At 45.3% G+C, this 57,083-nt stretch overlaps 1 protein-coding gene and 1 long non-coding RNA gene across 9 annotated transcripts; one reads left to right on the top strand and one right to left on the bottom strand.

Moving 5' to 3' along the window:
* The first annotated feature begins 4,165 nt into the window (after nt 1-4,165).
* On the top strand, nt 4,166-32,499 carry SPOCD1 (SPOC domain containing 1). Of its 8 annotated transcripts, none has more exons than XM_082232774.1 (16): nt 4,166-4,279; nt 5,168-6,686; nt 7,724-7,777; nt 10,869-10,973; nt 11,653-11,805; nt 13,820-13,922; nt 16,768-16,903; nt 17,984-18,143; nt 18,533-18,649; nt 19,080-19,205; nt 19,858-19,975; nt 20,268-20,409; nt 21,923-22,076; nt 25,866-25,955; nt 28,508-28,694; nt 30,468-32,499. In XM_082232774.1, exons 2-16 carry the CDS (start codon nt 5,385-5,387, stop codon nt 31,262-31,264), a joined length of 3,744 nt encoding a protein of 1,247 aa, XP_082088900.1. In that variant the 5' UTR covers nt 4,166-4,279; nt 5,168-5,384; the 3' UTR covers nt 31,265-32,499. The 8 variants fall into 8 exon arrangements, with proteins under 8 accessions (XP_082088900.1, XP_082088899.1, XP_082088902.1 ...); XM_082232773.1 differs by having other exon boundaries at nt 4,181-4,294; XM_082232776.1 differs by having other exon boundaries at nt 4,263-4,283.
* Nucleotides 32,500-42,389: 9,890 nt separating this feature from the next.
* On the bottom strand, nt 42,390-44,148 carry LOC309536674. The gene is made up of 2 exons (XR_014221691.1): nt 44,067-44,148; nt 42,390-42,636 (listed from the first exon to the last, which is right to left on the bottom strand). It is a non-coding gene; the product is annotated as an uncharacterized lncRNA (long non-coding RNA).
* Nucleotides 44,149-57,083: the final 12,935 nt, after the last annotated feature.

Raw genomic sequence — 57,083 nt, 5'->3', positions numbered from 1 at the left:
AGAGCAGTGTGCAAATGAGATATTGGGCTGTGGAAGCATCTTTTTCCTGGATGTGGTAAGCTGTGGCCATCACATGCATCGACATCCACAAGACAATCACTGTGCTAAAAATACGGCTGTTACCAGCTAGTAAGATAGTGCTCAGTAGAACACAGTTGTCTAAAGCAGTGTTTCCCAACCTTTTTTGGGCAAAGGCACACTTGTTTCATGAAAAAAATCTCGAGGCACACCACCATTACAGCCCCGTGACGTCAGCGCGCAGCGTCACGCCGGGAGGGACATGAATTGCTAGCAAATGACATAATCACCTCCTTGAGGGCTGGCTCATCTTCTCCGAAGGCAGAACCCCATTAATTAACAGCACAGACTCACACCATAGCCAAGACGAGGGGGGAAAACCACAGTCATGCACATGTGGGGGCTAAATGAGGACGAAGACCGGGCAGAGAGCAGGGTTCAAATCACCCCACCTGGCCAGGACAATCCCTGGGTGCTCCCTTGGGCCACTCGCCTGACCCACCTCGCAGGGCTGTTGTTGCGAGGATAACACGGGGAGAACCACGCGCGCCCCCGGGAGCTCCTTGGAGGAGAAAGCGGGCGATGAATGCAATGCATGAAATATATGAGAGGCGACCAGGTTTTGCAGGTGAGGGGCCCCCGCCAGCCTCCGCTTCCAACACCCCGCGCAACGACGCCGAAGTTTCCCCCCGGGCTCGGCTCGGGGAGCAGCGCTGCTCCCCCCCGGCTCCCCTTCGCCCTCCCGGCTCTCTCTGCCGCCCACTGGGGACCCCCCTCACCTGCCAAGTCTGGAGCGCCGGTGGAAGTTGCATGCATGCATGCAGGGCGCCGCGTTGCCATTGCATTGCACTGCACTCCATGCAACGCCTGCACGCATGCATTGCCTTGCACCCCCGACGCAGCCCTACCTGGGGGGCAGCCTCCGCCGCTCCGCCTCCGTGGGGATCCCCGGGCTCCATCCTGCCGCCCGATCTCCGCGGGGGCGCAGGCAGGCTGCGCGGGGGCTGCGCGGAAGAGCCCCTGCCCGCCCGGCCGCCGCCGCCGCACTCATTCCATGGCCGGGAGAAGAGCGCTTCAAACAAAACGCCCGGCCCGCCAGGCCACGCTGGGAAACGTAGTTCGCGCACCCCGTGCGGGCGCGGAGCCCAAGGGCGAGGGGACTACGGATCCCGGCAGGGGGAGAGGCCGGGTGCAGGGATGGAGGGACGGGTGGGCGAGTGAGTGAGTAAGTGGCAGCTGCCAAGCCTTGGCCGATAGCCAGGAAGGGCCTCCCCGGAGGAGGAGGAGGAGGGAGGCGCAGAGCGGGAGGGAGGGAGGGAACCCCAGGGGCCATCTAGTGACGGCGCCCCAATCGAAAATTTGACTTTTTTTTAAAAAAAAATCTTTCGAATTTTTTAATTTTTCCCGCGGCACACCAGGCAACATCTCGCGGCACACTAGTGTGCCGCGGAACAGTGGTTGGGAAACACTGGTCTAAAGTCCTTGGCTGGATCTCACTGCATATGCGATATAAAACCTGGCAATTCACTAATTACACTTGGGCCCAGCTCTGTTATTATGGGAAACCATGATTTCCTGCAATGTGAATGAGTTACGATGAATTTTCTACACTCCAAAACTGTTTTGTGCACCAAAGGAGGAAATCTGAAGCATATGCTTTAAAAAAGAAAATGGGATTTGAAGTCACCATAGCTCAGTCCGTAGAGCATGAGACTGTTAATCTCAGGGTTGTGCACCACACTGGGTGTAAGATTCCTGCATTGCAAGGGGTTGGACTAGATGACCCTCGTGGTCCCTTTCAACTGTGATTCTGTGATTTGATCCTGGCTTGTTCTCACTGATTTGAGTTTAAGCCTGCTGCAATTTTGCAGTATGACTGTCATGTGGAACTATAGCTTGTTTAAAAATGTAAGCAAATGCTTCTAAACCCATCACATACAAATCATGAAGGGAATACACAGCCCCAAGTCTCTGCAACCTGTCCAGGAAACCATGGTTTTACACTAGGTGAACATTAACTGTGATGTTACAGAGCATTACCTCAATATCTGCTGCTTTCAGAAAACAACTGAGTTTTGAGAAGGTGGCATCTTCCATATTCCGACTCTGTAAAGGCTGATTCATAGAAACTTATTTTTAGGTAAATGAAACTCTGAAGTTGTTCTTTATCTTTGCTTAGAATACAATCAATAAGCAGGAAGTACTGAAGTAGTTTGAGATCGGATCTCCTGCAGGGATTGGGAGGGAGGTATTTGCAAGCTTATTCAGTGCTAGAGTTTGCATGTGTGTATTCCTCATTAGCTTACAAGACTAGTAGTGTTCATCTAAATAGAAAAACCTTAAAGGGAGATGTGGAAGTTCCTTTTCCAAAGTATCAGCAAGCTATTGTTTCCAATCATACCCCCAGTCTACCAGATAATCATTTTTTTAAATTCATACATTTATGAGGGTATAGTGACACATGTCAATAACCCAACTTTCATAAGAAAGTCATAGTGTAGCTTTATTCCACCATTTCTTTCCGTCTCTCCTCTGATAAACATGATACCCTATTGCTTACCAATATAATTGTGGATTAACTCTGGAAAGAGACTGAGATTGCAGATCATAATGAACTGGGTTTAAATACATTTGTAAAATACATGAAAAGAAGCAGATTATCCCCCGAACAGGTTCCAGCTGGATAGCAGCAGTTCACCTTCCTCAGGTGTGGCCTGCAAGAAAACTTCTGACCATGGTCTATCAGGGTTTATAGTGGTACTTAACTGCCTTCTCCACCCAGCAGTTTAAATTGTTTGATTTTTTTTTTAAGGTGGGTCATTGCTTCAGCACTGGCTTATAGTACCTGGCATGCAAGTTTTCATTGAAAGGAATGGCTTCAATTGTCTATGCTTGGATAACTTACAGGTTAGGCTATTGCAATGTGCTGGATGATGGGACTGTCTTTAAAGATGGTTTGGAAACAACAGCTAGTGCAGAATATGGCTAGAACAAGAAGAAATGAACATAAAACTGGTTCTGGTCTAGCTGCTAATTTGTTTTAGAGCAATTTTGCTTCAGAGCCCTACACAGCTTAGGACCCCTATACTGAAGAGAACTGCATTTCCCCTATATGAACCTTGGACTCTTGGGATCAGCATCTGAAGGAAGGTGACAAGGAAAGTTTATTCCCCAGAGCCAATTTGTCTTCGTATTATTATTATTAATACTGTTCTCTTTCTCTTTACATGTTGGTTCTTGTGGGATGGAGGCATTCTGCACATACCTTTTAACTGCACTTTCTAGTAGTTCTTCTAGGGGTTGTTTTTTTTAAATGAAAAGTAACTTAAAGCAACTTACAAAATAAAAACAACATACATTAACACCAAGTGAAAACTAAAACAGAGTCAAAGCTAAAAACATGTTCATATCTATAAAGACAGACTAAGCACTTACAAAATAAAAACAACATACATTAACACCAAGTGAAAACTAAAACAGAGTCAAAGCTAAAAACATGTTCATATCTATAAAGACAGACCTAGAAAGGATGCTGCAGATAATTAAAGGCCAATGGCTTGGTGGACGAGGAACATTTTTGCTTGGGGCCAAAAAGACAGAAATGGTGCCAGGTGTGTCTCCCAGGGGAGAATGTTGCATAGGTTGAAAGCCACCCCCAAGAAAGCCCATTGTGTCAACACCCTCTGCAGCCCCCTTGTTAGGGAAAGTGGTAAATGAAAAAGTTCTCGTGTCAGGTGAATTTCACCCCTTCTCTGATGTGACCTGTGAAAATGCAGCATTTAAGCGTTGATTTTTTAAAATGCTGAATTCTTTATTAAAAGTTTTAAACTGTTTTTATTGATAATTTGCGCTTATGTCCCGGAGAAAGGCGGATGCCAACACGCACGTTGATAATTTTGTGTTACCGTACTCTTTTTTTGTAAAGGACTTTCGGAGGCAGGGAGGAATCCGCTCCGAAGGAGGGGGAAAAACCATTTTTAAACGCTCCTGCTGCTTTTCTGTCAAGTTTGCCCAGGGCAGGCCCCGCCCACACAACTCTTAACAGCCGGCCAACGGCCTTTCCTTTTCAAACCCCAAGCCTCGCCTCCTCCTCTTTGTGACGTGCGTCTAGGCAAAGAATCTGCAAGTTTCCCGCTTGATCCAAGGTCACGTGGCGCAGATTCCTATTCATCCCCGCCCCGTCTTCGTGTCGCGCTGGCGTGGGCGGCGCTGCCGGTGGAGCGTGAGGAGGCGTAGGAGGGAGCCAGCGCCCGGGAAAGAGGCTCGTGTGGCAATCGTTAAGGGAGAAGCGCGTGCTTGTTGACTCTGCATTTTCCCTCCCCCTCCCCGCAATTGTTCTTCCCCATCCTGCGCCTGTTTGGCACACCCGTCTCGTTTTTTTGAATCGTTTGTGAGGAAGGGAGAGGGGTGTTCTAGAATCGGTAGGAGAGACGGGGGTTTGCTCTGGAGGGAAATAGGAGTTAGGAAGAGCTCTTTAGGTTCCAAGCCAGCCTATCCTCTTCCCAGAACAATATATATTGTTTTACTGACGGTGGAAATCTGGGCAGCTTTTAAAAGCAAAAGTAGTTTAAACCTGCCTTTATGGGCATGCTTACAAGACACTTAAACACATGGAAATTATTTAAATAGGGAAAAATGTAGGTATGTGTGTGTATTTTGTATACACACACACAGTGTGTGTGTGTGTGTGTGTATATATATATATATATATATATAACAGAATTCTGCCAAACAGGCTTGAGTAAGCATGCTTTCATTGGTGTGCTTTTTTTAAAGTGATGAGGCTGTACCTATATTCCTGTGGAGGGAGTTTCAAAGAGTGTACGATGGTAATATTAGTTGTTAGGCTGATATGAACATGTATTCTATGTGGATAGTAGCATCACAACATCTGGCAAGAAGGAACACCTCTAGATATGCTGAGCTTATCCGTTAATGTGAACATGTACATTCTGCACATATGTGGCCTCTGCAGAGTGTGTGCAAAGCTGATTTTTTAAAATGTTAATTTTGGTTCAGCCTATATATTTTGACCGTGCATAGGGTACATTAGTCTTTAGAGACATTGGGGGGGATTAGGAGGCAGAGCTGATGCTGTGGCTTACACCACACCACTACCATAATTAAAACCTTTTCTTTCCTACCACAGTTTGCAGCATTCCCCGGAATAGGCAGGTTGCAGTCAAGGTGGAGAAAACAACATGGGTCAATGAGCACCTTGCAGGGAAAGAACAGTACAAGCAACAGTTAGCTCTTACTCTGAAAGACATTGCAGATAAGGTCTCAGAAAGGAATCCGTACCATCTGAAAAAATCTTACACAGTCTGTTGGCCTCTGAAACTTTGTCAGAACCTTGGCCAGGCAGAATGAAAGGTATAGCAACAAAATTAACAAAGCCTTGCTATGTGCTTTTGAAAGATACCAACCAGCAAAGAAAACAAAAACATTGTTTAATGCATCCAAATCCAAAGAAATTGCCACAGAAAATGCAAAACAAAAGGAAGGACGGTATTTATGAAAAACTAAGGGTTGCCCTGTTTGACTTGTTGGATAAAAATTGTACTAAAAAGCCAAAGACATCCCCCAAGATTAAGAATGCTGGGGGACAAGTGGAATATGAAAAAGTGAACAAGGTGGAAAGCGGCTTGGAACTCGACACTTCTGTTCAAGTGCCAAGTTCTGGAGAATCAGACCCTGGGGAAACAAATAATGATTTTAACATTAAAGCTGAAAGAGCAAAATCTACAGATATATCTGCCCTATGTGATGAAGGTATTTTTGCAAGATTTTCTTCTAAGGAATCATGCCATGATAATTCCATTATCCATCTTTGTGATGAAGAAGAAATTGAAAAAGAGAAAGAGTGTTTAGATACTTCTCCAATTCATGAGACGCAGTATCAAGAGCATCAAGATCTGGACACATCACCTAGCTTTTTAGGAGAAACATCAGTCAGTGATACTAGTCAAAATCTGATAGCTACTTTTCATACAGAAGCTTTACAGACTCACAAAATTTATTCCTCTTTTTCATCTGAAAATTCATTTAGTGAAACCAAGGTCTCCAAAATATCCAGAAGAATGGGTGCTTCTTCTCTGTTGCCTGATACAACTGTTCAGAAAGGAGACATATGTCAGGCAAACTCTGAATTTGAACCTAACTTTGTTTCAGGGGCCAATCTTAAATTAGACTTGAAGGACACAGTTTCTGACATAATGAAAAGTGAGTTGTCCATAGGAGAAAGAATTGTTTCAGATTCTATGGATGCATCGGCTGAAGAATTTCTCGGAGAACAAGTGGGTATGGAAGAACATGAGACTCTAAACCCAAACAATACCTTGTCTGGGAACAAGGATATGGATAGTTGCTGGTTTCTTCTGAAAATTGATGAAGTTATAGATCAGGAAGATTCTGATGAAGAAAACACAGATGAAGAAAACAAATTCAGAGACCTGGAGTGTGGAGATGTTATTTTAGATCATGGTCTTGACTTTCCACAGTTGGAGAGCAAGTCAGGGTATCAGTCATTCACAGATGGCACTGCAGTTACCGAGCTCATTGAGAAAAGAAGAATGTCAAGTGATCACCAAGAGGACTTGGATGGCGAGATCAACAATGTAGAAGAAAGTGTGAATACTCAACCATCCGAAGAAAACAGTCCTGTGCAGGTGTGGTTGTAGTAGCATGTTCACTGTAGCCTGGTGCAAACACTACTGTAGTTAAGGGACCAAGAGTAAGCCAATTAGGATAGCATATTCCCCCCTCCTATTCCACATGCTTTTTATTGTAAATTCTTCCTACCTGGCCTTAGCAGCCGTTAAGTAATACCCATGTTTGTCATATGCATCTTACCTTTACATCCCAGACAGGAAGCTCAAAGAGGCTGGCGGTCTTGGTAAAATGTATCAATTAAAATAGTCTAAAAATGTAAGTCCCAAATAACCTGCCTTCCCACTTGACCAGTGATTTCTAATTAGCTTCAAACCTAATATAGAATAGGGAAAATCTGTGGACTGTTTTAAAAATTATTGCAAAAAAACTTAAGTCATTAGCAGGATTGACATAAAAACGTGCAGTTACAATTTAAAGGGGATACAAAAGGAAAATTTAGTAAACAGGTTTGAATCGGATATGCAGGGGTAAAAGATACACCATAAGTAACAGCAGAAAGCGGGGAGGGGGGTCATTAAGATTTGGCACATTGACTGTAAACTTAGTCAAAATATTTGTAAAATGGAAAAATAAAAAATAATTTAAAAAATTCTAATTAGTTTCAACCTGGGTTAAGAATCCTGGTGAAGTAGAAAACCTGAATATTTGTATTTTTTAAAAAATGGGATTTGTTATTTTATCCTGTCAAAGTTTCAGGACTATTTATAACATAAAAATATCATCTACGAAAACTGGCCCTAAAATGAGACCTCTACAGAATTCCATGATAAAAGCCCCAGCCAATCCCACCAGAGTAAGAAATGTAATTCCTCCTGCCATACTTGGCAAGCTTCAGAGAACACTTCTACACTCTTTAAAAATTACCTGGATTTTGAACACTGATGGTTGGAAAGGTGTTCTTCGCTGATCTTGATGGGAAACAGTGAGTGTGGGGGACGGGTGATCTGTTAGATATTTCTCTTAATCAGCCAACTAAAAAACAGATTGCTTTTAAAAGTTGGTTTATAATTGGTGTGTTCTCTTTCTGTCCAAGGAGGAAGAAAGCCTGCGACCACATCAATCTCACGGTGTAAAAATGGTCTTTTACGTATGTCATCTTCTTACTGTCCTCATTGCTTTATTGTTATGGTTTGGTGAGGATTAAGTAATCTAATTTTAATGCAGTATTTGAACTCAAGGCTTTACCATCTTATTTCTCAAGTTGCAGTATGATTATGCAACATAGCTCCTTTAAATTTAATAATAAAGAGGTAGGATATACCACTACAGCACTGGGATGGAAATAAGCTGACTCTGATTAATTATCCCCTTGAGTAACCATTAATTACCTACCGTAGATGCCTTGTTCCAGGTTAAAACTGGCCAGCTTTAGGGTCCTAATTGTAATTTAAGGTTGCAGTCTTCTCAGAAGTCCCATTAAATTGGGAGTAAGTAGGGCTTGGACTGCAGCTTCAATTATTAGCCCTTTGGACATGTTAACATCAGAAGGGCTGTAGCTCAGCATGCAGGTCCAATATTTGTTTAATTTCATTTCATAAAATGTACCACGTGATTATAAAAAAAGGTCAAAGTGGTTAAAGTGGTTTCATGTGTGGCATCTCCAGGTAGGGCCGATAATGTCCCTATGAGAGCCTATGCCAACCATTGTAGGCAGCACTAAGCTAGATTGACATTTCTTCCAGGGTTCTCTGGAAATACAGTGGATAAAAGATTGTGAGGTTATCAGGCTTGACTTGAAGAGTCATATTCCCCTGAATCACACCAACGCCTAAAGCTGGGCCTGTTCTCTGAAAGTTAATAAGTAGTTCTGTCTCAGTGTTCTGAACTACATAGGCATTTGGTTATGTACACAACTCTACAAATTTGTAAACTGATGCAGATTAACTTTGAGCTTGTAATGGCCACTTAAAATCTGATAATGGGGCAGTTTGCACAGCACTACTTTTGAACCCCAGTGTGTGTTTGTGATGGCCTTCGGAGCAGTCTGCTGCTGTTTCATCTTGTGGATGTACTGAATAGACAGGTGTAAATCAGCTGTCGCACATGCAGGTTAATCTGCGCTAGCTCAGAGTAATTACTTGCAACCCAGCCTCTCTCTGCAGCTATATTTGTGACTATCTTGTAGATGTGTCTGTGCTAGAGCCAGCTCATGTAGGACTATTTGATTTGTCCTACCAACAACCAAATGGAAGGGAGAGGAAAGCAAGAAGCTACAGACTTTCCAAGAGGATCAGTTTTGTAATTATGAAGTGAAATGAGGGGTGAAAATGATCCTAATTATCACAATGAGTTGACAAATATCAGTATTGCAGAACAAAGGAATCAGATTCTTCTGGTGGACTCTTCTTCCCTTGAGATTTGTCTCTGGGATGTTGAGATACCACACTTTTTCATCTCTCTTCTTTCTGTATGTGGATTTTTGCCCTCTTGCGTCTCTACCCCCCTAGGGCTTGTGTGGCTGTTGGTTGCTGCAGGCCTTGCTATAAGCTTCCCCTAGCAAATGGTGCCTTTGGGGCTGGCCAGGGGGTGCCGGTTGCCAGGAGCTGAGGCGGCCTTGGAGTAAGCAAGCAAGTGGGTGAGGGAGCCCAGCCAGCCAGTCCACTAGTCCTTGCTGTGGGGAATGGATAGACAAGTGGGGAGTGAAGAGGCACCTCTCTTTGGGGCAAAGGGTAAAGGACTGTGGACTCTGCAGGCAAGGGGTGACATAATTGGGCTTCTGAGGCTTGGGGAAGCCGCAGAAAAAATGTAGTTGGTCAAGGGAGCTGCGGTCCCCAAAAGGTTGAAAACCTCTGCTTTAGATAGTTGGCACTTCTGAAATCAGAAGTGGTTCAGTGTGGGACGGTCAGGCACTGACTCGATGAATTGACCACTCGTATCCTAGTGCTTTTGGTTGAAGCCTTGCTTTTCCATGATTGGCTGGAAGTGGAATTAGAATGGTAGTTCTACACAGTACTTCATGTAACTCAAGCAATGTCTACCAAGATCTTCTTATAATGTTGAGTACTGTTTAGCAAAGGTACACATCAACATTAATTAAACACTTACACCCTCTGACTCTAAAATTGTTCCTCTGAGGTAACAGAAGATGCAAGGAAGATTTTTTAAATTTAAGGTGTAAAGTTCTGAAAAGTCTTAATGGAACTTTGCCACCATTTGCTTGTGCAGCGGTTGGGCCTGATGTCATCACATGATGATAGTGAGGCTGACTTGAGATCTAGCAGGTCAAGTCACGTCAAGTCAGCCCTTCCCCATTCCCATAATGCCCTGCTTTAGGGTTTTATGCAAGCTGCCACTTGAGGTGGAGGGGATCCCACTTGCACCACTTTCACCCAACAGGCAAATTGGGAGCTCTGTTACCTGTGGAGTGACACCTCTTAAACCGGCTCCTCCCCGCCCAATGCAGAGGGGGTTGTGATTACAGTGTTAGTTGATTAATCAATGAGTTTCAGTTTATAATTTGTGAGACTGCTAGTGAAGGGCACATGCGCTTATTAACTGGTAGAAAAATGGATATGATCAACAGTTTTTTCAGGTTGCAGTCACTGGGGGAGTAAGCTCCACTGAATACAATGGGTTTTGCTTCTGAATAGGATTCTGCTGCATATTGATTGACAGCTGCCTTTTGTTGCTAAGATGATTTTTTCTACATAACACTAAAACTTTCCTCAACCTTTCTTTTTACTATAATGACAAAGTGACTTAAATAAGGAGCTGTCCATAATTTTAAAAAATAAAATAAAATTGTGTGACCATGTAAATATCAATGTGAGGTAGCAAGTAGAGTCACATTAAATTGAGTGTACAGTCTGACCACTTTAGATTTTGCATCTGTATTACAGATACAGAAAAGGGCAAAAAACACTATAAGAGCCTCTCTCTTGCCCTGCTGCTTTATTAATGTCCAAAAAGAAATCAGAGAAGAGGCATTTGTAATGGAAACGAGCGCTTTGATCAGTTTATTATACCTACATTACAAACCCAAATGTTTCAGTTAATGCCTTTTAGCCTCATGTATGAATTCCTGTTCCTGGATCCAATAAAGCAGAAAGCTTAGCTGCCAAATATAGATCCATGGTGGGATTTACGACAGTTCCCACTCCTCCCCCATACTCTCCTAGTCTTATATTTAAAACCATTTTCTGTTTGAATCTATTTGTTCTATAATTTACTTCTTTTAGGAATTGTCTGGGTCAACAGTCAAACTCCTTGGAACTCAGACTCACGGTGATGAAATGTTCACCTTGGGGAAGCTCATAGAACTGGAGGATTCATCAGATGACGAGGTGCACATTACTAGATCCCATTCAGTATATATTTCCCTCTTACATTGCAGCATGATGAAATAACTGAGTAGAATGATTAGCAGCTGACAGCAGTAAAGGTTAAGATAGTTGAGGAAGCTCCTTTTTAATGAAGATGATTGGATAGGAGTTTGCAATAAGTTTCAGGCCTCTTTCTGCTTCGTAGTGATGTCAAGAGCTTATTAATTTGTTGGAAGCCGAACTTGTCTCTGGTGCCAGTCATGCTGCAGAGGCTGTGTGAAAGGAGAATGTGACTGATACCTCTCAGCACTGAGCTGGCTAAAGGGAGTATTTGTTCATCCATCCCTTTGTTCATTGTTGCGTTTTTTAAATCTTGCCTCTGGTGTCAAGTGGATTGCCTTGTTGAAAAATCCAGCAAAGCAAATGTCATGCAACAAAAATATCCCCTTTTTAAACTTCCTTTCTTGCTATCCTTGCTGCTGAAATATTATTATTATTCATTGAAATCTGCATGCAGCCATTCAGTCATAGATCTCGAGGAAGTTCACAACACAAAAACACAATATAAAACCCACAAAATATGTAATATAAATAAGAACAAAAACAAACCAAGTATCTTCCCAGCAGATTTAAAAGGGTATCAGATGTTAATCAACCAAAGGTTTGATTGAAGAGGAATGTTTTTGTCTGGCGTCTAAAGGTGTATAATGAAGGGGCCAGCCATATCTCCTGGGGGAGAGCATTCCACAAAATGGAGAGCCACAACAGAAAAGGCCTGTTCTCATGTTGCTACCCTCTGGATCTCATGAAGGAGGCACAGGAAGAAGGTCTTCAGATGATGATCTCGGTTTGGGTAGGTTCATCTGGAGAAAGGTAGTTCTTGGGATATTGCGGTTCTGAGCCATTTAAGGCTTTATAGGTCAAAACCAGCACTTTGAATTGGACCCAGAAGCTAATTGGCAGCCAGTGCTGAAACTATCTTGCACCAGTGAGCAACCTGGTTGCCAGATTCTGCACCAGCTGAAGTTTCTGAATCATCTTCAGAAGCAGCCCCATGTATTACACACATTGCAGTAATCCAGGCTAGAGGTTGTCAGAGCATAGACAACAAAACTTAGGCTAAGTGGATGGGAAGGATCACAAGGGGAGAAACCCATCTCTGCACTTCTCCCCCTTAGAAACTTAAAAACCATTCCGAGTGGAAAGCTATAGACCAGCAATATTACTGACAGATTGACTTAGGAATGCCAAGAAAGGCACCAAGTTGTCAATTCCTATCATAGACAGAAGGTATCCTGTTGGTGAGATGGGTAAAGAGAATATGAAGTATTGTACCATTTCTATTTTGTCAGTTTGATTAGTTATTTGTGCAGCACTCACACTGCTTTATCTGAAAAGAGAAATTTAACATAATGAGCAGATCAAGAATCCATTTATTTTCAATTAATTTTTAATTAAGAGAATTTCAGTTTCACAGAAGAAAGTGAAAAAAGAAAAAGAAGAAAAAGTGCAAAGAAAAATAAAAAGAATAAAAAATTTACACCCACCCACCCACTGTAGAGATATAGAGTAGGGTATAGCAGAAATAATAATAATAATAATAATAATAATAATAATAATAATAATAATAATAATAATAATTTATTTATACCCCGCCATAGCCGGGCTCAGGACGGCTAACACCAATAAAATTACAGTAAAAACATAATAGGAAAAAACTAATTTAAAATCCAGGTTAAAATGCAATTTAAAATGTAGCCTTATTTTAAAAATAGCCCATAGATCAAAAACCATAAGGGGAGGGAAAAAAGGGTCAGACTGAGTCCAAACCAAAGGCCAGGCGGAACAGCTCTGTCTTGCAGGCCCTGCGGAAAGATGTCACGTCCCGCAGGGTCCTAGTCTCTTGTGACAGAGTGTTCCACCAAGTCGGGGCCAGTACTGAAAAGGCCCTGGCCCTAGTTGCGACCAATCTAACCACCTTGCAACCTGGGACCTCCAACCTCCAAAATGTTGTCATTTGTGGACCTTAAGGTCCTCCACGGGGCATACCAGGAGAGGCGGTCCTGTAGGTACGTGGGTCCTAGGCTACATAGTGCTTTAAAGGTCAAAACCAGCACCTTAAACCTGACCCTGTATTCCACTGGGAGCCAGTGCAGTTGGTAAAGCACTGGATGAATGTGATCCCGTGGCAAGGACCCCGTAAGGAGCCTTGCCACAGCATTCTGCACCCGCTGGAGTTTCTGGGTCAGCTTCAAGGGCAGCCCCGTGTAGAGCGAGTTACAATAATCAAGCCTGGAGGTGACCGTTGCATGGATCACTGTGGCCAGATCAGGGCGAGAGGTAAGGGACCAACTGCTTAATATGGCGGAGATGGGAAAATGCCACCTTTGCTGTGGCTGCAACCTGCGCCTTCATGGAAGGGAGGCATCAAAGGTTACACCCAAGCTCTTGACAGAAGGCGCTGGCACTAATTGAGCCCCCACAATATAATCAGTTACACTTGCATTTTTCTATAGATATGTAAGTACTGTTATTGTCATAATATATATATGATTGTTGAGAGCCTACTATATCCTGTATAAATTATTTCCAAATGTCAATATATTTCTCCAAATGAAGTCTGTGTCAATAAGCAATCCGTTCATATGTTGTGAGCGCTGTCATGTCTTCAGTCCATCGATTAAAGGGGACCATATCTTTATTCTTCCAGTTCATCAATACCAGTCTTGGCCATGGTTAGGGCTCATAGAAGGAATCCGTTCAGCAAAAGGTCTCTTACTTTATCAATTTTTCCTGATTAAAGGTCCAAAGAAACCAGTAACTTAGTTCCATTTTTCTTCCAACCATCCTCACTGCAATTCCCACAGCACAAGGAAAGCCAAGGCAACTGTGCTCTTCTGCTACCAAATAGTAAAAATGAAGGGAAGCTGTATTCAGAAACTGTCATTCAGCACAAGCCTTTGAATTTCGGTAAGTTGCTGCTTATTTATTGAACATTTATTGCTTTTAGCCATCAGTCCCCATGGATGGGCAAAAGGTAAAATCGACAGGTAGACATCTGGGCGCTTTACAGTAGATCCGTAAAATCCAACTAAAAATAATTCTGTATCATGGCTGGGCTTTCGCTAGTTGCATATCGGTTTCTGTGTTCCTCTTGTAAAATATGAATATTGATTTGTTAACAATGTATATAAGAGTTCTTGTTCATATACCTGATTTGCCACGACACAGACACAGATACAGATATATATTCCTATATGCAGATTATTCTAGTGTATGGCTTTTGAGACACAATAGATAATTGATTCCATACACTAGCCACAATTTTACGCCTGACTCTGGTTGGTGGATATTGGAGTTATCCAATGGAGATATAGCAAAAATACAGAATAGCAGAATAGAGCTCACAAGGCTGAAGTCTTCCCTCTCACCAGTGTTACAAATAATGAATGAATGAATGAATGAGGAAGACACAAATCTATGGAGAATAAAAGCTATGTAGCCAGGATGTCTTATGTTTGCCCTCCACTGTCAGAGGCAGTATGCCTCTGAATGCTACTGGTTGGAAATCGCATGAGGCGAATGCAGTTGCACTCAGGCCTGTGACTTCCCATAGGACCTTTGGTCTGATCCATTGGGGCTCATAGGTAATAAAGGTAAAGGTAAGGGACCCCTGGACAGTTAAATCCAGTCAAAGGCGACTATGGGGTGCAGCGCTCATCTCGCTTTCAGGCCAAGGGAGCCGGCGTTTGTCCACAGACAGCTTTCCAGGTCATGTGGCCAGCATGACTAAACCGCTTCTGGCGCAACAGAACACTGTGACGGAAACCAGAGCGCATGGAAATGCCGTTTACCTTCCTGCCGCAGCGATACCTATTTATCTGCTTGCACTGGTGTGCTTTCAAACTGCTAGGTTGGTAGGAGGGGGCTCATGGTATCACTGTGCACAGTGCTTTATGTGGTAAAAAAGCTGTGTACACGACATGTATTTAAAAAAACAACTTCCCCAAAGAATCCTGGGTACTGCAGTTGTAGCAGAGCTGCAGTTCCCAGCACCCTTAAACTACAGTTCTCTGGATTTTTGGGGGGGTGGGGTGGGGAAGTCATGTCCTTTAAATGTTCATTAAATAGATGCTTTATATGTAGCCCAAGAGGATAGGGCCCTGCAATCATAACTTCTGGAAGGGTTCCTATCCCTGCTCAGTTAGAGCTCACTAGCTACAGATTTGTGTGTTCTATATAGCTCAGACATTTCAGTAACCAGTTCAATATTGAAATGTTATTTGATAAATCCCAGGATATTTTCAGACTGGTGAAGGGCTTGTTGAGTCCATGAGGTGTTACAAAACCACCTGTTGGTGTCCTAGAGTCAGAAGGTTTTCTCAGGGCAGAATGTTCTTTTCTTTTTTTAAAAAGCAGCAACTGAAAAATGCTTATAGTACACTTTGTCTGAAGCAGTTAAGGGTTGTGTGCTCAAATAGTTTCAGCTCTGATGCTTTTCTAAGTGTAGAGAAAGCTGTTGGCAGTGTGGCTTCCCTGGGGAAGGAGCTGTGAAGAGGGCAAGTTCTTTATTTCTTGAATGTTTTATCACAGCACTGGCTGTAACCAAAGCAAGCCCATCATGGGTATCAAACTGTTGAGAGTCCTGCTATGCCCAGAACAACAACTGCTATGACACATTGTGGCTCACACTTTTTTACATTCTGTGGATATTTTAAAATTTACTCTAGGACTGAGGCTAGTACTTTGGAGGGGAAATAAACTCAAATTTTGATTTTAAAGTGCTGCAGTTCAGCAGCTGGAGTACATTAGGCAAATTAGACAGTGTTGATAAAAAACACAATTTGCATTTTTGCTGTGGTAGCAAAATGTTCCTTTTTATCTCTTGGTGGTTCCAAGTACTGTGGAATGAAAGCAACAGCATTTCACAACATCTTCACAGCTCTAGACTCCAGGGTCTGCTCATGCTGGCTACTTCCCCCTCCTTTTTATAGGCTATATCAATGAATGTTCAGATGTTAACAATGGGGAAGTGCTCATGTAGCTGACCATCATGCAGTCATCTTGTAGCGCCTCAGTGGCAACAGGTGTTAGCTTGAGGGTGAATTGCATTTAACCAGCAATACAAAGGTGTTGTATAAAACAAGCACAGCCTGGGGCAGCAGTGGGGGAAAATAATATTTGCGCTTTGAAACAAAATTGTGGGGCCATTACTCCCCAAAAAGGATTGTTTATACAAGTTCTAATTATATAGTTCTATGATATAGTTTGCTTTTGGCTGCTGATTACTAGAGAGCAGTCTTCAGCTGGGAGAAGAAAATGAGTGTTGGCTGTTTTGAGTGCATGTGTGTTTCTCACTTCTATAACTGAGAATGTAGCCATTGATTTTTCAGAAAAGCTTAACCCCTTAAACAGATGGGGAACAATTTTTGTTCCATTCTAGGCAATGTTCTGAAGGCCAGTGGTAGGTGGAGCCGGAGGCAAAACTGGGCAGAGCAACAAATAGAAATTTTACCTTTGTACTGTAGACGACTTTCTCCACACCCCCCCCTCCATCAAGAAAAACAAGGGGCACATAGTTCAAGCACACCAGGCAAAAATGCTCTTGTTTTAAAGTAAGGCCAGTGATGGGTGTAGTCTGGAGAGTTCCAAGGGTCATACAGAGAGGTCTGAAAGGCTACATTTGGCCCCCAGGCCTGAGGTTCCATACCCCTGCCTTAAAAGCAGGCAGTACTGAGTCTTCATATAATTTCTGTTCTGTAAGTTCCTTTGGGAGAATGTTGGAAGATCTGAAAGTTCTTTCTTTTGCTCTAAGATGATAATAGGACAAGGAGGAATAAGAGACGCCAGGGACCTAACAAGGCACAAGCTCCAGTTCACAGTTCTCAGCTGACTCAGGAACAAAGTCGTTGTAAGGTTGTGGATGCCTTGAGGGAAGCTCTTTTGAAAAGGTAAAAATGCCTGGACATCTCAGTCTACACAGGAAAGGAACATATGTATGAGTCTTGATTGTAAGGTGGTAAAGGTAATCTGAAACATTTGTAGCATTATTCTTTTTATCCCACTATTCCTTCAAAAAGTACAAGACATGATACATATCATGATATCCCATGATATCCTCACAATGGCCCAAGTCAATAACTAGCAGTTATACAGTGGTGCCTCGCAAGACGAAAATAATCCGTTCCGCAAGTCTCTTCGTCTAGTGGTTTTTTCGTCTTGCGAAGCAACCCTATTAGCGGCTTAGCGGATTAGCGCTATTAGCGGTTTAAAGGTAAAGGTAAAGGTACCCCTGCCCGAATGGGCCAGTCTTGACAGACTGTGGGGTTTGTGCGCCCATCTCACATTTATTGGCCGGGGGCCAGCGCTGTCCGGGGACACTTCCGGGTCACGTGGCCAGCGTGACATCGCTGCTCTGGCGAGCCAGAGCCGCACACGGAACGCCGTTTACCTTCCCGCTGGTAAGCGGTACCTATTTATCTACTTGCACCCAGGGGTGCTTTCGAACTGCTAGGTGGGCAGGCGCTGGGACCGAACAACGGGAGCGCACCCCGCCGCGGGGATTCGAACCGCCGACCTTTCGATCGGCAAGCCCTAGGCGTTGAGGCTTTAGCCCACAGCGCCACCCGCGGTTTAGCGGCTATTAAAGGCTTAGCGGCTTAGCGGCTAAAAGGCTATTAGCGGCTTAGCGGCTTAGAAAAAGGGGGGGAAGCGAAAAAAAATGGCAAGACTTGCAAGACGTTTTCGTCTTGCGAAGCAAGCCCATAGGGAAATTCATCTTGCGAAGCGCATTGAAAAACGGAAAACCCTTTCATCTAGCGGGTTTTTCATCTTGCGAGGCATTCGTCTTGCGGGGCACCACTGTACCACACTGGCATTACACATTTATCCGTTGCATTGAGATGTTGTGGACTCTGGGCTTGGCCCACTGACCAGTTTATTTGTGAAAGTGCAGACATGTTTGCAGATCAGCCCTTGTGTGGATGCCCTGTCTAGGTAAATCAACACATTCCTTGCCTTCTGTGTTTCAGGTTGGATGATTTGCCTGACCTGTGTGTACAGAAAAAAACAGTCATGAAGATAGCAAAGAAAGTGGAGCAGGAGATTTTCAAACGGTTTTGCTGTGTTGAACAAAACTACAAGAACAAGTACCGCAGTCTGCTCTTCAATTTAAAATCTGCAGAAAACCAGGTCAGAAAAACAAAATGAAAAAGCACACAAAACTCTTTATTTGCCTCTTGATATTTTTAATGGGCAGTATGATTCTCCTTATTAAGCAAAGATTGTAAATCGCAGTGAAAGATAGACATTTCCCCCCCTATGTTTTGTTGACTTGTACCCTTTGTTACACTTGTCATCAAGTAATCTTTATTCCCTATCTAGGGTTGAAAGATGTGTCTAGCCATCACTGTTATTTTTTAAATGGGCTGTGCTAGTAAGGTATCCTTGACTATGCAAAATGGCTCACCCTCTCAGCCTTTTTTTAAACAACCTGCAAAAGGTTGCTGCTGTGGATTGATTTATTGTTATTCTAATAAATAGTCTTTCCAATGAGGATTGCTTGTTTCACTTTATTTCAGTACCTCTTCCGCAAATTAATACTTGGGGAGATTACCCCCAAGAGACTAGTTCAGATGAGCTCCTTTGAGATGGCACCCCCAGAACTAGCAGAGTGGAGAGCCAAAGAGAACAAACGTGTAAGTAATCATTTTATGCCCACGAAAAGGCAATGCAGAGCTAATCGGTTTCCAGTTTGGACCCCAAAGTTGTTTCTGAGTCAGCAGCTTGCTCTGTGCTTATCTGACGGCAGTTTACTTACTAGAGAAAAATATGTCCTAATAGAAGCCCAGTGGTGGGACATGTTTGGCTTTATTTTTCCATGTGTATCCTAGCCTTAGGACTCTTTCACACATACGCAGTGGCAAACCTGTGCCACTGAGTGTATGCTTCAGGTCATAGCCAACCCTGGTTCCATAACAAGTGTATGTGTATGATACTATCTTGGTAAACACATGTTTATTGCATTTGTGCATTATATATCAAGTGTAAGCCCAAAAGCATTATATGTGAAGTGGCCCCCCAAAGTGCATATTTAGAGCCATGGCTACATCACTGTGCTATTTGCAGGCGCTGGAAATAATAGAGAGAGAGGAACAAGAAGCACCAAGGTGTTGCTCTGCAAAATTCAACCACAAAGGAATTGTAGAGATAGAGAGAGAAGCAGAAGAGGACTTGATGTTCCAAGAAATATTTGTGAGTAGATAGCGATGTTCAGACAAGCACAACCAACTGAGCATACACTGTGCAAATCATTTCATGCTCAAGGAAAAATATACAGGTGGCTGAGATCAACCAGATTGCATGAAGCAGGCATTTGAGCTGCATGTGATGAATTTCTGACACAGGTTTCTGTGCAGTTTGTTGGGCAGTGGAGAACTACTTAACTGCACCACTTCCTTGAGTCCAAGCAGGTGCAGCAAAAACAGAGCCTAAATGTGGCCCTAGACTTTTGCCCTGCTTGTCATTAAAATTTCCTGTAATCACTATAAAAGAAGAGCAATGGGTTGCACTTGCCTGTACTGCAGAACCTGCGTAGGGACCCTGGGGGTGCAGGTCTTAAAAGTAATGGTGCACCTTACACTACAGTCCCTTAGACTTTTTGTTAGTAAGTTTGATTATGCTTTCAGTAGTGCTTTGGTTAGAGCCTGTTCTGGATAGGATCAGAGAGCCGCATAATTTGCCAGATGCTGTAAAGGAGTCAACAATAGCTCTTATAAGTGCTGCAAACTTTAAATTGGCTCTCTCCCCCCCCCCCCCCCCCGATTAATTGACTGTTGAGACTAATTGTAGTCAGTGAAACCAAAAATTAAGGGCCCAGTAACTTGCCACCTTGCATTATTTTTAGGGATCACAGTCACCCAAAGAGGTGAACCATAGTTCTGAGGTTCCTAGAGTATCTGTGAGAGACCCAGATGATGTTCAGCGGAATCGTTCTGAGGATCCCAACTATCTTAGTTGTTTTGGTAAGTTACCAAACTTGTTAAGATTCTGCAGCAAAAAGAGGGATTGCTTTTTTGGACCACTGAATTAAAGATTCCAGCCATTCTTTATAAGACTGACCTTCTGAGTTTGGAGTTTTGTTTTTGAAGAAATAATAAATAAAAACTCACAAAGTCAATCTTCAAATCCAAGCAGCAGTAGAAAAATCTTGGGCCTGCCAATTAAATTTGACAATGGAGTAAAAGTATTATTGAAAATTGATTCAGAATCTTTTAATGTGGGGGGAAAATAGCACTGTTCCTTCTGGCTTTCTAGGACAAATTACTGCCGGCGGTGAGCAGGGATTTAAGCCACCTACGTACAAGCACACTTTAAAACAGAAAGCAAATGCCACCAAACATTGGCACCCAAGCACCATGTACTCAGAGGAAGGAGAAAGGCCTCTGCGTGTGGACAGGTCTGTATAATTCATATTTCTCAACCCACAGAACTTTAATATTGATGATAGAAACCCCATAAATAACGCAACACTTTAAAAAATGATACATTAAACCTTAAAAGAAATAAGTCAGTCTGAGATGTGTGAAGCTTTGTTCATTTGGTGGATATCAACAGTTACTTTTAAGCTTTAGCAGTAACTCAGGCATGCATTGCCATTTCCCCTTCATACAAGGGTAAGAGGAAAATTTCCATTGAATAGCCTTTTAGAGAGAAATGAGATAATAAAGCACAGCATATCTAGATTTATAGGAGAAATGTGATTCTTACTCTTCTACCACCCATCCAACAGATAGAAGAAGAAAAATTCTGAGACTTAGTCTGGTGTTTTTGGAATCTTTGTGGTTGTTGGCTGTCGTATTTGGTATCAGTATGTCCTCTGTTATTGGCTGAGTTGTTGAGGAATAGTTCTGAACGTTCTGACTTAACAAAAGTTTAAAAAACAATGATCCACAGAAACAGATGGCTTCCATTGCAATAACTTCCAGAGGGGTACTTTTGTTAGTCTTTTAAAGTGCTTTTTTTCTTTTCTTTTCAAGAGACTAATAAATTTATTATGGTGTTAGTTTTCATGGATTAGAGTCCACTTCATCAGATGCATTGCAATACCTCTCAGTTTATATGTGTCGGGGGGGGGGGGGAGTGAGAGAGTATAACAACTGGAGTTCATTGGTAAGGAAGTACAAAAAGTACAGCCTGTGCCAATTTAATTAGAGCTTAACTGTATGCAAACACTATGAAACATTACAACAATTGGTGATAACAGAATCTGCTTAGCATTGCTGAGTAAAATAACACCTGTAGTTGGACCTGAAACAATTGTCTCTATTCAGGCCCAAATGAACTAGAATCAAATTTCTTGATAAATTGTAACTCGGCCGTTTCATGTTGGGATTTCCCTTTGAAGTTCCTTTGTTCAGGGATAGCTACCTTAAGGTCCACAACAGAGTGTCCCGATAGCTTGAAATGTTCTTCCCCAGCCTTGCCGATCCCGCTTTGAGTAGCCAATAGCTGCACTCTTTGGGATAGCTAGCAGCGAGAGGAGCAGGAGGAGTAGCAGGCTCCATTGACCACATTCCTTTGTGTCTGTTTGGATTGGACCCAATAAAACAAGCAGTTGAAAAGAATGACATTTAAAAACAGTTTTTAAAACAATAAAACCAGAAGTTCAGTTCAGAGGAATGCTTGCGTAAACAGGTGTGTCTTCAAGAGCTGGCAGAATGCCAACATTAGGAGACATTTCCTAAGAGCTATTTGATGGTGGAGCGTGCATCTGGAAGTGGCGAGTTCTTCTTTTCTGTAGGTATTTAAGCACAGTGGATAGCCATCTGTTTGGGATGTTGTAGTTGCAAGATCCTGTATTGCAGATCCTACATTGAGCCCTGGGGGTTGGACTAGATGGTCTTCGAGGTCTCTTCCAGTTCTACGATTCTGAACAGAACTGGATTTGCATATTTCCTCATATCTTTTAGCCCAATCTCACCTCACATTCCAAAGAAACATCGACGAGTGGAGAAGCAGCCCAGGAACTCTGCCATCTGGGAAGGAGTCATTCACATGTTCAGTGTGAAGCAATTTGTGGCAAAAGCATATCCTGTTTCTGGATCCAGCTGTAATCTGTCACAGGTATGAGCAGTGGTGGCTGGTAACACTTTGACTTGGTAGTGCTGTGTCATAGTCCCATTGCCAAGCAACAGCGTGCAGAGCTTGGTGGAGTGCGAGCCCAAACAAACAGGAAAGAAGAGTCTTTGGGATGCACCTGGCAGAGTCAGCATACAGAGTGAACTCCGTTCCAAGGGTTGGGCAAACAGCAATCCACATAGACAATCCAGAGGTTGGGGAATCAGATGAACACGAAGCCAAGGGTCCAGACGGGGAGCAGGAAGCAGCAAGGTAGGGCCAGGAACCACAGGCTTCGTTTCCAGCCTCTGACTGCTGCTGAGAGCTCTGCTTAAGAAGGCTGGAGCCAGCTGGTTCTCATCAGTGCCTTCTCTGTGTCTTTGAAGGCTGATTAGCTGCAGGTGGAGTCACTCTGCCTTCTCCCCCTTCAGGCTGCTGTTCAGCAGGAGAAGCTGACTCCTGGCCCATGGCAGGTTGCAGTTTTTAACCTTGCTTCATCACAATAGGACTCATACAACACTTATTTAAGAAAGTGTGCCATTACAGACGTGCATATTGCCACCGTCTCCTTGATGGAAAACACCCATTATTCTTTGCACATCTATGGACATGGGAAGAGCTGCTAAGCAAGAGGGCTGAAGTAATAATAATAATAATAATAATAATAATAATAATAATTTATTATTTGTACCCCGCCCATCTGGCTGGGTTTCCCCAGCCACTCTGGGCGGCTTCCACAGAAACCAAAAAACACTAAAATATCATACATTAAAAGCTTCCTTGAATAGGGCCGCCTTAAGATGTCTTCTGAATGTCAGGTAGTTGTCCATCACCTTGACATCCAATGGGAGGGCATTCCACAGGGCGGGCGCCACCACCGAAAAGGCCCTCTGCCTGGTTCCCTGTAGCTTCGCTTCTCGTAATGAGGGAACCGCCAGAAGGCCCTCGGCGCTGGACCTCAGTGTCCGGGCAGAACGATGGGGGTGGAGACGCTCCTTCAGGTATACTGGGCCGAAGCCATTTAGGGCTTTAAAGGTCAACACCAGCACTTTGAATTGTGCTCGGAAACGTACTGGGAGCCAATGTAGGTCTTTCAAGACCGGTGTTATGTGGTCTCGGCGGCCGCCCCCAGTCACCAGTCTAGCTGCCGCATTCTGGATTAGTTGTAGTTTCCGAGTCACCTTCAAAGATAGCCCCACGTAGAGCGCATTGCAGTAGTCCAAGCGGGAGATAACTAGAGCATGCACCACTCTGGCCAGACAGTCCGCGGGCAGGTAGGGTCTCAGCCTGCGTACCAGGTGGAGTTGGTAGACAGCTGCCCTGGATACAGAATTGACCTGCGCCTCCATGGACAGCTGTGAGTCCAAAATGACTCCCAGGCTACGCACCTGGTCCTTCAGGGGCACAGTTACCCTATTCAGGACCAGGGAGTCCTCCACACCAGCCCGCCCCCTGTCCCCCAAAAACAGTACTTCTGTCTTGTCAGGATTCAACTTCAATCCATTAGCCGCCATCCATCCTCCAACCGCCTCCAGGCACTCACACAGGACCTTCACCGCCTTCACTGGTTCTGATTTGAAAGAAAGGTAGAGCTGGGTATCATCTGCATATTGATGGACACCCAGTCCAAACCCCCTGATGATCTCTCCCAGCGGCTTCATATAGATGTTAAAAAGCATGGGTATCATTTTCAGACAATATTGATTGCATATCTCTTATTTAGAAATTAAGGCAGACCTCACAGCATAAGTTTGTGAATTCGTGCATTGATTACAGCTACATATCCATTTCCAAAGAACTAAAGAAACATGCAAAAAGTTTTAAAATGTGAGGAACACTTGCTTCCAGTTGCATGCAGTTATCCTCACCCCAAATCAATTTTAACTTTTCATTATCCAAAACACATTTTTTTCTAAATTAAAAGAATCCTTACCAACACCTGCTGCTGCTTTTAATGAGTGAGTACAGGGAAATGGTTAATGCACAGTTTGTTGCAATACATACACAAGCTATCCACCATTCTCCCAGGAAATTCACAGAAATAAATGCAAAGTGACCAAGTTAAAAAATAGATATTTTTAAAGGAGAACAACGCACACTGTGCCTGCTGTTTCTTGCTTGGTTGCTCTCTAGCAAAGTCACAAAACAAAATACTAAAGTAAAAAAGGCTCCTTGGGGAAGGGAACATGTTAATTCTCTGGTTACTAAAGTCCAAGGTTTTTTTTGAGCAGGAACTTGGTTCCCTTACCTTTTAAAAATGAATTAACTATTTTTGGTCGGGAGGGGGGTGGCCGTCCTGAAATGATATACACCCAATGCCTGAGCCAAAAATCCGCCTATATCTCTAATCAATAAAGTTGTGGCCATTTCTTTCTTTTTAAAAAAATCATTATTATTATTCTTCCAGTAAGAACATCCAATTAATAAATCCATCAAATTATAATCCAATTAAAAATAATAAAATAAAATAAAAAACAGCCAAATTACAATCCAAATTGTTAATTATTTTTATTTTTTCATTTTTATTTTTTCTGGGCTTCCCATAGTCTGGACCTCTGAAGTATATCTCCAATATTTTCATTTCTGCCTTCTTCTTGTTGTTTTCATATTTTCAAGGTTGTGGCCATTTGTAATCCAGATCATTGTTTGCTTGAGTTTATTAATCACATCTTACATTTAGCCACTGCCCGTGCGTGTGTGTGTGTGTGTGTGTGTGGCACTGGATCCCGCATTAAAGAAACAGACAAGCTTTGTGTTGAGTTCCCCTGCTAAAACCTATGAGGAGATCTGGCCTTCAGGGAAACAGCTCTGAGTTTGCTCAGAACAGTTGTTACAATTTGATAAGGCTGGAACAAACTAGGTCCTCTCTAATCAATGTAGATTGCCTTCATAACAGGAAGGAGGGGAAACTGTTCAGCTAGGGCTCAAAAACTGGCAGTTCTCCTTGAGGAACATGGGAAGGACCTCTTACTATCCAATACTTTTGGATTAAGTGTGGCTAAGTGATACAGAGAGCAGACTGGCCAGAGAAAAGGCGATGGATGGAAATATCTCCAGAGCTTCTCTTGAGTTCAAATGGAAGCATAAAATGTGTGTGGGACAGGGAAGAATGAGTGGCTTTGAAATTGGGGGGGTCCTTTAAAAAAGTGTTTGACATTCTCCTTGGGAGGGTTGTGCCCCAGTAGTCCAAGTGTAAGAGCCTCTACTAGGTATAAGCAGGGCTAGATTAGGTACAGAGCAATACCTCCACATTTCCTCCACCCATTTAAGAACTTTCAGCAAGCTTGCCACTACTCTTATCAGAGCATCCCTTTTATGTTGCTTCTTGGGTGGGATGTGATGACCAAGTCCTAATAGCTCTGGAGGAGGGATAAGCAACTGCTAAATAAGCCTTACTGTCTGTTAGAGCAGCAGGGTAAAAAGAGATGACAAAATAAGGTATCTTTCTACTCTTCCCTGGTTAAGTTGAAACTGATGTTCCAGGGATTCTGATATTGCGACAATAAGTCATAAAGCTGGTGTACTGCACTAAGACAGTAAATTATGAGATGGAAAATCCATCCTTCAAATCTTATTCCTGCCATGAAAGTTTTAGGAAGCCTCCCTGCACTCCCCATCTTCAGTAAGGAGAGAACTGCTGCCCTTAAAACAGCCCTAGGAGGATTGCTAAGATAATGTTCATTCTAGATCTGTTTCCACTAGATCAGTGTATTGTTGGAAAACAAAATTCAATCACAGACATGTGGATTTCTCTTATGATAGTGTTCTTCCTTTATGCTCTTTTGATTCGTCTAGGCCTTACCACATCTTCTACAGGGAAGGGGCTGTATTCTCCCTGAGGATGTCTGGGCCTATCTAGACAGCATATGGCCAGCAAACAGCAAGGTATCTCTCTGAAAGGTTCTTATTTTAATCAGGCTCTGTTGCTTATTTGATACCACAGTTGACCTTGAAGGTTCCCACAGCCCCATCGGGAAGATCCAATGCAGATTTGTGCCTCCTCAGGATCCTCCTTTGTAAAGAGTGGGATTTGGAGCCAAATTGCATGTTATATAGCATCAGCTATGTAGCAGATTTTTTGCTTCTGTATTTACCTTGGTAATTCTGCAGGTGCATGTGTGTCATCTGTATAGGGAAGGTAGCACAGATGCAGCTCTGAACAAAAGTTCTCTCATCCAGACTTTGCTTTTCTGCTGGTTGATATTTCCACTGAGTCCTTGGGTCCAGGGATATATCATTCAAGGATTGTAGTTTTGCTCTGAATTGTTTTAGGGCTGTAGCTTAATGACATTGTTTTAAGGTGTTTGTGTTAGGGCTGGGAGATATCTGGTTTTCAACATCGTGATATATCACCACCTAAGTGTTGTGATATACCAATATATCACGGTGTCTGAAATAAGGCTGGAACTATGTAGAGGTGAACAGTCGGGCTGGGCGATATCTGCTTTTCAACTTTGTGATATATCACCAGCTAAACATTGCATTATACTGATAAATCATAATGTCTGAAATAACAATGGAGCTATGTAGAGGCATTGGCTGGTTTTACAGTTTTTGCCACATTGTGATTTTTGCATAGCACACAGACACACACACATTGTGATTCACAATATATTGTCAGGTCAAAAATGATAAAACCAGTATCATGGTATGGTATTGAAACTGGTTTTGGATGATATATTGCATAGCCCTAGCGCATATCATGATTCATGACATATTGCCCGGTCAAAAACTATGAAACCAATATCACGCTATAGACTTCAAACTGGTTTTGGATGATATATCATCATATTGCCCAGCCCTAGTGTGTTTGTGTGTAAGTAAGTAAGTAAGTAAGTAAGTAAGTAACACCCAGTATACTGCAACACCAGATGCTCAGCATAATTCAAAGAACAGTATGAGCCCTTGTAGCTAGATTAGAAGGTGAATAACATTGCTCTTAGCAATCTAGGGCCTCCTGATAGTTACATCTGTAATTTCTGAGCTAAAGAATAAATTTAGTAATTACTTCTTGCCTTTCCTATACATGCAAATTTGTTCCATCACACAGATGGTGGTGGGGCATTTATAAGGAAAGAAACCCATAGAAAACATCTGAAGGCAGCCCTGTTTAGGGAAGCTTTTAATGTTTAATAAGTTATTGTATTTTAGTGTTCTGTTGGACGCCGCCCAGAGTGGGTGGGTATAATATTTATTTATTATTATTGAAGTACAAGGATTTTATCTTAGTATGTTGGTAGTTCCTAGTAAAAAAAATTCTGTCAGCACCATCCAGAACTCTCTTCTGTTACGCTTTCCTGTTTCCAGAAGTGTTGCAGTTGCACATAGTAAAGGACAAGACTGTGGGCCGGAATAGGTAGGGCTTACAAACACTTTCTGAGGAGGCAGGATCTTTCTTGAACTCCTGTCATCTTCCTGCCTTGATCAGGGAAAGTTCTTTCTCGGAGCCTCTTAATGGCTAGAAGTGAGCAATGTATTGTGGTACTTCAGGTTACGTACGCTTCAGGTTACATACACTTCAGGTATGTAGACTCCGCTAACCCAGGAATATTACCTCGGGTTAAGAACTTTGCTTCAGGATGAGAACAGAAATCGTGCAGCAGCGGCGCAGCGGCAGCAGGAGGCCCGATTCGCTACAGTGGTGCTTCAGGTTAAGAACAGTTTCAGGTTAAGAACAAGACCTCCGGAACGAATTAAGTACTTAACCTGAGGTACCACTGTATACAAAAAAACAAAAGTACAAATAGAAAGAAAGAGATAAAGAATGCAAGAACTAGAAGCTTAATGTGGGAACAGAAGGGCTCAAAGCCTCACATCCACTGGAAACTAAATGCATTCTTCTTCCCTCTCCGTCAGAGAGGCTACAACTGGACTGGACACCACTTGGGAACTCCCAGATATCTTGTGCAGCATCTGATGTCCCCCAACCCACCCCCAGTTGCTGCCAGATGTGGCAGCCTAGAAGTTACCAACAACTATAAAGTGGTAGTAGGGAGCCAGATAAGACACTCCATCTTCAGGCCCTGCCTTCTGGCTTTGAGTCAAACTGCAGCTAGAAACAGTCCAGCATGACCTAACCTTACAGGAGTGGATGTGATTTCCAGGCCCCGGACTTCCCTGCTGCCACCCTTATTCTTGATTGAAGAAATTTTTCATCCCGACCTGACCTGATCTGTAGGGTTGCTTGAGGCCACAGTGGTGCACCAGCGGCAGTAAGTCAGATGGCAGAAGGGAGGTGTTAGGCTTTCTTCCAAAGGAGGTGTGAAAAGCTCTTCACCCACAGAGCCCCTCCTGATCTGGCAGCTGTGTTGTGTGGGCCTGAATGCCCTGACACTTACAAGAAGAGCAGGTGCTCAATAGGCAAAATGTTCCTTTTCATAGGAGCTCTGTACTCCCTGATAATAGCTTCTTTTCTTTTTCTTCCCATGTTTGCGCAGGAGATGGGAGTGATAAGATTCCACCCCAGCTTACCCAAAGGCTTCGACCCTTATAACACTCTGTATTCCTACTTGAACAATAAACAGAGATATGGCATCGTGGACAGCAACCAGATGGAGATATTCATGGTGCCATTAGCAGCTTACCAGCCTGTGCCTTCTAAACTGCATGCATTTGGTGGTCCAGGTAGGAACTGGGAACAAATCTTTCTCCTTTTTCTTGAAGTTCATGGAAGTGGAATTGAACAATTATCATAGATATCTTTCTGGAAAACACACTTTGTGCCACATTAAGTCAATACTCAGATTTTCCTTTCCACTGTAAACTAATATGGCTATTCTACTACAATTTCTTTTCTGCATGAATTTTGTTTGTATAAGCAGTTTTGTTAGATTGGGGGTGGGGAAGACTGAGGAGAGAAGGACATGATAGAGGTTTATAAGATTATTTGTACCGTGGCACAGAGAGGGTAAACGAAAGAGAAATTTTACTTCTCAGCATACAGAAGCTTGTAGAAATCTAATGACACTGATAGGCAGAAGGTGTAAAGGCAAACAAGAGGACTTTTTTTTTAAAAAAATGTTTTTTAGTAAAGATTTTCTGGGCTTACAAAAGTACATACATCATCTCTATTTTCAGATCATAAAGTTCTTTCTACAGATCAGTTATATTCGATGTGAAACTTTGATTTATACATATATAGTTGGGGGAGAAGAGAGTTGGGGAGAAAGCGGGGCGGGGAGAGAGAAGGGGCTAGTAACTTTCATTTTTTCAGTCACGTGGGTAGGTTTTATTTCCATTCATTTATTATTTTCATTGATTCACCAGAGATAACATACTGGATGATGTGAAGAATGACATTTCCCTTGGAGTAACTCAGTGAAAAATACCCAGGCCATGTGCTAATGGCAAGAGTGCCAAGGCTCTGTATATTTGCTACCAAAACAAATCCAAATTTTGGAACTAGGAAACAGATGTTTAGCATATATTATTGCAAAATATCTGCCAGAGAATACAGGCCATGGAAAGAAAATAAGGAGTACACTGAAGGATTCTGGGGCTTCTGAGTCCTCCCTAGATGTTGGCCCTGACTCCAGTATGCGCCTGGAGCTGGTTTGTGTAGCAAATTGGATCATTACTGATTTTGTGGAGCTGCCTGTACTCATTGGAACCGCTGTATGCATATTGGAGCTTCTGGAGTGATGGAGCTTCCCAGAGTTTGAAAATGAATCTTGAATGTTTGGCATATGAGGCAGATATGTGTATGCCCCTCTGAGCAGAATCCTTCAATTGCTGGTCATCTTAAAAAGTCCACTTTTCTGAATTCCTCTGCCATTGGCCTTTTTCATCATGTTATCTGATATGACCTTTGCATGCCTATTCTGAGACATCACAGAATTTGATCATCTGGCTGGAGCAGGATATTAAAATGTATTTGTTGACATTTGGAAGTGGTGGTATCCTTTTATTTCTCATTGCAAAGCGCTAGGGAATCATGTGTCCATTTATCAAGAATGCTATTTCCTAGGACTGATGTGAGGGGATGAAGAGAGGCAGGCAGGGCAGTGGGAAGCACCAAATTGATTGAAGTGATTCCATCATGTAAATGAAGTTTCATAATAAGGATTATTCTACTACATCACTTCGGTCTGTGTCTTAGACACACACCATAAATTTTACATTTTCTAAAGCAGTACACGTCTGCTTTTTTCTAAACAGGTTAGATGATTGCTAGTGTGTTTAAGGACTTGATTTTTTTAAATTATTGAATGATTTGCCCCTCCCCCCACTTTGCTTTTAAAATGTTGGGGTGCATGCTGCAGTCAAATAATTGTAGTTTTCTAGGAGCTAAGGCACCTGTTTTAAGAACAGCTGAGATTCTCATGCTTTTGTCTCTGGGTTGTCACTAGAGTTACAGAAACATGTCATTTCGTTTATTTGCTTTCTTTCTTTCCATAGGGCTTGAGCCATGCCACCCTTCTTTGTTGCTGGGACTAATTCTGCCCAAGAGAACATGTACAGGCAGTTTGGAAACAATGTCTAATCCTTTACCAAAAGCCAGAAGAAAGAATATCACTTTAAAGGACAGCACTGGAGCTGATAGCTTTTCTCTTCCACAAGTGGACACTTGCCAGACATGGCCACCACCACAATTGTCCATAGATAGCCTTCTCTGTGGTAATGAGGGGCCCTTGCTAGTCCTTCCAAGACAAGAGCCTTTAGCAGCTGATGCTGTCTTTGTTCACCCTGAAGAGCTTGGTGGAGAGACATTTCATAGAGATCCTTCCTCTTTGCGGCATGAAGAGGCAGGAAATGAAGCCAACCACTTTCCTGTAGGTGATACTCTTCAGTCACTAAGTAGTTCTTCTTGGGCAGTGGAACAGTGGAACAACTTGAGTCTGGGAATCTTGGGAGCACAGCCACATCAGGACAGGGATATTGCGCAGCTCTGTGGTGATTCTGATCAATCACATATCTGGAAGACTATTGAGCTTCTTTTGTCTTCTGAGCCTGTGTGCCCAGATCAACATGAAGCAGATGGAGCAAACATAATAGATTCCTCATTCTTACAGAGCATCCTTTGTTCTGATGCTTTGCCACCTTGCGAAGTGTCACAGGTTCTATCTTCGCCCCAGATTCCTTGCATTGCATATGTTGCTGGAGAACCCAACTCATTGTTGCAGGAAACTTTATCCCTCATCCAGCAGGTTGAGTCCCATCTCCAGACTCAGGGGCCTAATACACAGATGCCCTAAGAGCCTTGTGGCCCTCAAGGACTAAACTGTAGTCCTTGCAAAATGCAAAGAAAGGGAAAGGTGGCTTTTAAAGATTGTGGTGAGGCATGGCAGCCATCTTCTAATGCAATTAAGAATTTATCTCAGGGAAAAAGCGGGGGGGGGGGGCGGGGGGCGGCGGACGACCTAATATTGGATTTGTGCTTTTCCAACTTTTTAAATATATATTTGCTTTTGTTGTTGTTGTTCATGACTCTCATAATCCTTGTCCTCTGGCAAGATTTGATCAATATTCAGAATGTGCTTGTGGTGAAAAAAACATTATGACCACTGGTGATGATTTTGCAAGCCACTAAGAGGTGAATACTGATGACCAACTTTACTAAGCATTCACGTAACAATTTTGGTCAGTCAGTCAGCTGTATTGTCCTGCCACGGAGAATCTTGCCATGCTTCTGGAGACCCAGTGGGAGAGATAATGTGATCTTCACCTCTTGTTAGGAAGATGATACCACATGGACTGGTTTGCCAAGTAATGTTTGCACACCACTTGTTAAAGGGCCACCTCTATTTTCCTGGAAAGCTTTCTTGCTACCAAATTGGAATCAACAGTCGCAGGTCAATGTATTGAGACTTGGATCTCTGCCAACCATATTGTACACAGCAGGTGGGAATTCTAATGGCAACAACAACAGCATTCAGGTAGGGGGAAATCACATTGGGGAACAGACTGTGTAAGCTGCAAGAGGTGGAAGGTTTATCACCCTCCGTTACCCTTCAAATTGGACTCCCTCGTTTCTAAATGATCAGAGCAGATCTGGGTTTTAAAATAATGCGTTTGCCACTGTGGTTCATCTTGATTGGTTCTGTAAATGGTGTGAGCCTTGGCATGCAAAATTCTCAAACAGTGTCTGTGGCAAAGCTGATTGGCACACCACAAGCACATTTTCAGTATAGCCTGAAAACAAGCATTCTCCAGTATGACTATGCAAATTCATGCTTAATAACTTCCTGAACAAAAGGTTTGATGGTGAGAGATACAAGTGAATAAAGTTCCACTATTTCTGGGGTTTTTTGAAATTAGATGTGGTTGTGTGGGGTAAGAGAGAGTGACCCTAGTGGTAAAAAAACTGATGTTATAAGATGAAAGTTGGGTCGGTACTGGTGTTATCTGCATACTGAATGCGAGCATGACAGATTTTTCTGTTTTTCTGTTAAGCTGTTCATAGCAATAAAAGCGTTGTTAATTGTTATAAGAGGAATTGTCTAGATGTATTGTGTATGAAGAGGTTCAAGGTAGACCCGAAGCTTCATTGAAGTTGCAAAAAGTTACTAAACTTAGTTTCCCAACAACCTGTATCCTGCAGAGTTGGTTGATAGCATTTTGCTAGTAAAATGCAATAGGACCATAAGATTGGGAAGGAATATCTGATCCAAAGTCTTCTTTCTAGCAGCAGGCCTCTCCATCCCCTCCAAAATCAGCTTGTAGCATGCAAAAGCAGAAAGCAAATGTTTCTTCATTAACTTCAGAAAGGCACCTGCAAAACCAATAGTCCCAAATGCTTCAGCTCAAATGCATTTCTTTCAGAATAGTTGTTGCATTCTGGTGGTGTAAGGCATTCCAGCTAACAACCTAGCTGCTGCATTCTGCACTAGCTGCAGCTTCCAAACCAAGTTCAGGGGCAGCCCCATACAGAGTGGATTGCGCTAGCCCAACCTTGAAGTTAACAGTGCATGGGTCACTTCACCAGGTTCTCCTGTGAAGGGATGGCTATAGCTGGCAAACGAGCCATAGCTGTAAAATGATGCTCCTTGATGTGGAAGCCAGCTCAGCCTCCAGCAGCAACAGCAAATCAAGCAGAACTTACACTCTATAGGTTTGTCCATAGTTTTTTGTCCCACTTCTAGAAAGCATGGGTCTGAGCTTTCTGTTTGCCCTTCCGCTTTCCTTGGTAAACCACTCTTCAGAGCACAGGTGGGGAACCTTTTGGGTCTAACAGCCCAGATCCTTGACAGGTGAGTGGGGCAACCTGTAAAGATTTCTTACACAGCACTTCCCAAGCACCCAAAAGCCAGCTGGCTGTTGGGTGCTTGGAAGCTGCAGCTCAAGGGGCTTTGCCAGGCCCGCTTGGTGCTTTCCAAGTCCCAAGCATAGGGTGGAGAAAGCAGCTTCCTGCAGGGATCGGCTGCATGTTTGAGTTCCACATGGGACATCAGGTGTGAGGCTGGTGAGTGTAGGCCATATTGGGACCTGTCCTGGTCCAAATTTGACCCGTTGGCTGGTGGTTCCATTCCCCTGTTGACAGACAGAGTTCATCCTCATCCTTTGCAGGTAACTTACCCAAGCCACACACTCAGTCTATTTTATTGAGATTCACCTTCAGCTTATTGGCCCTCACGCAACCCACCGCTACATTCAGTCATTGCTCCAGGACCTGTGGAGCTTCACTTGACTCAAGGTATAAAGAAATAAAGCAAGACCCTCCTGCTGTTGTTGGTGCAAATAGGAAAGTAGGGAGGCAAAATTGCAAAAGTGAGCAAAAATAATAGATCTTCCAGTTGCAAACATTGTTTCATAATGCATTTATTTGATTTGCTGGAAACAATCTTTAAATATAGCTGCATAACTTTCCTTTAAGTGGCCCTGTATTGTACAACATGGATTTATTCTTATGGCAATAAAAAACAGAGTTATAATCTTCAAGCTTGATGGGTAGCCTTAATTGCAAAAGCAAGTCATTTAATGGAGTTATTTTTAACATAAGGCATGTGGACAATGACCATATTTTTAAACACTCCCCCCACCACCATAATAGCTTATTATTATGGCAATCTGTAATTTGACTTTTAATGCATGTGGTATCTATTTCAAAATTGTGCAGTGCCTCCCACTCCCCCATTTTTCTTGGTGAGTTAAGGCAAAGGTGCCACTTTCTGGAGGCATACAGATCAGCTACACATAAATAAGATAAAAGTGAGCTATCAAGGACCTTTGATGTTGCAGAATAGAGTAGCTGCTAAAGGATTACTTTGTGAGCTTCAGTTTCTTAGAACAGATTGTTTGGTTGAGTAGCTGCTCTAGCTAGCTTCACATGGCAGGCAGAAGCTGTAGGAATCCAAGATTTAGATGTGCTTCTAAGACATGTCAGTAGCAGTCTGCAGCATCCCTGATCATATGTAACAAATCCATCCACCAGCAACAGGGCAACTGCACAAGCAAGTAAAGAAGAGGGTCCCTTGGGACATCAGTGTTTGAGGAGCATAAGTGTAGCATGTGTAATCTGAGGTATGCCCCGAGGATCTTGTCCATGATGTGATGCATGCAGGTGACCCAAGAGTTGTCTTCCACTGTGGAACTTAAGCCTTTGCCTGTAGATTCTTCAAAACTCCTTTTTAGAGATGGTCGTGAGCAACTTTGCGGTCGGCCTTTCATTGTTCTGTTGGGTTGTGCACTTTCCCTGCAGTACCTTCTGGGACCTTCCCTGCAGGAAGGACTGAAGTCTCCATGAAACTGCCTCCCAGAACCATCTTGACTAGTTGGTGCAGAAGGATACCATGGCCAATGGAATGAAAAGCTGCTGACAGATTCAGGAGAACCAGCAGAGTTGTACTTCCACAGCCATCCTCTTCCTCCTCCTAGGGCAGGTCATCTGCTAGTGCAGCCTTCCTCAACCTGATGCCCTTTTAGATATTTTGGACTCCCATCAGTCCCACCCTATACCATAACAGGGAAGGCTGCATTAGCGCAAAGCTCTTTTCAAGTCATCCTGGATTTAGTGCCTGTGGCCTGTGTAGACCAGTAAAAGTAAAGGTACCCCTGACCGTTGGGTCCAGTCGCAGATGACTCGGGTTGCAGCGCTCATCTCGCTCTATAGGCTGAGGAAGCTGACGTTTGTCTGCAGAGAGCTTCCAGGTCATGTGGCCAGCATGACTAAGCTGCTTCTGGCGAACCAGAGCAGCGCATGGAAACACTGTTTACCTTCCCACCGGAGCGGTACCTATTTATCTACTTGCACTTTGACCTGCTTTCAAACTGCTAGGTTGGCAGGAGCAGGGACCGAGCAACGGGCGGTCACTCCGTCGTGGGGATTTGAACCACCAACCTTCTGATCTGGTAGACCAGTACCCTGTGCTAAAACTCCTGATTAGTTTCTGAATACCATTACAAAGTGGTGTATTAAACTCAAAGGCCTTTAGTTAGTGTCTGAATCACCTAAGGGGTGAGGATTAGTTACTTATGTGGGATGTGTTTGTCTGCATACAGCGATCTTTGAGGTTTCTTCCTCGCCCAGAATTAAACAGCGTCTCTCTTAGTGGGAGGGTCATCGCTTTGTAATCAATTCCCAAGAAGCTCTGGCAGACCAAGCCCACCCTCGCCTTCCAAAAAGCAGCAGAGGGTGCATTTTCATTCTCGTCTTCTTAATGTAAGAAGGGGCCTGCTTTTAGCTGAACTATACTGTATATCATTTTACTGCTTATGGATTGCTAGTGTTTAACTAGTATAAATGGTAATTATTCTAGAGATAGTCTAATGGCAGTTTTTCTTGTTGATTTGTAAGCCATCCTGAGAACCTTTTGGGCAAATGCATGGGGTAGGTGCTTTAAATAAATTAATAAAGGGAGGGGGAGGGAGAGAGAGTGTCTTTTAACGGCTGCTGCTAAAAGCAAACTTTACAATCCCCAGTTGCCCAATAGTCGTGTCTGGTAATTAGAGTATCTCTATTACCCCATTTGATGGAGGGAGATAATTGCTCTTTAAAAATGATGCTTGTTTGTTACTAGCCTTGAAACCCACCGTTCTACTTTCCATAGGCTGCATTTGTTGTTCGCGGGAGTAATGATCAGTTCCACATTATATGGTGAGGCACAGGTGTGCCTAAATTAAAACTTTATTAACATAGCCAACATATGCTACCAATTCCACTTTGCATATAGTACCTAGGAAGGAAGGATTGTAGCCTGAGAGAATCCTCCATTCCAAGAGAATGTAATCTTTCAATTCCAGCTGGTCATTATGAAAACTATTTAACTTTAAGAATTGGTGCCTGGGTTTTCTCTCCCCCTGCTTCACCCTTCACCCCTTTTTCCTTTTGTGTTGCGGCTTTTAGTTGCAAGTCTTTCAGTTTGTTTTAATCTTTTGTAAATCATCCACACTGGAAGCCTTTCTGACCCTGAGGAGCAGGGCGCAAATGCTATTTTAAATGAATGAATGAATGAAAAGAAGGTTGTCTTGCTAGCTAGGGCTGATGGGAGCTGTAGTCGGAAGCCTTTGGAGGGCACCACTTTTGCAAAGGCTGCCTTACATCATAAACTTTCACAAACTAGAGATCACTTTGTGAGATCCATGCTGTGTAATCCTCAGCTTGGTGAAAGCTGCACTAACATTCATTCATTTAATAAACAAACAAAAAAACAATCTGCCCTTTATCAAAAAAATCCCAGGGCGGTGTGCAACATTAAAAACACATTACAGAACATCAATAATAAAAAGGTGATGAAAACATTTAAAAAGCATATTTTTATTTATTTATTTTTATTTTAAAGCCTAATAATAAAATTGTCATTATAAATATTAAAAGTCTGCTTAAATGAGCAATTTATAAAGTGCCTCCAGATATGAAAATAAACTCTAATTGGTCTCTCCAAGGAGGGCATTTTGTGATTTCTATACGACCTGCAAAAGTCCTTTCTCACACTTCACCTCTGTTGCTCCAATGAAAGGGCCCAGAGCAGGCAGTGCCAGCTCTTTGAAGTGTTGCAGGTACTCTGTTGGCACACCAGGTAAGCCAGGTGAACTCCACTCAGTGGCGTAGCGTGGGGGGTGCAGGGGGGGCCGGCCGCACCGGGCGCAACATCTGGGGGTTAGGGTTAGGGGGCGCAAATCCACGGGTTAGGGGGCGCAAATTACTTGCCTTGCCCCGGGTGCTGACAACCCACGCTACGCCACTGACTCCACTGCTTCCCAGACCCACTTTTATGTGGCCTTGTGTTGGCTCTCCTTTGGACTGCCTTCAGGGGTTGGTGTTGCTGGGCAGCCTTCATGCCTCAGCAGAGTCCCCATCTACTAATAAACAGAACTCTCCTTGCCACCACCGCCACCCCTTCTCCCTCATAATGCCTCTCACTAATGTCTCTGAGCATGTGGCCTTGATTTTAAATATTTCTAACCTTCTCATCACAGGATTCCATGGCAGCCTATAAAAGGGTGAATAAAATGAATTTGCAGAACATACAAGTGTGATTTGAAACCAACAAGTAAACATAATAAAGCACAAGACCATTAAACAACACTAACACCCAGTGGCGTAGCGTGGGTTGTCAGCACCCGGGGCAAGGCAAGTAATTTGCGCCCCCTAACCTGTGGATTTGCGCCCCCTAACCCTAACCCCCAGATGTTGCGCCCGGTGCGGCCGCCCCCCCTGCACCCCCCACGCTACGCCACTGCCAACACCCAAATGCAAAACAGCACATTCCCAACAATTATCTAGAACCTAAAATTCCTGGGCAACTAGAAAGGTCTCTTCACCCCAGGACACTGGTTCACTGTGGCCTTTGTAAGGAATAAGCCTTCTATCATTCCGGCCAGCGTTCCCTGGGAAACCCCCATCGTGCCTCCCTGGGACACCCCCTTCAAGGCACATGAGAGGAATCAGAAAAGGAACACTACCTCTGAAGAATATGGGACTCTCTCCCTTCCCCACCCTCCAGCCCAAATGATCAATCCCACCTCAGTTGCCCATCCCTTGACCATGCAACACTTTGTGCCCAGAGGACAGCTCAATGAAGACAGAACAGGTATTGCGCTGGCCCTGCAGCCTTGTTTTAAGGCCAGTTGTGCCACCATCAGGGCAGAAGTTCAGGGCCCCAAGCAGCAAAATGAGCATGAACTACATTTGGAACGAAGGTAAACAACACACAACTGATGCCTGAAAAGACTGCCCCTCCCAGCCCTGGTAAGATATTAAGTCCAGAGTCTAAACCTACCCTAACTATGTCATTGTTTGCAGCTTCTCTGGAACAGGAGCTGCTTTTTTCCTGCTTCTTTCTCTCCACCCCCACCCCCCTGACCTCCTACCCAGTTTGAACACAAACTAAGTTTGTTTCCCCCTTGCCGTCTTATTTCCAGCCGCTGATCTTTGCTGCTTTTCAAACAGACAACCAAAGACGTGTTTTTTGGCTTCAGGGTGGCATATGTGATGGTCAGAAAGAGCAAAGGGCTGAGGCTCATCCACAGAACTCCCAAGTGCCTGAGGAGGGGTCTCCTTTGCCCCAGCATGCGCTAGCTTCTGTCTCCCGCTCTGTGCCCAGGGACAGCAAACAAAGCCAGGGGGTAGTGCTGGTGGGTCCTGCTGATAACCAGGAAACTTTCTGTTTCAGCGCTAAGTGCAGCCTTAACTGACGGTGTTGCTCCTGTCTGCTTAGTAGGGCAAAAGCTTCTGGAGGGCCAGGAGGAAGACACAGACACAGCAGGGATTGTGCCAAGGAGGGACAGATACCATACCCTCCAACATTTCTGCGGTGTAAATAGGGACGTCCCATTCCATAATGATAATTTTACTGTTTATACCCCCACACATCTGACTGGGTTGCCCAGCTGCTCTGGGCAGCTTCCAACATATATAAAAACATATTATTATTATTTTTTAAACTTCCCTATACAGGCTTTCTTTCAGACGGCTCAGGGGTCTGAATACTGGAAGATTCAGGAGGGGTTAAAGGAACTTCGTCAAACTATGGAACTCCCTCCCTCAGGACACCCAATTCACAAAGGAGAATATTGCTTGCTGGTTTCCCACAGGCATTTGTTCAGGCACTGCGAGAACAGGCTGCTGGACTAGATAGGACACTGGCCTGATCCTGCAGGGCTTTGCTTATGTTCTTATGGCACAGGCTCCTCATCCCTGTGGTAAAGATGATCCAGCTAGAGGGAAACAACCGTGGGACTGGATCTGTTTGGAGCTGGTTGAAAAGCTGCTTTAGCTTTGCAGAAGGACGTGTGAAAACCAGAGAGTTTGGTACAGTGGTTAGAATGCTGGACTAAGACCAAGAAGAGACCAGGGTTCAAATCCCCACTCAGCCATGGTGCTCCCTGGGTGTCTTTGGGCCCGTCACTGTCTCTCGGACCAATCTACCTCACAGGGTGGTTGTTGTGAGGATAAAATGCAGGGGGTGGGCGTGAGGGAGATGTTTCTTCAGTTAGTTCAGCCTTTGCCAACACCTTGAGGGTGCCAGGCTGTCAAAAGCTGATGTGTTAATTCCTCCTAATGAGGTTGCCTGTGAACAGCTTCTATCTGCTCTGCAAGAAAGCGGTGGAGAGGTTCAAGCCTGATCTGGCTGGGAAATGGTGCTAAAGTGCATCGTTTTATTATTCCACCTTCAGTTCCCGCAGGGCTTTGGAAAGAGGTCTCTCTGCTGCCCCCTATTGGGCAGAGTACACCATTGGCACCTCAGTGTCCCCTTCTGCTCAGAAAGATGTTTTATGACGCACTTTCAGACAGTTGCTGTTTTTGGATGGGACCCAGTCACAGGCCAGCAAATTAAGGCTGCTCGTGAGCCACCATTGGCAGCAACAGCAGAGGATATATTCTATGTTTAAGACAATATCTTCTCTTGCTAATTATACTGCTATAAATATGTATTCTATTTGACCTCTAGTAATGTACTGGTGGAATACAAGATGGGGTCAGGCTCACCATCAGTGCAAGCCACCCTTTTAACATCACCTTTTGGGTGATGGCCTTGCCCTGTTTTAAAGTGTTTTTGCCTGTTTTGGGTTTAATTTTTGTGGTTGATTTTTGTTTTGTATTGTTGCTGTTGTGTGGGAGGGAGGTGATGTAAAAATTGGGGTTTGGCTTTTGCTGCCCAACTTCCCATGGGACTCTGAGTCCCCTAAGTCCATGAGAAGAACGGGTGGAGGCAGGATCCAGTGGAAAGCAAGGCAGATCTTTATTTTTCTGATGCAACAGAGTTCTCTCCCCTCCTCCCAAGGAGGGAAAGATGCTGAACAAAAGTGTGCAGGAACCTTTAAAGACTTTTGACATTGCCCAGCCCCCTTAGCCAAAGACCCCCCAATCATCATGCATACATCATAGGAGGTGGTCTACAGCGGAAATCCTGTCTGCCAGGATACCTGATAATGGTCGCTGATTGCATTACCTGGGCAGACTGGCCATTCTTTTGTGATGATACTTTAGTTCCCGAATCCAGGTCACAGGCTCACCCTGTTCATACACAAATATGCCCTTGTCAGGATTTGTAAGTGAAAAGACAATGGGAAGCCTTTCCCCATTTGCCTCCCTTACTGCAGAGGAATATTTGAGGTCATTGGGAGAATCAAAATGGCTTCAGGATTGCTCTCCTCTCCTGTTTCAGACACATAGATATGTGTTCATTTATGAATATTTATTCTATATTTGAGACCTTGAAATTCTTATAACAGAGGGAAGCTGGGGAGAGCAGAGGGGACCGCAATCACAATGGTTCTGTACAGAACCATAGAGTTGGAAGAGACCCTGTGATTCATGTAGTGCAACAGAGGGGACCATGCAGCTGTCTCTTACGGGGGTCAAGCCTGTAGTCTCGGCATTATCAGCACTGTGCTCGAACCAACTGAGTGTAAGGGGAGCTATGGTGTGGGCAGTAGGGCAGGCCAGGTAAGGGGCACACAGCAGAGGCAGTTAGTGACTCTGCCATGTGCCAGCTCCAGCCCCACACCTGGGGAATTGCGGTGCACGCCACGCCCCCTGGGACGTGCACCAGCCATGCCCTCGGATGTACACTGCTCCCAGTGCCGCAACAGGTAGCTCCACCACTGGCCCTTGAGTCTGTGGCTGCTGTTGCTGAATGCTAGGTTGGCTCTGAAGACCTCCCTCATCTATGATCTGATTGTGGATGAGGAGGCTGATCTGGTCTGTATCACTGAGCTCTGGGTGGGTGAGCAAGAATGAGTTGGTCGGGGAAGGTGGGTTGCTATAGCCTACAGAGATTCCATCTCTCTCTCCAGGCTTGCTGTTCAGTTGAGGAGGGAACTAGATGGTTTGTTCTTGGCACTGGACAACTGGCACAGATTAGGGATTCTGCTGGTTTACCACCTAGCAGTCTGCCTACCTGAGCTGACAGAGCTGGTTTGGGAGGTGGTGTTGAGGACTCAGACTGCTGTTTTTTGGGGGACCTCAACATCCATGTTGAGGCGCCTGGCTCTGGGGTGGCTCAGGACTTCACAACTGCCATGACAACCCAGCATGTCATCACCCCAATGTATGTAGCAGGCCACACTTGGGACCTTGTTTTCTCAACTGGATAGGAAGGTGATCTGAAAGTGGGGGATCTAGACATCAGTCTCTTGCTATGGCCAGATCACTTCCCATTGAGATTTAGGACTTATACAAACTTGGCTTTCCTCCACTCCTTCCAGACCTAGGTAAAGATAAAGGGACCCCTGACCATTAGGTCCAGTCGCGGACGATTCTGGGGTTGCGGCGCTCATCTCGCTTTACTGGCTGAGGGAGCTGGCGTACAGCTTCTGGGTCATGTGGCTAGCATGACTAAGCCGCTTCTGGCGAACCAGAACAGCGCATGGAAATGCTGTTTACCTTCCTGCCAGAGTGGTACCTACTTGCACTTTGACATGCTTTTGAACTGCTAAGTGGGCAGCAGGAGCTGGGACCGAGCAATGGGGATTCAAACAGCTGACCTTCTAGGGCCCTAGGCTCAGTGGTTTAGACCACAGCGCCACCCACGTCCCATGACATGGATTGCACTTAAAAGCTCTGTGTCCAAGCTAGAGTCAGATAATAGTTTTCCAGAGAACTAAATGTTCTCTTAGGCATCAGTTCTGTCCCAGGAGTATACACAAACATTTATTTTATCCTCTGGTCTTATTTGGCCAAACAGGTGCAGCAGGTTTCTGATGCACTAACAAAACCTGAAAAACCTTTTTGACCAGCAATGAAAGTGAAATTTGATTCTTCTTTTAAGCTGTCTCCAGCCCTCCTAAAATGTTAATATATATCTTCAAACTTAGTGTAGGCATGGCTGGGCAAATACTGAGAAAATGATAATAGGGAGAAAATGACCCACACAGCACTTAAATCTCTCAGCTGTGTTAATGGATTTTGCGGATGGCAGTTCAAAGCAACTCTTGCTATAGGATGCTTGGTAAGTTTTATTAAGCAGGAAAATTTCATAGATGTTGATGAGCAGAAGAGAGGATGGCTGCTGGCAGATGCAGCCAAGAGTTGCTTGGCCCCTTCAAATGTGTATTTAAACATCAACCTAGAAATAAATGATGGATTTTCAAAGACAGTTCTGTCACGCGGAAGAGTTCCCCAGTTCCCAGGAGAAACGTCCTGCCTCATTCCTGGTACAGTCCAGTGGGGACACTACAGATGTTGCTGCATTGTAAACAAAACAAATTAATTAAAGGAAAATTAGAACATCGGCACATTCATAATTGGCTAATCCACCAGCCCCTAATATAATTAATTATGTTAATGCAGGTGGCAGCTGCCATGGAAGGAAATATGCTGCTGACGAATGCTGCCAGCGGAGCATGGGGTGTCAGAAGGGAGCCATTGCTCCTGGGTAGGGGGGCTAACGGGAAGGGCCTGTCTCTGGTGCAGCTCCTGCTCCATCCCACAGAGCTTGAGCAGGAGACATTCCCATGAGTCTTTTCTCCTTTGCTCAGACAGGGAAACAGAAGACACCTTCCCTTGAGGCAGGTGAAAACAACAAAAACCGGAAGAATGTAGGAAGCTGCCTGATGCTGAGTCTGGCTGCACTGGTCCATCTAGCTAACTACTGTCTGCACTGACTGGCAGTAGCTCCTCAGGCTTTTCCCACCCTGCCTGGAGGTGCCAGGAACTGAGCTTGGGATTTGCATGCAAAGCAGATGCCCTACTGCTGACCTGTAGCCCTTCCCCTTAAGAGTCCAGTTGCACCTTAAAGGCGAATAGATTTCCATAGAGCAGCACTCTTCCCCAGGCTGGTGGTGCTCTCTGGATGTTTTGGATGACAGCTCCCATCAGTCCCTGCATTGCAGGGGGCTGGGCTAGATGACCCTTGGAGATCTCTTCCAACTCTACAATTCTATTGTTCTATGTTCTGGAGGGCATCAGCAGCCCGGGGAAGGCTATCTTGTAGCCTAAGCTTTCATGGACATGTGATCCTCAGGATTTAGTGCGCATCATTAGGAGCAAATGCAGGCCAAGATCCCATTCCTGGGCTGCATGTGCAGAAACACTCTGCAAGTGGATTCATAATGGGAGTGGGGACAGGGGACCATTTGGACGTTCTGCCACCCAGACTCCCAAATCCTGGAGAAATAATCAGCAACCAAGTGGAGATGGCCATGCGCGTGGCGTGAGAGAAGAAGAGGATGAGTTTGGATTTGATATCCCGCTTTATCACTACCCGAAGGAGTCTCAAAGCGGCTAACATTCTCCTTTCCCTTCCTCCCCCACAACAAACACTCTATGGGGTGAATGGGGCTGAGAGACTTCAGAGAAGTGTGACTAGCCCAAGGTCACCCAGCAGCTGCATGTGGAGGAGCGGGGACGCGAACCCAGTTCACCAGATCTTAACCAGTCCACCGCTCTTAACCACTACACCACATTGGCATCTGGAAGGGTAGAAACTTGCTGGAGCATTCTGGCCAGGCTGAAATGAAGCCCCGCTCTTGAAAACTACTTCACATTCCTAGTGCAGAGCAGCAGGGGGCAGCAAAGCTCCAGCGAAGCCTCCGGCAGCAGCATCATGTCATGGCAGCCACACAGACAGAGCAGGCTGATTGTGTAAGTAGTGAGAGTACAACATGAAAACAAACCTTTTAAGGTGTATCAGCCAAGATACCACCCCCAAACACCCCCCCACTCTCCCTGCTCCAAAGCTCAGAATGTAACGCAGAGAGTCTTCTTTTAGAAGAGCAAAACATTTGCAGCCTGGCAGCCATAGAATAATAGAACCGTAGAGTTCTATGGAATGGATCGCAAGGGCCATCTAGTCCGACCCCCTGCAATGCGGGAAACACAGCTAAAGAATCCCTGACAGATGGCCATCCAGCCTCTCTTTAAAAACCTTCAAGGAATGAGAGTCCACCACCTTCTGAGGGAGTCCATTCAACTGTTGAACAGCACTTACTATCAGAAAAGGGACGCGGGTAGCGCTGTGGTCTAAACCACTGAGCCTCTTGGGCTTTCCGATCGGAAGGTCAGTGGTTCGAATCCGCGCAAGGGGGAGAGTTCCCGTTGCTCTGTCCCAGCTCCTGCCAACCTAGCAGTTTGAAAGCACACCAGTTCAAGTAGATAGATAGGTACTGCTGTGGCGGGAAGGTAACCAGCGTTTCCATGCGCTCTGGTTTCTGTCACGGTGTCCCGTTGCACCAGAAGCAGTTTAGTCATGCTGACCACATGACCCGGAAAGCTGTCTATGGGCAAATGCCAGCTCCATCGGCCTGAAAGCGAGATGAGTGCCGCAACCCCATAGTCCATGGGTAGGCAAACTAAGGCCCAGGGGCCAGATGTGTCCCAATCGCCTTCTAAATCCAGCCTGCGGACGGTCCAGGAATCAGCGTGTTTTTACTGAATAGAATGTGTCCTTTTATTTAAAATACATCTCTGGGTTATTTGTGGGGCATAGGAATTCGTTCATTATTTTCTTCCCACCCAAAATATAGTCCGGCCCCCCACAAGGTCTGAGGGACAGTGGAGCGGCCCCCTGCTGAAAAAGTTTGCTGACTCCTGCCATAGTCGCCTTTGACAGGGGTCTTTTACCACCAGAAAGTTCCTCTTAATGTTTCATCAGAATCTCCTTTCTTATTTGCATCCATTGGTATGGGTCACACCCTCTGGAGCAGCACAGAACAAGCTTGATCCATCTTCCATGTGACAGCACTTTAGATGTGATTGCAAAGAGGACATAAGCCATGCGTTGGCTGGGGCTGGTGGGAGTGGTCGCTACCCCAAACAGTACCAGGCTGGAGATGGGTGACATAAGGAATTGCTCGATTCCTGGTGACTTGAGCTGAAAGAACGATCAAAGAGCCTAGCCCAGCCTTTTCTGACCTGGGTGCTCTCCAGATGTTTCTTACTATTAACTTGCACCAGTGCCAGCCAGCACATGGGAGGTGCAGCCCCAAACAGCTGGAGGGGACCAGGCTGGGAAGGCTGGCTTAGATCATTACAGTGAGAAGTGATGGAGAAGCAAGTCTGCCTAGAAGCTCATGCCCCCCTCCAAGTTGTGGGGTGGGGGAGAGAACTTCAGCTCTCCCAGAGCTTAACTCTAGTGTTCCAGAGCATAAGTACTTCTGTGAGTTGTTAGGAGACCCCTATTCCCTTCATAAGGGACGCGGGTGGCGCTGTGGGTTAAACCACAGAGCCTAGGGCTTGCTGATCAGAAGGTTGGCGGTTCGAATCCCTGCAACGGTGTGAGCTCCCATTGCTCGGTCCCTGCTCCTGCCAACCTAGCAGTTCGAGAGCACACCAAAGTGCAAGTAGATAAATAGGTACCACTCCGGTGGGAAGGTAAACGGCGTTTCCATGCGCTGCTCTGTTTTGCCAGAAGCGGCTTATTCATGCTGGCTACATGACCCGGAAGCTGTACGCCGGCTCCCTCGGCCAATAAAGCAAGATGAGCGCCGCAACCCCAGAGTCAGCCATGACTCTACCTAATGGTCAGGGGTCCCTTTACCTTTACCTATTCCCCTCATGGAGTTACAATTTCCAGAGTTTTCTGGGAAAAGGAACTGGCTGTTAAACCACTCTGCCAACTGTAACTCTGTGAGGGGAATAAAGGTCTCACAACAACTCTTGTCACCCTACCGTTTTCAGAATTCTTTGTGGAAGCCATGACTGTTTAAAGTGGCATGATACTGCTTTAAATGTACAGTGCAGATGGGGAGCAAAACTAGAATGAGCTGGATCTGCCTGCTGTTTGCTCTGGCGCCACCTACTGTTGGGTTCCTTGCTTCCTGTTGGGTTCCTTCCTGCCCCACCAGTCCCAATGGGCACCAGCCACAACTGCCAGCGACTGGCATTTATATGGAGCAATGGAGACATGACTGCATGCGCTCTATGTATGCAGCTATTACAGAGTAGATCATTTACTCTCCGCCTACTTAAATTCCCAGGGAAGGACCTCTGAATGGTATTTGGCCTATTTACTGGCTGGCATGAACAGAATAATAACATAATCAGTTGCTAGATTTCTTTTTTTTCTGCTGCAAGGACTGGTAAAAGGATTTTGTTAATATAATTATATCTTGGTTAGCTTCTGTGCTTTATTTATATAAGTACCATATATTTTAACTCAGCGTATGTTACTAATGGCATGGTTTTGGAGTTTTAATTTGTTTTACTGGGTCTGTGACCTTATAATAACATGTGCTTGTTGTTATTTGTCTAAAGATTTGTATATTTTAAAAAAAAAGCCCTGCTCTTACACCAAAATAAAAGGCTGCTAGAGCAGCTTATAAATCTCTCATCAAAAATATATATGCAGTATCGTCCCCCAGACTTACTGAAAAGGCATGTTACTAAAGGAAAATAAATTAGGAGGGAGGAGGAAACAAGCAAACCCAGGTAGGTACAAGTTCTTAGTTACAAGTGGGGTAGAAAACTCAAGGAGAGGTGGCAGCAAAAGTTGCTGGTGCAGTGGCAATGGGTCTTGTCAGCAGAGGGATGATTTTGCTTTTGTCACATCACATTCCTCTAACCTGCCTTCCAAGTTGCCAAATGGCAATTCTAGTTGCCAAGCAGGGCTATGCATGGACGGTGCTGCTGGAACTCTGCGCTGTGCACTCTCCTCCTGATCCATCCTGTAGCTGCTGAAAAAGCCTGCACAAAATCCATTCCTGCCCTCTAATGCCCTATTACGCCACGCAGAGCCACGGCCAATTCGAAACACTTAATTAACAGACAATTGAAGTCGCCTCTCTCTCCCCCCTTCTCTCTTTCTCTTTTTCCACCCTCCTTTCTCTCCTTCCCTGCCACTTTTGCTCTGCAAAGCTTGGAGGAAATTCTTCCTGGGATTGTGATGGAGAAGAGACTAGTCAATAAATCTCCCGGCCTGCACAGACGTGATCAGAATAATCCTGTTGTTCAGGCAATAAGTGTACGCTGAGCACCCCCAAATTCAACAGGAATGCTGTTCACTGGCCCAATTCCCAGGGAATTGCCCTCTCTCCTGGGTGAGATGGATTCCCCCCTGCCCCTCGCCGGAGACTGAGTCCCATGGAATCTCCCTGCCTCCCTCAAGGCTAGCCTTTGCCAACCTGGTGCCCTCCATAAATTTTGGACTACAACTTCCAGGAGTCCCAGCCAGCTGTGGCTCATGGGAGTTGTAGTTCCAATGTATCAGAAAGGCACCAGGTTGGTGAAGGCAGCTCCAGGCACTCCCCATCCTAACACTTTGGACCAACTCAGTGCATCAGAGAGAAACTCATTCCTTTCAGCCTGAATCCCTCCCGGACTCTGGATGGCAAGGCAGTGCATCACTGGATTTGGCCAAGAGGCGAGTTTGGGCCTTGCAGCTGTTTCTGGTTTTATCTGGACAATTCTCAGTTTGGTTGCCACCTTATTGTGCCTTCAATAGCAGCCTGACAGGCATTATTTCACTGGTGGTCTTCCTTGGAGAAGAGTGGCAGGGAAAACCTCTTTAATTCCTCTGGGTTGGGCTGTTAAAGGCACTGGGGGAGGGCCAGTAAGGGAGGAGAAAGGAGTAGTCATGTTCCCTCTTTAAAGTGAGAATCATGATTTCTGCAGCTGTTAGAGCTGCCTGAGGGTCCCATTCTATTCTGTCAGTGGGCAGGACCAGAGCAACAACATGTAAATGTTCCCTTTGTGCAGTAGGCTACTTTCTCCATACACTCACACTCCACTCTCCATCTTCCATTGATAAAAGCAAGGAACTTTAAGAAGAATAAACATTAAAGGGTTGAAGGCAGAACAAAAAGCATGTTTTAATTGTTTGAACCAAGAAAGTTTTAAACCATCAAGGGAGTTCTGAGTGCTAAGAATTTTAATTTTTTTAATTCTCTGTTTTCCCGACGAAAGCTTTGCCTTGAAATTGAAATGTTGCTACTTCATATTTCCTCTGTGGGAAAGGAATGTGTTTTGATAAGAGAGAACACTGTAAAAATCCTAAGGTGGAGATGGACTTGTGAATAAGATGAAGAATGTTTAGTGTGGCAAATATACATTGCTGGACATTCCATTCACTGTTGGCATGCTTTAGCAATTGTTTGATGAGTAAATAAAAGTTATTAGAGCAGAGATTGATGTAATGGTGAATGAAAGCAGACCAGAAAAGGATGAAATGGAAAATGGAATTAAAGAGGGCACAGGGAATTCAGAAAACAATATAAACAGGAGGTGAAATGCTATAAGAGCAAAGGGCATGATCAGAGTTCAAGGGCACATCCCAGCCAAGCAAGAACACTCAGGGAGGGTGCAAAGCAGGGCTGGTGAGGGGTGTGACCTAGGGAGAAGGGGTGTGGCTAGGAGGGGTCTGAGGGCAAGGTGGAGAGGCCTGGAGGGCTCCTCCACAGATCTCTTGCAGGGAGCAAAAACCTTTTCTCAAGGAATATCTCACACTCCTGTCAATGCTGCTGAATGCAGCCTTGGCTTTATAGCCCCCTCTGCATGTACACACATTCCTTAGAGGAAGGGAGGGTGGATGAGTCATGTTCCAGGCATTTAGCCTTGGATGGTGCAGCTGGGGTGCTAACACTATGCAGAATCCAGACATTGGGGGTGGGCAGTTCAAGATATGGCCCAAGCACTTAGTGCAGTTTCACTCGTTTTTCCAAATTACACCAACAGAAAACACCCTATGCTGGAAGCCATCATACCCCGTGTCCTGAACCACAAGGTATCCGGCAGCAAGTCCCACACAGTCCAGCAGGCCAACAGGGCCAGAGAGGCCAGGTTCCCACCTCTGAAGTCAATCCAGGGGTTGAGGCACTTGGAAGTCAATCCCACACCAGCAGTCCCAAAGAGCTCTCTGGAACATCCAAGCCATAGTCCAACCATCATGGGCAGTTGAACAGATCCAGCACCTCCACTCTGCTGCCCTTTTATACCTTGCATGCTGATTGCAGCATCTGGGATTGACAAGGCATGGGACCCTCACCTGTTCCTACTCCAGCTGAGGAATCGCATCCCTCCTCCCAGAGCTAGTGAGCCCCACCTGGCCAGCTAGGGCTGTGGCTCCTTGCCTGCCTCAGCCTCCTAGAGCGCCCCTCCCACTGCACCCTATGCCTCAGAGCCCACCGTGTTAACGGAGACAGGGCCCCCTCTGGCTCTGGTGATGGGTCCTGCTGCTCTGGTTCCTGTGCATTGACCCCCACATGGGCATAGCCAACGGGGGCAGCTGTCCCCCCAAATCAAGCAAATAAAGAAAAATACTTAACTAACTGGTCACAAATAACTCGGTTCTGCTCCCACAACGTAAAACCTGCCTCCATAAAATAAATCCTGACTACGCCCATGGACCCCCATCCCCTCACCAGCTTCCATCACCCTGTGAGTATTTCCTACAGCACCCACTCCTTCCCCTTCCCCAGTTTGCCCCAGTGTGTCCCAGTCCTGGCTACACCCCTGACCAGGACCCCCTTCCTCCTCCCTGTGGCCCTGCCAGTTCATGACACCCAATAAGTGAGCAGGGGAGGTGACTGCTGGAAATAAGTTGGGTTTGTGCTTTGCATCATTTGCTATTTATCACATTTCCTTACCTCAGATATGTTTGCAGGAACTTGAAGCCCAGCTGGGGATTGGGGAGGGCAGGAAATTAAAAAGGCAAAGGTGGCTTCCATAAGCAAGATTCTAGTTGTGCAGCAAACTTCAGTGGCTACATACCCATGTATGGCGCTCCAGAGCTGTGGCAGGCACATGCAAAGCAAATGCAAGTCTAGAGTAGGAACTTTTTAGGGTGTGTGTGTGTGGCTAACCTTTGTTTACCTCAAAGGCAGCAATGCCTCCCAGCAAGCCTTTCACAGGCCTAGAGATGGGAAGGCCTGGAAAACCCCTGGAAAATTTGAAAAACAACAACCCAGTGCCCCCCTTTCCCCCCAAAGCTGCTTTTTCCCAGAAAAATTGAAAGAAAAAGTGTATGGAATATTCAAACTATATCAAACTGTTTTTTCTCCAATTTTTCGGGGGGGGGGGAATGGCTTTGGAAGAAAATGGAAAAAATGGGGGGGGCAGGGGAAAAAACAGGACCCCCCAATTTTTCTGTCCCCCCCCGAGGCCTTCCCATCTCTACACAGGCCCTATGCCATTTAGCCAAAGTCATACTGCCAAATGCCCTGAAAACCCCCAGACCTCCTGTTTTTCCGCATGAGATTGTAATGGCCATTTTGCGTTCTGAATTCTTGTGTCCTCTCATGCTGCAAAACCCCCATACATTTTCAGTGCATGAGTGAGGCATGGGTCACCTGACTCACCCTGGAAGACACTTTTGGCCAGGTTTGGGGCTTGAAAAAGTTGGATGGTAGGCCAAGCCACTCCCTGCCCCCCCACTGCCTCTTCTCAGGTCACCACACACTCCCCCCCCCCCGAGCTAAGGAGTGGCAAACTCCCAAGAGCCTGGTCCTCATTGATGAGAGGAACGCACAAGATCAAGAGCAACCTTTAATTAGCACCCTGGGCGGCTTCTGAGTGGTGGACGGTTATTGTCATTGAACTCCAATCAATGGCTGGCTGAGGGACCAGTGGGATAATTAGGGGAGAATAGAACAGGTTAGCTGGATGTCAATAGGGGGATGACTAATTTTCTCTCTTTACCGTTCAGGCAGAAGGAGGGGGCTCTGGCCTCCGAAGGCTTGGGGTGGCAAGGCAGAGGCAGCTGCTCTCTGTGGTCTGCTTCCCTGGCAGGGGAACCCCCCACCTCAAACCAGATTCCCCCCTGGGCCAACCAGCCACTGTCCCACCTGCATTTGCTAATCTCCACCCGCTGCCTCTTGTCCGCTTCTTGCTTAGGTATCTATTTCTGCACAGGATCGCTTCAGATTCAGGTGTGTGTGTGTGGGGGGGGGGGACGACGACTGGATATTCACACTTGCAAAGCTAGCATGTTGGATAGCAGGCTTGCTGAGAATCAGACTCTCCCTCATAGGGTAGTTCTGAATAGGCAGGGAGAATCGGCTGATGGTTGTTGCTGCTGCTGTTGCTTTAGATATGGCAGAGCAGTCAAACATTTGCCCCTGCACCCTCCACCCCTGCAAGCCGAAGTGCTTGCACAGGGTACAACCCTGGCTCTGGGTCCCTTGAGAAGGAGCCACATGCTCTGGTGCTTCTTCAACATCTAGTATGTTGTTGTTGTTTAGTCGTTTAGTCGTGTCCGACTCTTCGTGACCCCATGGACCAGAGCACGCCAGGCACTCCTGTCTTCCACTGCCTCCCGCAGTTTGGTCAAACTCATGTTTGTAGCTTCGAGAACACTGTCCAACCATCTCGTCCTCTGTCGTCCCCTTCTCCTTGTGCCCTCCATCTTTCCCAGGATCAGGGTCTTTTCCAGGGAGTCTTCTCTTCTCATGAGGTGGCCAAAGTATTGGAGCCTCAGGATCTGTCCTTCCAGTGAGCACTCAGGGCTGATTTCCTTAAGAATGGAGAGGTTTGATCTTCTTGCAGTCCATGGGACTCTTAAGAGTCTCCTCCAGCACCATAGTATATAATGTATTATTAATAGTCCCAGCATGAACAACAGAGGCGAGGGAATGTCTCCATTTTGGTTTCTCTCTGTTTCTCATCTCTCAGTGCTTTGCATCTCCACAAACTTTTTTTTTAAAGTCTTCATGAAATTCCAGAAGCATTTTATTGTGAATCCCCCCCTTAATATAGACAACTTTTGGTCTGGGGTATTTTTTATCTTGGCTGTATGCAAGGTTTTCCCTGAGCACCTTAGTCTGATCATCCCTTCCCTGAAATCTAAAATAGTGCACCTGGCGGAAGGGGGCCGAGATGGCAAATGCTGCTACATGCTAGCCCCACATTGGTTTCAAACAAACTCTGTGATTCCAGAGAGCTGACTTCCCTCCTTCTGTCCCCTCATGGCTGACTGATGCCCCCTCCCCCACTAGTTGGGCCAGTGGGCTAGTTTTGCTGCAAGCCCAGATTGTTGTGATCACCCTCCAGCCTGCTTGTGGAAGGGGTCCAGTGGTGTGTGTGTGTGTGTGCTTGTGTGCCCCTGCTGAGCCACATGCTGCAGAAGCAGGCGTCCAACCCTGGCAAGCGCACAGAGGTGGGGCGAGTGATGGCCAGGAAGGGAAATGGCAAAAGCAGGTCTGTGCAATGAGAGAGAGAGGGGGGGGGAGAGGATGAATGAGTGTATGTCAATCTGGCTGGGCACACCACACAGCCTTATCGAGCCAGATTGGTGGTGGTGGGGGGGGAAGCTCTTAGGGAAATGAACTTCATGAAATAGCACCCTGCTATGAATGGAGTTTTAATGAGCAGGGGACATGGGTCTAAGTGGGCAAATGAATAAGCCTATTAAAGGCAGAATAACGGTGATGTTTTTTCATGATGCAATGAGCACTGATTAAAAGGGCAGTGTCAGTCACTTCTAGTGGGAATAGATGATAGTGCTTTCCCTTCCTTCCTGGGAGGTTTTTTTCCTTTGGAAAGGGCCTGTTTGATTACAGGCAACTACACAAGGACATATGAAGAGCCTTGCTGGGGAACGAGCTCTGTGGCCGGGGGTGGCCTGCCTTGTTTCAATGCCGGAGGCAAAATGGGAATGTGACACAGCCACTGCCTTCCACCAGAGCCTCACTTACTGGGGTTCTGCTGTTGCTGCTGTTGCTGCTGCGGCTTCCAGCAAGATTGTGTGAGGTCTTGCAGGATTCTTGCAAGATCTCTCCAGAAGCCACAGCCATGCAATCCTAGCAATGGCAGCAGGGGGGGGGTGCGGAATATCCATGGGTACACCACATCATGGGATTCTCCTGCTCAAGGTGGGCCGGACCGGTGGGAGGAACATGATGACTATTGTGTGCTCCAGTGCTTTTTTTCTAGAAAAAAAGATACCTGTACTCACCAGGTTTGTGGCGATCTACTATGCTGCGACAAGCTCTCCTTCCGCCTGATCTCCCAGTACCCATAAAGGCATGAACTGGGAGGGGGAAAGGCAGGCAGGCAGGCAGGCACAGTCTCAGATTGCTTGGGAAAACTCTGAATAATAATAATAATAATAATAATAATAATAATAATAATAATAATTATATCCTGCCCTCCCCAGCCGAAGCCGGGCTCAGAGCAGCTAACATCAAAGAGGAGGGGACTTAGGCAACTGTGGGAAGGTGGAAATTTCATAGGGGCAAGACCTACTGGAGATGAGATGCTGTGCTCATTAGGCCTTGCACTCCTGTGCAGATCCTGTTTTCTCTAATAAAGAGTTATCTTCACTCACACGGTGTGATTTACTGCTGGCTTGTTTCTGACACTTCTCCTCTGCCCCCCTGCTGCCTCCTCCTCCTTCTGCCCCACTCTCTTCGGTGCCCCAAGCTGCCTCCAGTTGCCTTAAGTAGCAGTGGAGGAGGAGGCGGCAATGGCAGCGAGGGTGTGGGGACAGAGGAGGTATCAGAGGCAGGGGGCATTTTGTGTTTTGTCTCAAGTAGGCTGGCCCTGCCTGCCATATAAGCTCCTTTACTCCTCCCTCTGTGAGACTGCTGTATTCTCTTGAAGGAACTTCCCCCTTGTCTCACCCATGAAGGTGGCCGGATGGATTCAAAGACTTGGTCTTATTAAGCCTCCGCTCAGCGTTTGTGCTGTTCCTGATAAATCATCTTTCGACAACGAAAAGGGAAGGGTGATCTGACTGCCCTGCTTCCTCCAGTGAGCGCATCTTGAATGAACCTGTGTGGCGAGGATTTGTTTAGCCTAATGAAAACATCAGATCAATTTAGTTGCCATTAAATCAATAGCACATGGTCCCTATTACAGCAGTGGTTGGCAGGGAGGCCTGTTGGAGACCCCTTCTAAATTGCCCAGCTCTGACAGTTGCTAAGGCCTGCTTTCCCCTGATCGAGGGCACTGGCAGCCAGGGGGTGGGGGAGAAATGCCGCTCAGTTCACATTTCAGCGTGTGAACTGGCCTCGTTTGCACTTCCTGAAGGAACACGCAAAGCACATCATGTCACCCCTTCTTTGAATTTTGCAACAGGTGTTCTCCAGCCAAAACACGTGCCAAAATGTGTACACCGGGGGGAGGGGGATAGTGTGCATATATTTGTGAAAACAGCATACAGCAATTTATTCTTTAGGGTTGCCATATTTTGAAGAGCAGAAAAGAGGACACACCTGCCAACTTCTACTTTTAACTATGGATCACTATGACGACTCTACCCATGAAAAAGAGGATGTGTCCTGGAAAAAGGGGGCATATGGCAACCTTAGCATGCATCTTAGGCAAAATGGCATGCCAAAAATGTGTTTAATTGGAGAAACGTGCGCTGAATTGTTTTCAAAACACACCCATACACATACACATAAACATACACATGTATGTATGTATGTATGTATGTATACGGGATGCGAGTGGAGCTGTGGCCTAAACCACTGAGCCTCTTGGGCTAGCCAATCAGAAGGTTGGCGGTTTGAATCCACTCAACCGGCTGAGCTCCCATTGCTCTGTCCCAGCTCCTGCCTACTTAGCAGTTTGAAAGCATTCCAGTTCAAATAGATAAATAGGTACCACTGTGGCTGGAAGGTAAACAGCATTTCTGTGAGCTCTGGCACTCATCATGGTGTCCCGTTGCACCAGAAACGGTTTAGTCATGCTGACCACATGTCCTGGAAAGCTGTCTGTGGACAAACGTCAGCTTCCTTGGCCTGAAAGTGAGATGAGCGCTGCAACCTCAGAGTCGCCTTTGACTGGACTTAACCGGGGTCTTTTACGCTTTACCTTTTACCTATGTATGTATGTATGTGTGTATGTATATATTGCAAACTGATTCAGGAATGAAGTGAACTGAATTTAGGAATGGAAAAATGAGACATTGAGAGAAGCCAAAAGTGTTACAGCCCAAAGTCCTGCCATGTTGCAACAACCTCTGCCCCAAGGTGTCTGTAGCTGACGGAGCAGCCCCAGCTGGTCAACAAGGCTCCCTGAGCGGCAAAGCTGGATCCATGGAAGCATTGACTCCCTACTTACTGTTTTCTTGGCACTGAACTCCAGCTTATTGTCCCTCCTCCAGCCTCTGAAGGGCTCAGGACTCTGGCCCTGAGCCCCACCATGCCTGAGGAAGCGGCTTAAGGGCAGGCCACGAGAGTCGGGCCTCCTTGTTATCCCCTCCACCTCTGTGCTCTTCCGAAGGCAGCAAATGGCAGTCACGTCTCATCAGGGAAATGTGAAGCAAATTCTGCCTGAGCAGAAGGCGCACCCCGGCTTCTCTTCCTCCCTTTACAATTTAAATGTCAAAATCATTATCTGCAGCAGAGCACAGCCGTCAACTGCTTGGAAGGGAGGTGGATGGCAGTGGGAGGGGGGCAGAGAATTGTAGGGGAAATGGCATATCCTGCTGAAAGGCTAACGGAGGGATGGGAGCAACAGGAAACCGAGGAATGTAAAAGGCTGCGCCAACGGTGAGATCCTTACAAGTAAACATTATATAGAGTCATAGGAATGTAGAGTTGGAAGGGGTCCCAAGGGTCGTCTGACCCAACCCCCTGCAACGTGTGCCTTCCTGTGGAACACACAGCTTGGCTCACTTGTTAAGAGCCACATGAGAACGCATGAAATGGCAGGATCCATTCCTTGCACAGTTAGATCAGAACGCACAGCTGCCATGCGGCTAACTGGGACTAGCTGATACCTTGGCAGTGCTTGAAGAACACCATTGCCAGCTGCTGCTCTGTTTCTGGGCACAATTCACATGCTGGCATCGCCTTCGGGGAGAACTGTGGAAAGGTGACCCTTCTACAACATTACTCTGCCCACACGTGTAGCCTCAGACCCACTTCTGGCTGCCTGAAACGAGGGAGGTGGTTGGGTCAGCCCTTCCATTAGGTAGAGAGAAGCATTCACCTCAGGGCATGGGCACAGCTGCCCCCCTAGATCAAGTAAAACAATAAAAATGCTTAACTAACTGATCAATCACATTGGTCCTGCCCCCCAACAAAAATCTTGGCTACCTCCATGCCTCAGGGAGGTGGGGGAGCAATGGCATGGGGTTGGGGGACCCCACTGTTTGTGCTAGATGGCCAGCCTTGGGCCCCCTTAAGCTATCCTGGCCTTGGAGGCAGTGGACGACACTGTCATCCCATCATCACCAGCACTGAAGTAAGACCCACCTACCAGTCTTGTTGGATTCTGTAGGTGGAATGGGAAGGGGCCTGCTGTTATTATTCTTACTCCCTGCCCAAGGTCCCAGGACAGGCTACAATGGTGTAAAGCTACAATACTGAACTCAGTTAAAATAATTTATGATCAAAAGAATTGTGTGGGTCCTAAAATATATATCTCAGGTGCTTCTTAAGTGCACCCTGCCCTTTAAGTAGTAAAATGTCTTGGACCGGCTGTGGTGGGTGGCAGTGGGGGAAGACGCCTTTCACAGCAGTGAGTGGCATGCCACTGTTGACATTTCCATTCCACCTTAAGGAACAGGCGTGTGGAACTGTTGCACGTCACATGTCTGTTTACATTCCAGCACAGTATGCTGGGAACTTCCGTTGTGTGTCTAGCTTTTGCTTTTGCTGTTCTCTCTGAGACGACATGAGAGAGAGACGACATGTTTCTCTGTCCTGATTTATGCTTAATAAATCTGTAGTTGTAGTATGCTTCCACAAGCCTCACGCCTATTCTGTGTGCGCAGTTCTGCTGATCTATCTGCTGATAGTGTGCCCTGG

The sequence above is a fragment of the Podarcis vaucheri genome (genome assembly GCF_965113315.1).
Source record: "Podarcis vaucheri genome assembly, chromosome: 7".
In the NCBI taxonomy this organism is placed as follows: domain Eukaryota; kingdom Metazoa; phylum Chordata; class Lepidosauria; order Squamata; family Lacertidae; genus Podarcis; species Podarcis vaucheri.
This window is presented reverse-complemented; position numbering and strand designations above follow the sequence as displayed.

Excerpts from the sequence above, each read along its gene's own strand:
- SPOCD1 (XM_082232774.1), top strand. The coding sequence starts at position 5,385 with ATGAAAGGTATAGCAACAAAATTAACAAAGCCTTGCTATGTGCTTTTG. Across the intron at positions 10,974-11,652 it reads AGGATTCATCAGATGACGAG|GTGTATAATGAAGGGGCCAG; the intron begins GTGCACATTACT and ends TGGCGTCTAAAG. Across the intron at positions 13,923-16,767 it reads GCACAAGCCTTTGAATTTCG|ATGATAATAGGACAAGGAGG; the intron begins GTAAGTTGCTGC and ends TTTTGCTCTAAG.